General features: G+C 42.8%; 1 protein-coding gene across 1 annotated transcript; it reads right to left on the bottom strand.

Annotated features, from left to right (window-relative positions):
* Positions 1-40,880: 40,880 nt before the first annotated feature.
* On the bottom strand, positions 40,881-71,820 carry LOC106599874 (protein Wnt-9a). The gene is made up of 4 exons (XM_014191225.3): positions 71,618-71,820; positions 47,860-48,119; positions 47,293-47,555; positions 40,881-45,017 (listed from the first exon to the last, which is right to left on the bottom strand). The coding sequence occupies exons 1-4, from the start codon at positions 71,818-71,820 to the stop codon at positions 44,529-44,531; spliced, it is 1,215 nt and encodes a 404-aa protein (XP_014046700.1). The 3' UTR covers positions 40,881-44,528.
* Between the last annotated feature and the right edge of the window lie 269 nt (positions 71,821-72,089).

The following is a 72,089-nucleotide window of genomic DNA, read 5'->3' as shown; positions in this document are numbered from 1 at the left end:
GACTCTGAAAAACACCAAAAGAAAGATGCCCAGGGTCCCTGCCCATCTGCGTGAACGTGCCTTAGGCATGCTGCAAGGAGGCATGAGGACTGCAGATGTGGCCAGGGAAATACATTGCAATGTCCACACTGTGAGACGCCTAAGACAGCGCTACAGGGAGACAAGACAACAGCTGATCATCCTCGTAGTGGCAGACCACGTGTAACAACACCTTCACAGGATTGGTACATCCGAACATCACACCTGCGGGACAGGTACAGGATGGCAACAACAACTGCCCGAGTCACACCAGGAACGCACAATCCCTCCGTCAGTGCTCAGACTGTTCGCAACAGGCTGAGAGAGGCTGGATTGAGGGCTAGTAGGCTTGCTATAAGGCAGGTCCTTACCAGGCATCACCGGCAACAATGTCGCCTATGGGCACAAACCCACCGTCGCTGGACCAGACAGGACTGGCAAAAAGTGCTCTTCACTGACGAGTCGCGGTTTTGTCTCACCAGGGGTGATGGTCGGATTCGCATTTATTGTCAAAGGAATGAGCGTTACACCGAGGCCTGTACTATGGAGCGGGATCGATTTGGAGCTGGAGGGTCCGTCATGGTCTGGGGCGGTGTGTCACAGCATTATCGGACTGAGCTTGTTGTCATTGCAGGCAATCTCAACACTGTGCATTACAGGGAAGACATCCTCCTCCCTCATGTGGTACCCTTCCTGCAGGCTCATCCTGACATGCCCCTCAAGATTGACAATGCCACCAGCCATACTGCTCATTCTGTGCATGATTTCCTGCAAGACAGGAATGTCAGTGTTCTGCCATGGTCAGCGAAAAATCCGGATCTCAATCCCATTGAGCACGTCTGGGACCTGTTGGATCAGAGGGTGAGGGCTAGGGCCATTCCCCCCAGAAATGTACGGAAACTTGCAGGTGCCTTGGTGGAAGAGTGGGGTAACATCTCACAGCAAGAACTGGCAAATCTGGTGCCATCCATGAGGAGGAGATGCACTGCAGTACTTAATGCAGCTGGTGGTCACACCAGATACTGACTGTTACTTTTGATTTTGACCCCCAACCCCCCCTTTTTTCAGGGACACATTATTCCATTTCTGTTAGTCACATGTCTGTGGAACTTGTTTAGTTTATGTCCCAGTTGTTGAATCTTGTTATGTTCATACAAATATTTACACATGTTAAGTTTGCTGAAAAGAAACGCAGTTGACAGTGAGAGGACTTTTTTTTGCTGAGTTTATATGTTATTTCATAGTTTTGGTGTCTTCACTATTATTCTACAATGTAGAGAATAGTCAAAATAAAGAAAATCCCTTAAATAAGTAGGTGTTTCCAAACTTTTGACTTGTACTCTATATATATATATATATATAATATTATTATTATATTTTACTTTAGTTTATTTAGTAAATATTTTCTTAACTCTATATTTTTAAAACTGCATTGTTGGTTAAGGGCTTGTAAGTAAGCATTTCACAGTAAGGTCTACACCTGTTGTATTCAGCCATGTGACAAATACAATTTTATTTTTTTCTCGATCATGACAGACTTTATTTGTCAAAATGACATTTGTTGAATAGAAGGGAAAGTTTTGCTTCTTCCTGGGTCCGAGGGTAGTTTTGGCCTGCCAGACTTGGAATTGTGTCAGCTCGCCACCCAAGTCTTTTACTTGCAACTTAGGAAAAACAATGGGTACATATTGATGATGTCGATACTCATCCCCAGTAACTTTTTGCGTGTCTATTTTCATAGGATAGAGCTGGGAACATTAACAGCTTCATGGTTGGGAACACTGTGGCAATATGGAAGAAAATGAAGCATATTCTACAAGAACCAATATCACTACCTAAAAACACAGCCCTATGGAGCAGTCCATTGATAGCTTTTCAGAGTTCACTGATTAATTGGTCTACATGGAAACCTAGGGGCATGGAAGCCATGAATGACTTGGTAACATACATTTGTTTCCATGACAGAATTAAGAAGCAATTTTGGACTGACCAATATAAATATACTGCTCAAAAAAATAAAGGGAACACTTAAACAACACATCCTAGATCTGAATGAAAGAAATAATCTTATTAAATACTTTTTTCTTTACATAGTTGAATGTGCTGACAACAAAATCACACAAAAATAATCAATGGAAATCCAATTTATCTACCCATGGAGGTCTGGATTTGGAGTCACACTCAAAATTAAAGTGGAAAACCACACTACAGGCTGATCCAACTTTGATGTAATGTCCTTAAAACAAGTCAAAATGAGGCTCAGTAGTGTGTGTGGCCTCCACGTGCCGGTATGACCTCCCTACAATGCCGGGCATGCTCCTGATGAGGTGGCGGATGGTTTCCTGAGGGATCTCCTCCCAGACCTGGACTAAAGCATCCGCCAACTCCTGGACAGTCTGTGGTGCAATGTGGCATTGGTGGATGGAGTGAGACATGATGTCCCAGATGTGCTCAATTGGATTCAGGTCTGGGGAACGGGCGGGCCAGTCCATAGCATCAATGCCTTCCTCTTGCAGGAACTGCTGACACACTCCAGCCACATGAGGTCTAGCATTGTCTTGCATTAGGAGGAACCCAAGGCCAACCGCACCAGCATATGGTCTCACAAGGGGTCTGAGGATCTCATCTCGGTACCCAATGGCAGTCAGGCTACCTCTGGCGAGCACATGGAGGGCTGTGCGGCCCCCCAAAGAAATGCCACCCCACACCATGACTGACCCACCGCCAAACCGGTCATGCTGGAGGATGTTGCAGGCAGAAGAACGTTCTCCACGGCGTCTCCAGACTCTGTCACGTCTGTCACGTGCTAAGTGTGAACCTACTTTCATCTGTGAAGAGCACAGGGCGCCAGTGGCGAATTTGCCAATCTTGGTGTTCTCTGGCAAATGCCAAATGTCCTGCACAGTGTTGGGCTGTAAGCAAATCAATTTATAACATTTTTGACATGCGTTTTTCTGGATTTTTTTGTTGTAATTCTGTCTCTCACTGTTCAAATAAACCTACCATTAAAATTATAGACAGATAATTTCTTTGTCAGTGGGCAAATGTACAAAATCAGCAGGGGATCAAATACTTTTTTCCCTCACTGTAATTCCTCTTCATGTACAGTGGTTCCTCAATTAAAAGTTTTGAGATTATGCAGCAGGACTTAGAGGTAATTTGTGGTTTAGTACGGTACCCTGCGTCACTGCTTCATTGCTCCAGACCACAGGGAGGGGGTGTTAGAGCACTGATTATGCTTTTGGGTCCCAAGGCCTAATGTGTCTCTACCTGACAATAAATGAGCGATATAAACCAAATCGAAACTGATAATTGTGCACAACTTCAAAATTGAATTTCAATGAACTGAATGATGAGGATGAAGAAGGTAATTGAATTTAGAACAATAGTGTAAGAATTGCTATTCCTCTGTCCTGCACACACACCTGAAAAAATACACTTATTTATTTGTTTCTACTTGGTCAGAAGAAGCTGTAACTGGACTGTAGCATATTACTAACTAAAACTGTTGTTAAGCTAAGGTTTTTATTCTAAGATAAACGGAAATGTTCAATTATATTCCATGATATTCTTAAAATATATGTGTGGACTGAATTTAAGCAAGTGATGTCTGCTAAATAATCAAGTTGATGGCGTGGTCATATAGCCTTGGCACCTACATAAAGCTGAGTGACTCACTCATTCATGGCTTTGGATAAAAATAATTAACCTTTCAGCGCAAGGTCTAGTTTCTGACATGCACAAAGTAAACTGCCTGTTACTCAGGCCCAGAAGCTAGGATATGCATACAATTGGTTTAGTTGGATATAAAACACTCTGAAGTTTCTAAAACTGTTAAAATAATGTCTGTGAGTATAACAGAACTGATATGTCAGGCGAAAAGCAGAGGAAAATCCATCCCCAATTCTTTTTTTGTTGTTGCTCCCAGCCACTTCAAATGTGAGGCTATTGAAAACTATGACTTCCGCATCCCAGATTGCAGTGCCTATGGCTTCCACTAGATGTCAACAGTCTTTATACATGGTTTCAGGCTTGTTTTTTGAAAAACCAACGTGGAATAGTAATTTATCCAAGGGGAGGACTAAGGCAAATGTAGTCTCTTTGCGTGCATAAACGAGGGCGTGCTCTTCATTATTTTCCTTTCCTATTGAACATACTAGTCTCCGTATGAAATATTATCATTTATTTAGATGTTAGACTACCTGAGGATTAATTAGAAACATTGTTTGACTTGTTTGGACGAACTTTACCAGTAACTTTTGGGACTTCTTTGTCTGCATGTTGAACGGGTGGATTACTGAACTCAATGACGCCTACTAAGCGGACTGTTTGGGATATAAAGAAAGACTTTATCAAACAAAACGACCTTTCATTGTGTAGCTGGGACCCTTGGGATTGCAAACAGAGGAAGATCCTCAAAGGTAAGTGATTTATTTTATCACTATTTATCATTTTGTGACACCTGTGCTGGTTTGAAAACATATGTTGTTGTGGGGCGCTGTTCTCAGATAATCGAATGCCCTGCTTTCGCCGTAAAGCCTATTGTAAATCGGACAACGTGGTTCGATTACCAAGATTCTAAACTAAAGAATCATGTATGACACTTGTATTTTCATGAATTTTTAATATTACGATTTTGTATTTTGAATTTGGCGTGCTCCGAATTCACTGGATGTTGTCGAATTTGATCCCGCTAGCGGGATCCGTGCGCTAAGATTAAGTACCAACATTCTTTCTGATAGTATTTCATAAAGAAATGTTTTGGTTATCCTGACCTGGATGCCATGTATTATAGTCTCTAAAAGGAAAAATATTACCACTGTCTCTTGCGCATGTCATTTTCCATATTTGCCCTAACGACAAATGCCCCTTAGATGTTAATTTAGAATCCTCCAATCCTCTAAATGTAATTATTGGTGGAGAGCAATATAGATTGCAAACTAGTACAACTAATACAATTATTCAATACATTGGAATACAAAAGAAGCCATCCATCCACCCATTATGGGCTATTAGCAGGACAATAGACTCTTGCCAAGAAGGAGGGTAGGGGGATAATTGTATCGTTACGGATTCATGTTTTCAGTTGATGCCAAACAAGTTCGATCTGGTATAACATTTCTGGTGCAGGCATTCCGCTAGTGACCCACCTCGATAACATCCGGTGAAATTGCAGAGCGCCAAATTCAAAATAGAGAAATAGTCATAATAAACATTCATAAAAAATGCAAGTGTTATACATCGGCTTAAAGATTAACTTCTTGTTAATCCAGCCGCTTTGTCAGATTTCAAAAAGGCTTTACGGCGAAAGCATACCATCCGATTATCTGAGGACAGCGCTCCGCTTACAAAAGCATACAAACATTTTACAACCAAGTAAAGGAATTACAAAAGTCAGAAATAGCGATAAAATGTATCACTTACCTTTGAAGATCTTCATATGGTTGCAGTCACAAGAGTCCCAGCTACACAATAAATGTTTGTTTTGTTCGATAAAGTTCCTCTTGTATCCCAAAAACTCTATTTTGTTGGCGCATTTTGTTCAGTAATCCACTGGCTCACAGGTGGCCAAAACATGCAGACAAATACATCCTAATAGTACCAGTAAAGTTTGTCAAAACATATCAAACGATGTTTATAATTAATCCTCAGGTTGTCAATTGTCTAAATAATCGATAATATTTCAATCGGACAATAGCGTATTCAATAGAAAGGAAAAACAACGAAGGGTGCACACGGTCACGTGCGCAAACTAGCACAGCATGATTCTACAGTCCACTGACAGGAAGGTCTCATTCTTCTTCATTTTTCAGAAAACAAGCCTGAAACAATGTCTAAAGACTGTTATCTAGTGGAAGCCATAGGAACTGCAATCTGGGTCCTCACCCATTAGATACTCTATAGGCATTCAATTGAAATTACCCACATCAAAAACAATCTCACTTCCTGGATGGATTTTCCTCAGGTTTTCGCCTGCCATATCAGTTCTGTTATACTCACAGACATTATTTTAGAGTGTTTTCTATCCGAATCTACCAATTATATGCATATCCTAGCTTCTGGGCCTGAGTAACAGGCAATTTACTTTGGGCACGCTTCTCATCCAGACGTCGAAATACTGCCTCCAAGCCATAAGAAGTTAAATCCGGAGACCTACATGTAGATTTAAAAAAAATCATAAGATATACTGTAGGCCTACCATAGGTGTTGTAGGTCTTTTATTTTTATTTTTTTATTTAACCTTTTATTTTACTACATAAAGTCTACTTACTCTGCTGGCGTCTTGACCCAGTTTATGCCCTCATTTGCAATGCAACCTTGGGTGGCAGTGTGTTTTGGTCCGAGCAGACCCTTTTCCGGCTAACAGATATAGTTTTCATCAAGCCAGCTTCTTTCTATAGCTCTACCTGTTCCAGGGTTAGGACTGTAACCACCAGAGGACTTGAAAATGAGCCAGAGCTGAGAGGATCACCAAAACGTATAGGTATTTGGTTTCAGTGCATTTTCTTAAAAAAATATTATATAGCCTATCAATGTGTAGGCATACTGTGTAATAAATTCCATAATTGTGTAGTAAAAACGTGAATGTGTTTTTGCAGAGCATACAACCATGCCGACAATCATCCGTGGAGATCAGTGGACAAAGGGCTGGACAATGGGCCGCACCGAAAAAACACATGGTTCCCAAGAAAGTGGTTTGTTTCTTAAAATGTGTTTCTGTACGCAGCATTTGTGTATTTCAGTCACTTTTAATTCTTAATTACCGTTACTATCATAGGCCACTGTAATCGATGGGGGCTCAGGGCAGTACCATTCTGCTCATCTGATGAAGGTGCACATGGATAAGATTCAAACTTTGATGACCGAGATCGAGTCATTGAAGGCAGACCAGCAAAAAGAGAAACATTCTCTGAGGACAGAGATACGGGCGACAGCTGATGCATTGGTCCAGAGCCAGGCGATATTGGCGGAGAGTCACTCGTCACTGGCGGAGAGTCAGGCACACCTGTGAGCTCTGGAGAGTCAACATACATGGTCGGTTCGTCAAGTCGTCAGTTCACCCTGACATTTCCATTCCACTTCTGACAACAGAACTTGACAAACTGCTCACCAGGCACAGCAAGGGCCGTCCGGACCGTTACGCTGTTCTGCTATTCCAAGGATGTGTAACCGAAGAGAGATACCACGAGTGGACACAGAATACCAACTGGGATGGATCCCGAGGAAAATCTGTCTTACCAGTGAACCTCCGGGTGTTCATCATTAATACTGTGTCTCCGAAGTTTCTGTCCATGACTGATGCAACCCGAAAAAGCATTAAAGACAGAGTTAATGAGTACTTGAGGTCACCGAGAAAGTCTGGACATGGTCTGCTCTCCCTTATGTAAGGAATTAGGCACGTTACCATGTACTGTAGGCTATGTTTACTTGTCAGACTGCACAGTAGCCTAATAACCTCCTCTCTTCTCCAGACCATTTCCGGCGACCTTCTCCCCTACCTCACCTCGCTCATCAACGCATCCTTGACCGCTGGCTACGTCCCTTCCGTCTTCAAGAGAGCGAGAGTTGCACCCCTTCTGAAAAAACCTACACTCGATCCCTCCGATGTCAACAACTACAGACCAGTATCCCTTCTTTCCTTTCTCTCCAAAACTCTTGAACGCGCCGTCCTTGGCCAGCTCTCTTGCTATCTCTCTCAGAATGACCTTCTTGATCCTAATAAGTCAGGTTTCAAGACTGGGCATTCAACTGAGACTGCTCTTCTCTGTGTCACGGAGGCTCTCCGCACTGCTAAAGCTAACTCTCTCTCCTCTGCTCTCATCCTTCTAGACCTATCTGCTGCCTTTGATACCGTGAACCATCAGATCCTCCTCTCCACCCTCTCCGAGCTGGGCATCTCCGGCACCGCGCACGCTTGGATTGCGTCCTACCTGACAGGTCGCTCATACCAGGTGGCGTGGCGAGAATCGGTCTCCGCACCACGTGCTCTCACCACTGGTGTCCCCCAGGGCTCTGTTCTTGGCCCACTCCTATTCTCGCTATATACCAAGTCACTTGGCTCTGTCATATCCTCACATGGTCTCTCATATCATTGCTATGCAGATGACACAATTAATCTTCTCCTTTCCCCCTTCTGACAACCAGGTGGCGAATCGCATCTCTGCATGTCTGGCAGACATATCAGTGTGGATGACGGATCACCACCTCAAGCTGAACCTCGGCAAGACGGAGCTGCTCTTCCTCCCGGGGAAGGACTGCCCGTTCCATGATCTCGCCATCACGGTTGACAACTCCCTTGTGTCCTCCTCCCAGAGTGCTAAGAGTCTTGGCGTGACCCTGGACAACACCCTGTCGTTCTCCACCAACATCAAGGCGGTGACCCGATCCTGTAGGTTCATGCTCTACAACATTCGCAGAGTACGACCCTGCCTCACACAGGAAGCGGCGCAGGTCCTAATCCAGGCACTTGTCATCTCCCGTCTGGATTATTGCAACTCGCTGTTGGCTGGGCTCCCTGCCTGTGCCATTAAACCCCTACAACTCATCCAGAACGCCGCAGCCCGTCTGGTGTTCAACCTTCCCAAGTTCTCTCACGTCACCCCGCTCCTCCGCTCTCTCCACTGGCTTCCAGTCGAAGCTCGCATCCGCTACAAGACCATGGTGCTTGCCTATGGAGCTGTGAGGGGAACGGCACCTCCGTACCTTCAGGCTCTGATCAGGCCCTACACCCAAACAAGGGCACTCCGTTCATCCACCTCTGGCCTGCTCGCCTCCCTACCTCTGAGGAAGCACAGTTCCCGCTCAGCCCAGTCAAAACTGTTCACTGCTCTGGCACCCCAATGGTGGAACAAGCTCCCTCACGACGCCAGGACAGCGGAGTCAATCACCACCTTCCGGAGACACCTGAAACCCCACCTCTTCAAGGAATACCTGGGATAGGATAAAGTAATCCTTCTAACCCCCCCCTTAAAAGATTTAGATGCACTATTGTAAAGTGGTTGTTCCACTGGATATTTTAGGTGAATGCACCAATTTGTAAGTCGCTCTGGATAAGAGCGTCTGCTGAATGACTAAAATGTAATGTAAATGTATAAACATATGCATGTGGAACAGTTTAACTATTTGCTTACGGGCTCCCGAGTGGCGCAGCGGTCTAAGGCACTGCATCTCAGTGCCTGAGGTGTCACTACAGATACCCTGGTTAAGTTCCAAGCTGTATCACAAGTGGCCATGATTTGGAATCCCATAGGGCGGTGCACAATTAGCCCAGTATCGTCCGGGTTTGGCCGGTGTAGGCCGTCACTGTAAATGATCATTTGTTCTTAACTGACTTGCCTAGTTAGATAAAAGTTAAATGATGGTTTTGCCTACACCTAGCGACCTGTTTAAATTATATGAGCAAAACATTTCATTTTGTTTGGAATGGCAAGCCAGACAAAAGTATTATAGGATTATTGAATCATTAATGGCTTTGGATCAAAATAAATACTTAAATCCGAACTGGTTGGAGATAAGAGTACATGGCCATAAAGGCTAGATCATTTTTCAAGCTGTTCAAACATTCATAGATGACCAGCATGGTCAAATAATATAAAAAGGGGTTATAGAGTGCACCCGGTCAGCACCTTAGGAATAAATGCAAGTTGGCTTTTCATAGCCGAGCCTTCAGAGGTCATGACAGCAAGTGCGTGTGCGAGAAAGAGAATCAAAACACAAACAATAACGCGTGGAATACAGCAATAAGAATGACAGTTTAATATGCAGTGCGTATCACCTCCTATTACCCTTCTCAGAGTTAATAATTGTGTGTGTGTTCAATTATTTGTGAAATTGTGGCATTTAAAGCATATTGAAGATATAAGCAATAGGATTTGAAGTAATAGCCTACCCTTTAATGAATACTCAGGGAGAAAAAGGGTGTAGATTCACACGCAGTGCAGGGAAGATGTTAATTAATCCTTCGCAGAAAGCAGGAATTGTGGTCGCAGGCAATGGTCAAACACAGGTAGGTAGTCAAAAACAGACAATACCTCACAACTATACAAACAGAAAGAACTGAACTAAATAGGGAGCTGATGGGACCAGGTGAAAAACGAACACAGGTGAAATCAATGAACAAAAATGAAAGACAGGTCTACGTTCCAGAACACAAAGAAACAGGGCAATGTTCAAGAACACAAAGAAAAAGAACACAAGGCTGACTAAGAAAAGAAAAGCAGAACCTTACATATCTGCATGTGGTCAACTATTTCAGCACTGTTTTGCCCTGCTCTGAGACAAGCATAGGGACTGGTCTTGATAAATCAATGAGATTTGTATTTCACTGATTCTCCGTTTGGTTATTGGTTAGCCTACAATTTGGGTGTGGAAATGTTAGGATTGTTTTGCTCTTAGTAGCCTACTCCCGACATTGTACAGCGCCATATTTTCCCAACAGAAACCCAGAAGGTTTCGTTTTTCATTTTTATTGCAAAAGAAACACCATAATATGAATCAAATTAATTAAGCTACATTTCTTCAAATCAATCCCAAATACTATGTTCTTACAAAAAAAAGGTTTTAAATTCTCTAGTACAGCCAATATAAAAAAAGGAAAGATGCCCTGTGGTGGTCAAACTAGCACTAACTAGCATTATTGGCAACAATGGCTGACACTTAAATAACGTGCCATAGAATTCTGCGCCAGCTCGCAAGGTGTGCTGCAGTGTGACTCAACTTTTACAGGAAGAACCAATGTACATCCTTAGCACAAATGGCAGGTGGTTGGCAAAAAATTGTGGATGACAGGAAGTTAGTGGTTGTAGCATTGTTAGACTTTAGTGCTGCTTTTGATGTACAGTAATTGATCATGAACTACATTGATTGAACTGTATTGATAGGTAAACTCAAGTGTTATGGATTCACATCCACAGCTCTATTCTGAATGGAAAGCTATCTATCCAGGAAAAGACAAAGAGTTTGCTTTAATGGAAGTTTCTCAGACAGTATGTCTAAGCTGTGGTATTCCACAAGGCAGCTCCCTAGGCCCACTCCTCTACAACATTTTTACTGGTGATTTACCATCTCTAATTGAAAAAGCACCCGTGGTTATGTATGCTGACTACTCTACAATATATAGCACATAATGAGTTAACTGTTGTACTGAGCAATGACTTAAGAACTGTATCTGAGTGGATTGCTGAGAACAAATTGGTGTTAAACATTTCCAAGGCCAAATATAATGTGTTCAGCCATAGAAATATGCTTGCTGGTGACCCGCAATTAAACATGTCAATGAATGGGTGGCTGTAAATCAAGTGAAAAAGACTAAACTACTTGGCTTTATGTTGGACGCATTGCTCTGCTGGTCTGACCATATAACATTGTTAATAACATTGTTATTAAAATGGGGAAAAGTATAGCTCTGACAATAAAATGCTCAGAGTATTTAACATTCTCTGCTCTTTGTTAGGTGATTCAATCTTTGGTCCTCTCACACCTAGAGTAGTATCCAGTCATACAGTATGGTTCAAAAACTTCAAAACAGATCTGCCAGACTAGCTCTTCACTGCGCTGCAGATATCAACCGAATACACCATAACCTCTCATGGCCATCTGTTGAAAGTAAATTACTATCCAGTCTTTAGATTTTTCTTTGAAATGCAATCCTATTAAAAAAATATATATATTTCTCAAGCCAATTGGTGTATGCCGGCAAGAGACATAATCACCAAACAGGCAAGACAGGTGAATTTGGGGCCTCAGATATCCCCAGACCTAGAAGAAAACTTCTCAAATCAACAGTTATATACAGTACATCGCCATCGCTGAATGGAACTTCTTACCAACTCATATTTCCCAAGCGAAAAGTGAATTCATATTCAATAAAACATTAAAAGTACATCTAATAAGATTAACCATATGACTGGACAGATACTGATCCCTGAATATGTTTTTTGAATGTTAAATGTTACCTTTCAGGTATTTTAAATGTATGTACTTCTTAATGTTTTTTAAATGTATGGTTTAAAAAAAAAATATTTAAGTATTTTTGTCTGACCCCAGGAAGATTAGCTGTCATCATGGGAGAAAATGGGGATCCTAATGAAATTCAAATTAAATAAAGTACTTTCGTAGATACTTTAGTAATTGGGGTGTTTTCTTGGCTTTTTCGAACCTTAGTTATAGGAAGTATCTACAAGGCATGATATGCTGTCATAGGAAATGGTTTTGGTAGAAGGTACAAGGCGGAAGACATGTCATTTACCTTTTCAAAGACAAAGTGAGCCGTTTTCACTTTAAAACCATTTAAATTGCCTTTTGTCTGACAGTTTTCACATAATGTTAAAATCACTGTAAAGTGAATGTAAATTCCATTGGAGCCCCTCTCAGTTTTCTCCAAGCTAATCCCCATCACATAACCACCCCTGAGGTTTCCCACTGATCTAACTGTTTGTTGACCTCTGACCTCTCCTGGTTCCCACCAATGCTCTGGGGATTATATAACTTGTCACAACCCTGGGCTATACACAGAGGGCGCACAAGTACTGCTTTCCTCTGCAAATGTTTTTCCCTCTGAAAACCGTTCAAATGCTTCTTTAATTTCCTTAAAATTCAATGTGATACAAATGTGTCATTAGAGAGGCCACCTTAACTCCCCCTATCATTTCCACAGTTTGACCTCTGGCTGCTTCATCTATGGGATCAATGTACTGTAGCCATCTACACCTCAGCTTTTAAATGTAATGGGAACAAGATTTTCCAAGTTACTTTATTAGGAAGGTCCTCAGTCTCTTCTCCTCTCTTTTTTCATTCTCTCGTCATCTCTTTGCATTGGACTATAGCCCAATTGTTCTCCCAATGCATCATGGGAACACATCTTTCATTATTGTCATCCTATCAGAAGTTCAGGATCTAGTATGAGTGTTGTGTGTCTGTAGGGTCATAGTGTAGGCCAAGATACAAATAGTCCACCCATGTATACTCTCTTCCCACTATTTCTCCTCTAAGACTCGTACAAAACCCCATCACCCAATAGTCTACCTCCAGCAGACCAAACCGCAAGAAAGGGAGGAGAATAAACAGTAAAACAAAGTAGAGGATCAGCAGTGGGATCAGTGGTCTAGTGTCAGGAGGACTGACTGGCATTCTAGTTTCCCAGGCAGCCTCCAGCCTGGCCCGGCTCTGCTGGGCTCCGTGCTCAGAGGGGGCAGCTCCAACCAACTCCTGCTGGCTTCTTATGGGCTTAGGCCACTGGACTGGTGGCACCTGTCTCCTCTTCAACGCCAGCCAGGCCGGGGAGACTGCCCCGCTAGCCCTGATCCCCGCACTAATTACGCTCAAAGCAGTCCGGATTTATTGCGCTCTTCTACAGGCGCCAATGGAGCCGCAGCGCAGCAGCTCACAGCTCCCCCAGGCAGCAGATTTAATTTGCCTCTCTATTTGGCCCGGAGGTGGGCAGATGGATGTGTCGGACATGTGGAGGACACCAGAGAAACGCCTTTGTGCTGTTCATCTTCGATCGTTACTAGGATTTGGATGGTCTGTCATGTCTAGAATGTGTCAATGTTATTCTAATGACAGGACAGAATGATACCCTGGTTCATCACATATTTTGAGAAGCCCTACACCTCCATGTCATATTCTGATGATACTGGGGGGATTCAACAAGATACAAATGTATAACATGAAATAAATTAACTTATCTGAATTCATTGTGAGACAGAAAATTGCACAGATCTTTCAGTAGCGACATACACATACTTTACCTTTGGAATAAGAATAGCCTGAACGTTAATAACCAATTACACCAATAATAACTGAACAAAGCATCAGCTAATACACTATCTTAGTCACGTCACATTTCTTTTTACTTCCTTTCCCTGGAAAGAATTACCACAAAGACAATTGCTATAATACAGCAGCTAGTAATTGCTACTCATGCATCAATCTCAAGACTAGAAACAGGGGCTGGCTAATCAGGCCTTTGAAGGTATTCCAGTACCCTAATGGGACGGGGGAAATCACAAGCTGCTGCGACAGCTTGTGACTTTTGTCGATTGACATATAAAGATTAGCAGACACCCAGACATGCAATATTCATACTTATTTCTACACTTCCTTGTCGTACCATTATTACCATTATTACCATACAGTATTAGGGCCAAGTCAATGACAGTTGACGTCTAATCTCTGTGTGTAGAAATGAATTACTGACATGCCACGGACCATACGTTTAGGTGTAATCCATCCCACTGTAATATTATGATACATCACTGACAGCACATAATGAGCCACACATTTTTTTCAGATTGTAAATAGGATATGCAAGCAACATCAGATTACATCTCCAGAGGCAAGTAGTGCATTTGATGGATTAATCACAGCCAGGGCTTTGAAAAGTAAAACATAATGTTACTACGCTGGAGGACAAGTGGAGGAAAGGCTCCCTGTTCTTCAGAGACTCTATTACATCATAACTGGCAAACAGTGCGGCTGATACATTTTTGTGGATTGTTATAAAAATAAAAAAACATGGAATCATCGCTTGACTTACTGAGAAAACCTAGTTGGAATAGTGGAAGACGTGTTGACTAAATCAGGTCACTTTCTACTAATGTGATTATCGCTGTGAACCCTAATACAGCAACCACCTGTGGACTGAGACCAATTCTACACAGCAAGTAGATGCTGTCTACAAAAAAAAAATATGGACAATTTACTGCACTATAGAGGCATTTTCTCTTTGTGGATGCTTCATGGTTTATTGTATTTTTTATTGATATCAATGAACCACTATTTAATTTCTTTACAGCTGTGTGTATAAATAACCACACTGTTCCGGATATACTGTACATGCTCAAAGCCCTACACCACAACCCGAGCCACCTCTGGTCTCTTGGCTGTTCCACCCCTACAGGGGTTCAGTTCCCGTTCAGCCCAGTCCAAGCTCTTCTCTGGCCTGCCACCCCAATGGTAGAACCAGCTTCCCCCTGAAGCTAGGACAGCAGAGTCCCTGCCCATCTGCAAAAAAAAGACTGACCTTGCTACGACAGTGACACGTGGTTGTCTCACCCAGCTATCTTAAGATAAATGCATGTGTTGTATGTCACTTTTGATAAGAGCGTCCACTAAATGACTAAAATGTAAAATGTACAGTATTTGCCTGATTATAACCAGGTGAAGTATTTGTTCCACTTCCTTGGCAGCTGACCATAAAACATACAGACCGTGTGCAGTGACCCTTTCATACAGTAGCCTATTCTCTCCAACTCTTTGTTTTGCCCTGAAGTCAGACTGGGTCATTAATTTTACTAGTTCCCTATGGCTTAATACATCCTCTGATGTTTCCAACACACTGCACTTAACATTCCTGATGTACTTCTGGTCACTTGTGTGTGTTGAAGTGACAAAAAAAGAAGTTATACCCATGTAACGTGCACTTATCCAAACACCATACAGGCAAAAGTTATAAAAACAAAACTCTCCGTAACTCTTGGCCCTCTGCCATCATATACTGCTGAGATAAGGTCCTTGTTTGATGAAGTCATCGGAATGAGGCCAGCTCTGGGAGGTCAGTGTACTCTTAACCCGGCAGCACTCATGCAACCACACCTACTGAATATAATGGGCCAATTGACACAGGTTCAGGTCTGTGGAATGATAAATATTCCTTCCTTGCCTTTTCAGTGACAGCACCCGGAGTGGACCATATGCCTCAGCGGTTCCGAACCTTTTCAAATAAATAATTTAAAAAATCATATTGATAACATTGATACAGTTGAAGTCGGAAGTTTACATACACTTAGGTTGGAGTCATTAAAACTCGTTTTTCAACCACTCCACACATTTCTTGTTAACAAACTATAGTTTTGGCAAGTCGGTTAGGACATCTACTTTGTGCATGACACAAGTCATTTTACAACTATTTTTTACAGACAGATTATTTCACTTATAATTCACTGTATCACAATTCCAGTGGGTCAGAAGTTTACATACACTAAGTTGACTGTGCCTTTAAACAGCTTGGAAAATTCCAGAAAATGATGTCATGGCTTTAGAAGCTTCTGATAGGCTAATTGACATCATTTGAGTCAATTGGAGGTGTACCTGTAGATATATTTCAAGGCCTACCTTCAAACTCAGTGCCTCTTTGCTTGACATCATGGGAAAATCTAAAGAAATCAGCCAAGACCTCAGAAAATAAATGGTGGAGCAATTTCCAAACACTTGAAGGTACCATGTTCATCTGTACAAACAATAGTACGCATGTATAAACACCATGGGATCACGCAGCCGTCATACTGCTCAGGAAGGAGACACGTTCTGTCTCCTAGAGATGAACGTACTTTGGTGCGAAAAGTGCAAATCAACCTTGTGAAGATGCTGGAGGAAACAGGTACAAAAGTATCTATATCCACAGTAAAACAAGTCCTTTATCGACATAACCTGAAAGACCGCTCAGCAAGGAAGAAACCATTGTTCCAAAACCGCCATAAAAAGCCAGACTACGGTTTGCAACTGCACATGGGGACAAAGATCGTACTTTTTGGAGATGTGTCCTCTGGTCTGATGAAACAAAAATAGAACTGTTTGGCCATAATGACCATAATTATGTTTGGAGGAAAAAAGGAGAAGCTTGCAAGCCTAAGAACACCATCCCAACCATGAAGCACGGGGGTGGCAGCATCATGTTGTGGGGTGCTTTGCTGCAGATGGGACTGGTGCATTAAAATAGATGGCATCAAGAGAGAGGAAAATTATGTGGATATATTGAATCAACATCTCAAGACGTCAGTCAGGAAGTTAAAGCTTGGTCGCAAATGGGTCTTCCAAATGGACAATGACCCCAAGCATACTTCCAAAGTTGTGGCAAAATGGCTTAAGGACAACAAAATCAAGGTATTGGAGTGGCCATCACAAAGTCCTGACCTCAATCCTGTAGAAAATCTGTTGGCAGATTGGCAGAACTGAAAAGGCGTGTGGGAACAAGGAGGCCTACAAACCTGACTCAGTTACACCAGCTCTGCCAGGAGGAAGGGCCAAAATTCACCCAACTTATTGTGGGAAGCTTATAGAAGGCTACCCAAAACGTTTGACCCAAGATTAAACAATTTAAAGGCAATGCTACCAAATACTAATTGAGTGTATGTAAACTTCTGACCCACTGGGAATGTGATGAAAGAAATAAAAGCTGAAATAAATCATTCTCTCTACTATTATTCTGACATTTCACATTCTTAAAATAAAGTGGTGCTCCTAACTGACCTAAGACAGGGAATTTTTACTAGGATTAAATGTCAGGAATTGTGAAAACTGAGTTTAAATGTATTTGGCTAAGGTGTATGTAAACTTCCGACTTCAATTGTAAAACTGAATAATATCATGTCATGATTCAAGGGGAAACTCCTTCCTTGATGCATGCATACAATACATTTCTGTTGCAGCAAGACTCAGCTAATGCCAATTCTTATATATTATCAAGACCTGATTTTTTTTATCTACATAATGACATATGTGATTTTCTTCTGTACAGTAAAATGAAAAAAATCATGTTTCCTATAAAGGTATGCTATCTTTTAAATCAGGTATGGGCCTTGTCACCTCCAGATTTTCATTTCAACATGATATGAGTTGTTTACACTCTACAGATTGGCAGGCTGATAAAGACCAGCTTGTTTCTAATTGACCAACTGGCAGAGGTGATATAGCTCCTTATTGCTCACAGGTAACAGGCCTTCAAGACATTAACCCAGCATCCCAAAGGGATCCTAGAAAAACAAACCACAGTGTTTGACCTTTTCAAGAGACTCTTGTACCATCAGGCTCCCCTTACAACTCATATCAGCTTCCATTGAAGTCCAAACAAAGGCTCAGTAATAGTAACCAAATAAGAGACATGCTCTGAGCAAGAGCCCTGCCACTAGAGCCAAGACACCGAGACATTGTGGGACGTGTGAATGTTGCAATGATGCAGAACCAGCCACCCAGAGCGAACATTTTGCAGTCAGACACAGTCTATACAGTAGAATACACTATGTCAATTCAATTGGGGTTCTCATTCTTCATCCTCACACAGTATTCATACACAGATACCGCAGTACACTATAGGAGAGAGAGAGAGAGAGGGAGAGAGAGAGAGAGAGAGAGAGAGAGAGAGAGAGAGAGAGAGAGAGAGCAAGAGCTGTCCTATTTGGATATTATAATTGATTGCTTCTCAGATATACTCAGTTCTGTACTATAAGATTTGCTGGACAGAAATGTGTGACAGCCTTAAGAACCTACTTTAACACTGTACAGTATCAGTGGTCTTTGTGATATTAAAAGTCTGTTGGATCCTCTCTATTCTTATACATGATATATTGCATTGACACCGAAGGATGGTACTGCCAGGGGAGTAGCCCATTATGACTGATTTTGTAAATATTTAGGCTTATCCACATTAAGCTGATTTGGGTACTTTACTCTGCTGGTCTGCCATGAACACTTAAGGCTAAATCTCCTTAAATTTGTACTGTGCCACTCTGCGCGAGCTTCACATCCTCCCTGGGACAATATAAATGCCTGATTTGGCAAGTTACATCATCAGGATTTTTAAATATTTAATAGGGGATTTATGGACGGTTTATGATTTTATGTGGCTTTTTAAACTCTCTGCCTTGGCGACAGTGTCAGGGGTATGGCGATTTCCTTTGGAATTGGGTCTGGTGTTTTTGGAGATCATCAGAGGAACGCTTTCTTTCTTCCTTAGAAAGTTGGGAAAGTCTGGGCAGACCTGTAATAATTGATTTGAGGAGCCAAGGAGCCGAGGGTTTCTGTCTGAGCGTCAATCTACTGGTCTATTTGGTAAATGAGAGATCCAGTACCAGGTTCTGGTGGCGAGACAGCGGAGATGTTGTGGTGAAGGGCTAGGCTAAGCTCTTTGGGTGAAGTGCAGCTATCCCTGTGGTTAGGCCCTGAAGGAACAATTACTGGAAGCCATAAAAAGGGTTTCGAGAAAACACAATGAGCATTAGGCTAGAAGTTGAAACAGAGATGTTTGTTTTTCCAAAACACCGTAGTCTGTTTTAAATGTCGAGACATTTTTGTGGATCTCAATCAAAAAGCGGAATGCAGAAAGAGAAAGAATGCCTGTGGTTGAATCTTTGATCCCTTCTTTCAAGGTGCTGCCGCAGACCACAACGTCCAAAATAAGGGAAATAGAATTAAATGATGAAATTATCCTAAAGGGTTTTGTTTCCTACAAAACATGAAACAAAACTGACGTTTTGGGGAATACAAGATAAAAGGGTTGTCAAAACGTAAACCTGGGAGGGTTTCACCATCCGTGATTTTATTTGCAAAGAACTTGAAATATGCAGTAAATGAATGGGTGACCTCAGTGTTAATTTCGATTGTGGTGTCACCTATCAAAAGCTCTGTCCCCTTCCCATCAACCCCATGTCCAAACATCACGTGTGTAGTGCAACACAAATTAATTGGTTTCTGTGATTCCATCTCCAACGTTAGGAGGGCTGTGTTACCCCGATAATCCCTGCACTGAATCTTCTATCTCGGGCAAAATTCTTAGCACAAGCCAGCCTGAAGAGCCAATGACAAGCTGGTCACACAAGTATTATGTTTTATGTTTCCCCATTACTGTCTACTGTTTCACATCGAGGTTAGGACCATCAAGCAAACTGCAGCTTACAAAAGAATGGGCCCATTGATTCCCCAAGGAATAATTTTAGTGGAGGGAGAATTTAGCACAGGCCAGCTAAGAGAGGGCTATTAGCTTCTTCTACAGCTCTGTGATCCATGACTGGGGAGCCTCAGTCTCAGTCAGAAGGGAGAAAGGGGACCCCAGCCTGGCACCGATTCATTCCCGTCAGCTCACTCTCCAAGCCAACAGTCAGTGTGTGGGAGTGGTGGTGAAGTCACGTTTAGTGCGGTGTTTGTTTGTTTCATTATCGAGCATACAATGGATATATGGGCTGCCTCCTACCTGGAATTCGATACAAGATCATTAATCAGGGTCTGTTTTCCGATATGGCAAAGATAAGCAATACCTGTGAGATAAATAGATATTAAACAGTTAATTTCAAAAAGCTATGTATTCACATGCTATAACACTTCCCAGCTGTCCACTTAACAGCTTTATTACACATACAATATACACATACACTACAATCACAATGTGTCCCCTTAACTCTCTCAGTTTGGTCCTGCTGTGTGTCCTAGGTCCAATGGAGAGCCCCATCTGTCAGGGTGGGGCTGTTGAATTCCTCTTTCTCAGGAGAAATCAAAGTGGTCCATCATTACCTCTCCAGACTCCCCTTTTCCCATTTCAGCACCACACTGAACTGAGATATCAGCTAACACATTATCCTCTTAGCCCCTGAGACTGATAGCCAGCAAGGGCCTAGAGCCAAGAGCGGCCATAGATGCCGGTGAATAGAGCAGGCGTCACAATCACAGAGACTGTCAATTGGTCACAAATAAGGTTTTCCATTCACACTTACTGGCCAATTGTAATCAATGCATGTTCATATATGTCACGACCTGGCCAGTATAAGGGTTAATTGGTATTGTAGTTTGTTCAGGACGTGGCAGAGGGTATTTGTTTTATGTGGTTCAGGGTGGTGTGTTAGTTAGGAGGGCGTTTGATTTATTATTTCCGGGTTTTGAGTTATGGTCTATGTTGATGTATTTCTATGTGTAGTCTGGTTGATCTGTTTCTATGTTGAGTTAATTGGGGTGGACTTCCAATTGAAGGCAGCTGTGTGGTGTTGCCTTTGATTGGAAGTCCTATATTAGTTGGGTGTGTTTGTCTGTGTAGTTGTGGGAGATTGTTCCGTGTTTAGTGTGTGTAAACCTAACAGGACTGTCAGTGTATCGTGCGTTCGTTTTTTGTTATTTTTGTATGTTCGTTTTGGAATTTATTAAAAGTTCAAAATGAACCATCTCAACTCTGCTGCATATTGGTCCTCATTTTCCGATGATGGTTTCGCTATATCGTCCTCCGACGAAGAAATCCCTGACAATATACTGTAGCCCAATAAATCTTACCCATAATGGTGGATAGGCTTTAAACCAATGCTATGTCAATTTCATATTTTTGTGCATTATTTAATAGAGTATTTAGTGTACTACTGTGATCCTCACTGTAATTATCATCCAATGGTCAAACAATTTTATGTGACTATGGCTGCGTTTACACAGGCAGCCCAGTTTTGATCTTTAGCCAGATTATTCATCTTTTGAACAATCAGATCAGCTTTTTTGCCAATTATTGGACAAAAGATCAGAATTGGGCTGCCTGTGTAAATGCAGACTTTGAAGGATTATACAATTATTGTGCCATATTAATTATCCCAAAAATGGGTAATCTATGTATTCATGATGTCACTGAAAAAAGAAACAGACAGGTTGAATGGATTTCCCATATTAATATGAAATGGGGGAGTTTTGCACACATCGGTTAGGTTGTCACTTAGTGTGAATTCATAAATAACTTCTCTGTTCACCTGTGGTGGTCACCTGTGGTGGTCACCCATACATTGCAACACAACACTAACAATGAATAACAAAAACACCATTAGTATCGTATTGTTACTACAAACCATTACCCCATGGCAATAAATATTGGGTGGCATTGTCCCATTAGTTTTGTCTGCCTGGACTACTTTTTCAGGAACATTTGATTGAATACCTTGGCTCACTTCCCCCATGTCAATACAGGAAGCCAAACCCACCAGGTTTTTATGATTAAATGGAGAAATTTGGTGAGGGTCCTATTCCAGACACCTTGCCAAGTCATTTTATATCACTCAAAAGGAGCCAAAAAAGACGAAAAAAAACTGTTTACATGTAAAGGACTAACATTAATAGCTTTCAATGTAAAGTCTTCTAATAGCTGTGAGATGTTTTTACAAGTAAATCTGGCATTTCTCATGGTGCGTTGTCATTCAAACAGGGTTAGCCTAGTGGTGTGAGGTACTTACTTTATGTAATAACTTATCTGAAGCCTGAAAAGTGAGATGTCAAGAAGCAAAAAAACATTACAGCAGCCCCAAGTGCTGGCAACTACCCAAGATGCACCTGCACATTCAATTATTCAGAGGGCAAAAGGAGGAGGGAGCGTTACTCTGTTACTCCTCTCTCTTTCTCTCTCTAATAGTCTAGACACCCAGCACCTGCTACACATTAATTTCTAATAGCCCCTAGCTGCTGGATACAGCTGGATAACATGACAACACGGACACGGACATGACAACACGGCCACCGGCCCCTGCAGGGCCGGTGGCATACTCCTACACTTTCTCTGTAAAGGGTTAGCATGCAGCACCAGCCAGCAGCGTGGGTTTAGCCTCCACATCAACTAGGCCGGTCAGGAGGAGGGGTGTTTGGGGCTTCTTGGGGCTGCTTGGAGGTGTACTCATGGGGAAATCTAAAAAGGTGCCAGTTCTGCTTCACACGTTCCTGTTCCTGTCATTTAAGTCATTTAGCAGACGCTCTTATCCAGAGCGACTTACAAATTGGTGCATTCACCTTATAATATCCAGTGGAACAACCACTTTACAATAGTGCATCTAAATCTTTTAAGGGGGGGGTTAGAAGGATTACTTTATCCTATCCCAGGTATTCCTTGAAGAGGTGGGGTTTCAGGTGTCTCCGGAAGGTGGTGATTGACTCCGCTGTCCTGGCGTCGTGAGGGAGCTTGTTCCACCATTGGGGTGCCAGAGCAGCGAACAGTTTTGACTGGGCTGAGCGGGAACTGTGCTTCCTCAGAGGTAGGGAGGCGAGCAGGCCAGAGGTGGATGAACGGAGTGCCCTTGTTTGGGTGTAGGGCCTGATCAGAGCCTGAAGGTACGGAGGTGCCGTTCCCCTCACAGCTCCGTAGGCAAGCACCATGGTCTTGTAGCGGATGCGAGCTTCGACTGGAAGCCAGTGGAGAGAGCGGAGGAGCGGGGTGACGTGAGAGAACTTGGGAAGGTTGAACACCAGACGGGCTGCGGCGTTCTGGATGAGTTGTAGGGGTTTAATGGCACAGGCAGGGAGCCCAGCCAACAGCGAGTTGCAATAATCCAGACGGGAGATGACAAGTGCCTGGATTAGGACCTGCGCCGCTTCCTGTGTGAGGCAGGGTCGTACTCTGCGAATGTTGTAGAGCATGAACCTACAGGATCGGGTCACCGCCTTGATGTTGGTGGAGAACGACAGGGTGTTGTCCAGGGTCACACCAAGGCTCTTAGCACTGGGAGGAGGACAAAAGGGAGTTGTCAACCGTGATGGCGAGATCATGGAACGGGCAGTCCTTCCCCGGGAGGAAGAGCAGCTCCGTCTTGCCGAGGTTCAGCTTGAGGTGGTGATCCGTCATCCACACTGATATGTCTGCCAGACATGCAGAGATGCGATTCGCCACCTGGTTGTCAGAAGGGGGAAAGGAGAAGATTAATTGTGTGTCATCTGCATAGCAATGATATGAGAGACCATGTGAGGATATGACAGAGCCAAGTGACTTGGTGTATAGCGAGAATAGGAGTGGGCCAAGAACAGAGCCCTGGGGGACACCAGTGGTGAGAGCACGTGGTGCGGAGACAGATTCTCGCCACGCCACCTGGTAGGAGCGACCTGTCAGGTAGGACGCAATCCAAGCGTGGGCGGCGCCGGAGATGCCCAACTCGGAGAGGTTGGAGAGGAGGATCTGATGGTTCACGGTATCAAAGGCAGCAGATAGGTCTAGAAGGATGAGAGCAGAGGAGAGAGAGTTAGCTTTAGCAGTGCGGAGAGCCTCCGTGACACAGAGAAGAGCAGTCTCAGTTGAATGCCCAGTCTTGAAACCTGACTGATTAGGATCAAGAAGGTCATTCTGAGAGAGATAGCAAGAGAGCTGGCCAAGGACGGCACGTCCAACAAGTCGGCAGGTGCATTGCCGACTTGTTGGCAGATGTCAAACACTGACATATTCTTTACACAAGAAAGGAGTGTGGTTCTGGAAGTTGTCCACCCACTGCAGGGTTGGGGTTGGTTCTCACCAGCCACCTCTTCACCAGCCTGCAGTACCAACATCATTGTTTCCTACAGCCAGAGCAGACCCAGGCACTACCCCACCCCATTGGAAGTAGTCATTCTCATCCGACCTACTCCCAGTTTATGGGACACTGCACTTTTATTTTGAAAGATCTAGTCATGGCTCACACTTGGTCTAGGTGCTCCTTTTTTCTTTGTATATGCACAACATGAAAATGGTAAGTGCACTTATAAATTAATCCAAGGCATGCTCTATAATTTACAATTCACATACTTTAATTAACAGTGACACATCGTATGTGTCTAACCCTATAACCCTCCTGCTGTGTTCCGGTTGAATTGGACCGATTTACATGTTTTCTCTCTGAAAAATGTAGTTCCTATAATCTGATTGTGATAAGTTTCCATGACTTTGTCCAAACAGGGCATCTGAACACACAAAACACATTTTGATGATTTTCATTACATTTTGGGTGTTTTATTCAACTTTTGTACACCTGTTGTGTTCCCTGTTGTGTTCAAAAATGACCGGTGACTAGAGATTAATGTGTGAGACTACAATTAGTGTTTAAAATTGAGTTCAGGCACATGCCCATTCATCAGATGGACAGACTTCCTCTCCTAGACCCCCACATGCATGTGTGTTTGAGCACACACACACACCTCACTCCCCTTCATGGCTTCCATGGCAACCCCCATGGGAACCTTTCCCCAATATAATCTTTCCCCCACGGGAACCACACCTGTTGGCATTCTCACAAACAATCGCAACATTGTTTCAATAATATATAGAACTATTCCCGCAGCTCTGGTATATCAGGCTTTTTTGAGGCCTTGCTCACAATTCATTCTGTGGCAGCACAATGACCAAAATATATACTGTATGTGAGGCTCTTGATCATATCTTTGATCATGACACTGGTGAGGAGAGAGGCCAGGAAACTGACAGTTAAGATGAGGAAGTGTCAGGAGTTGAAGACAACACAGAATATGATCCAGACCAAGAGAGAACCAATGTGGAACAATCCAGTGATGAGGAAGAGGGCCCCGCTGAGGTTGTTGTTACATTCCGGTCAAAGAATAGGAATTTGTCCTGGTCTTCATCCCTACCTTAGAGGAGAGGTCAGCTGTCGGCTGAAAATGTTATCAGGATTACCCCAGGGCCAACGAGATATGTCATATCCTGGATTGATGACATAAAATCCTGCCACTATTTAAATATTTGAAATGGTTTCAAAAGTAGTCTGTGATAAAAGTAGTCTGTGATAAATAGCTCAATATGTTTTATCTTGTCACGACTTCCACCGAAGTCGGTTCCTCTCCTTGTTCGGGTGGCGGTCGGCGTCGCCGGTCTTCTAGCCATCGTCGATCCACTTTTTATTTTCCATTTGTTTTGTCTTGTTTTCCTACACACCTGGTTTTCATTTCTCTCATTAAGTGTTGTGTATTTAACCCTCTGTTCCCCCCACGTCTTTGTGTGGAATTGTTTGTTGTAAGTGCACATGTTTACTGGTGCGCGACGGGTTTTGTACCCATGTTTGGTATTCTTTATGCCGTTGGTTTTGCAATTAAACTGCAATTAAATTACCTACTTCTGCTCTACTGCGTCTGACTTCCCTGCCACCAGTTACGCACCCCTCACACATCTGAGTATTTGTTATAGTCAAAATAATCCATACATTATGCTTTTTTTTACTCAAAAACGAGTTGTATGAGCTCAGGTCAATGAGGCAAATAGAAGTTCAAAACGTGTAATGTTCACAAGAACTTAAGTTGATAAGAAGATCTAACACAACATTAGGTGATAATATATGTATTATTATGGATTTATAATCAGCTATAATGGGGCGGTCATTTTGGACCGGGAACACAGAATTAATTAACAGGAATTGAACACAACAGGAGGGTTAAAATCTACACGATTTAAACAGCTGCAGATTAGGAGAGCCCCTTGTAGTGGCTGTAGCAGTATAACGTTGTTAGCAGTCAGATTTGTCATGATCGTTGGAGTACGCAGCACTCCAAAACAACTCTGTGACACTCCTGTGCAGCAGGTTGTACTCTAGTGAACTGTCGACACCTGACTAGAGGAAATATGTGCTCTCTGTGTGCTTAGTGTCTTAGTCAGCCAGTGGAAATGTCATACAACCTTTTTGAAATCCCCCCTCCAAAATACATCACACTTGAAACATCTTGGATTTCAGAGATGGAATTTTTCAACTAACACCAATTTAACCTGTTAACAGGTAAATAATGAAACCGTATTTTGAATATCTATAGTAGATATTCAGAAGTTTCACGCCTGCAAGGCTAACCCTTCATTACGCACACCTGTCACCATCATTACGCGCATATGCGCTCATTGGACTCACCTGGACGTCTTCATGTCGTTGATTGCCCCCTCTATATCTGTTTGTTCCTCAGTTGTGTTCCCCATGTCAGCATTATTGTTGTTTTGTTTTCGCCTGTCTAGACGCTGTCCGTGTTCTGTTCCTGTCCGTGTTTCATGAAATGTTCACTCCCTGTACTTACTTCTCATCTCCAGCGTCTGTCCTCACACAAAAGTATAGGCCTATTGTATTCAGGGTTGATAGAGTGCATAGATCCATAATTAATTATGTAGTCCTAGATGCCTTTTAACCTCTATGGGCTAGGTGGGACGCTAGCGTGCCACCCGTGGTGCACTCCATCAACAGCAGGTGCATTTCAAGAGCGGCAAATTTGAATCCAAATAAATGTCAAAATTCAAATTTTTCAAACATACAACTATTTTACACCCTTTGAAAGATAAACATCTCCTTAATCTAACCACGTTTTACGATTTCAAAAAGGTTTTACGGCGAAAGCATAAATTTAGAGTATGTTAGGACAGTACATTTACAAGAGTTGTGTGTAATGTTTTGTCAATTCAAAGACAGGGTCACCAAAACCATAAAACCAGCTAAAATGATGCACTAACCTTTTACAATCTCCATCAGATGACACTCCTAGGACATTATGTTAGACAATGCATGCATTTTTAGTTCTATCAAGTTCATATTTATATCCAAAAACAGCGTTTTACTATGGCATTGATGTTGAGGAAATCGTTTCCCTCCAATAACCGGCAGTCAAGTCAGCGTCACAAATTAAATAATTAAAATTAGAAAACATTGGTAAAATATTATATTGTCAGTTAAAGAATTATAGATTTACATCTCTTGAACGCAATCAACTTGCCAGATTTAAAAATAACCTTACTGGGAAATCACACTTTGCAATAATCTGAGCACTGCGCCCAGAAAAATACGCGTTGCGATACAGACTAGACGTCATGTTGGGGAGATCTAAAATCGAAAATACTATGTAAATAATCCATTACCTTTGATTCTCTTCATCAGATGTCACTTCCAGGTATCACAGGTCCATAACGAATGTAGTTTTGTTCAAAAAAGCTCATCATTTATGTCCAAAAATCTCCGTCTTGTTAGCACATGATCTAAGCCAGCCGGACTTCTCGTCATGAACGAGGGGAAAAAATATATTTACGTTCGTTCAAACATGTCAAACGTTGTATAGCATAAATCATTAGGGCCTTTTTTAACCAGAACATGAATAATATTCAAGGTGGACGAATGCATACTCTTTTATAACGTATTGGAACGAGGGTACCCAACATGAACTCGCGCGCCAGGTGTCTAATGGGACATCATCGTTCCATGGCTCTTGTTCGGTCAGATCTCCCTCCAGAAGACTCAAAACACTTTGTAAAGGCTGGTGACATCTAGTGGAAGCAATAGGAAGTGCCAAAATATTCCTCAGCCCCTGTGTTTTTCAATGGGATAGGTTTAAAGTCAATACAACACATCAGGTATCCACTTCCTGTCAGAAAATATCTCAGGGTTTTGCCTGCCAAATGAGTTCTGTTATACTCACAGACACCATTCAAACAGTTTTAGAAAATTTTGGGTGTTTTCTATCCATATGTAATAAGTATATGCATATTCTAGTTACTGGGTAGGAGTGGTAACCAGATTAAATCGGGTATGTTTTTTTATCCAGCCGTGTCAATACTGCCCCCTAGCCCTAACAGGATAAAAACCAGTCCTCCAACAGTGTTTGTTACATTGAGGCATCATCAGAACTGTAACATCTTATGCTTTATGGAGTCGTGGCTGAACGACGACAATATCAATTTACAGCTGGCTGGTTATACGATGTACCGGTAGGATAGAACAGTGGCGTCTGTTAAGACAAGGGGCGGGGGTCTATGTACTTTTGTAAACAACAGCTTGTGCACAATATCTAAGGAAGTCTCAAGCTATTTCTCACCTGAGGTAGAGTTTCTCATGATAAGCTGCAGACCACACTACCTACCTAGAGAGTTTTCATCCATATACTTTGTAGCTGTTTACATACCACCACAGTCAGAGGCTGGCACTAAGATAGCATTGAATTCCGCCATAAGCAAACAAGAAAACGCTCACCCAGAGGTGGCGCTCCTAGTAGCCGGGGACTTCAATGCAGGGAAACTTAAATCCGTTTGACCAAATTTCTATCAGCATGATAAATGTGCAACCAGAGGGAAAAGAACTCTGGACCACCTATACTCCACGCATAGAGATGCATACAAAGCTCTCCCTTGCCCTCTATTTGGAAAATCTGACCATAATTCCATCCTCCTGATTCCTGCTTACAATCAAAAATTGAAAAATTTAAGCAGGAAGCAGTAGTGACTAGATCAGTGAAAAAGTGGTCGGATGAAGCAGATGCTAAGCTACAGGACTGCTTTGCTAGCACAGACTGGAATATGTTCCTAGATTCCTCCAATGGCATTGAGGAGTACACCACATCTGTCATTGGCTTCATCAATAAGTGCATCGATGACATCGTCCTCACAGTGACTGTACGTCATACCCCAACCAGAAGCCATGGATTATAGGCAGCATCCGCACTGAGCTAAAGGCCAGAGCTGCCACTTTCAAGGAGCAGGACTCTAACCTGGAAGCTTATAAGAAATCCCGCTATGCCCTCCGATGAACCATCAAACAGGCAAAGCGTCAATACAGGACTAAGATCGAGTCGTACTACACTGGCTCTGACGCCCGTCGGATGTGGCAGAGCCTGCAAACCATTAAAGACTACAAAGGGAAGCACAACCGAGAGCTGCCCAGTGACACAAGCCTACCGGACGAGCTAAACTACATCTATGCTCACTTCGAGGCAAATAACACTGAAACATGCATGAGAGCACCAGCTGTACCGGAAGACTGTGTGATCACGCTCTCTGCAGCCGATGTGAGTAAGACCTTTAGACGGGTCAACATTCACAAGGCCGCAGGGCCAGACAGATTACCAGGACCTGTACTGCGAGCGTGTCTTCACTGACATTTTCAACCTCTTCCTGTCCGAGTCTGTAATACCAACATGTTTTAAGCAGACCACCATAGTGCCTGTGCCCAAGAACACTAAGGTAACCTGCCTAAATGACTACCGACCTGTGGCACTGACATCTGTAGCCATGAAGTGCTTTGAAAGGCTGGTCATGGCTCACATCAACACCATCATCCCAGAACCCTAGACCCACTCCAATTTGCATACCGCCCCAACAAATCCACAGATGATGCAGTCTCTATTGCACTCCACACTGGCCTTTCCCACCTGGACAAAAGGAACACCTATGTGAGAATGTTATTCATTGACAACAACTCAGCGTTCAACACCATAGTGCCCACAAAGCTCATCAATAAGCTAAGGACCCTGGGACTAAACACCTCCCTCTGCAACTGGATCCTAGACATCTAATGGGCCGCCCCCAGGTGGTAAGGGTAGGTAACAACACATCCGACACGCTGATCCTCAACACAGGGGGCCCTCAGGGGTGCGTGCTCAGCCACCTCCTTAAGTCCCTGTTCACTCATGATTGCACGGCCAGGAACGACTCCAACACCATCATTACATTTGCCGATGACACAACAGTGGTAGGCCTGATCACCGACAACAACGAGACAGACTATAGGGAGGAGGTCAGAGACCTGGCCATGTGGTGCCAGGACATCAATCTTTCCCTCAACGTGATCAAGACAAAGGAGATGATTGTGGACTACAGGAAAAAGAGGACCGAGCACGCCCCCCATTCTCATCGACGTGACTGTAGTGGAGCAGGTTGAGAGCTTTAAGTTCCTTGGTGTCCACATCACCAACAAACTAACATGGTCCAAGCACACCATGACAGTTGTGAAGAGGGCACGACAAAACCTCACCGGGGCCAAGGTTTCTGCCATCCATGACCTCTATACCAGGCGGTGTCAGAGGAAGGCCCTCAAAATTGTCAACGACTCCAGGCACCCTAGTCATAGACTGTTCTCTGTGCTACCACATGGCAAGCAGGTCCAAGAGGCTTCTAAACAGCTTCTACCCCCAAGCTTCTACCCCCAAGACTCCTGAACATCTAGTCAAATGGCTACCCAGACTATTCGCATTGCGCCCCCCCCCACCCCCCACCTCCCCACCACTGCCACTCTCTGTTGTCATCTATGCATAGTCACTATAATTAACTCTACCTACATGTACATACTACCTCAACTAACCAGTGCCCCCACACATTGACTCTGTACCGACACCCCCCTGTATATATTGTTCTTTTATATTTTACTGCTGCTCTTTAATTACTTGTTACTTTTATCTCTTATTCTTATCCATATTTTTTGAAACTGCACTGTTGGTTAGGGGCTCGTAAGTAAGCCTTTCACTGTGAGGTTGTATTCGGCGCATGTGACTAATACAATTTGATTTGATTTGAATACTTCATTCCAAACCAAAAAAATTTACAAAACGGCTCCACAAGAGCTCATTCGTCAGCCAGATAATTTGACTAGTGTTGTGTGGAGCTTACCCAAATCATGACCCGCTGTCATTGTGATCAGAGAATGCAAGGTGCACCCAGCTAACTCCCCCGGTCCCAGTCCCAAATAGTTACAGCCAGAGGAATGGAGAGCACAGAGAGAGAAGGCACAGCTGTCAAGCTGTGGAATAGTGATGAGTAAAGTGAATACATAGGAACACACAGCGAGGCAGACAGTTGCTCAACCTGTCAACAGAGTCTCCATAATTCCGTAAGTCAAGGTGGAGGACCATTCCTGTGTGACTGCAGCAAAACCATAAATAGCTGTCAGGCTTGTGAGTTTTTTTAATGGTAATCTCACCTGTCTCTCTCAACAGGTCTGCTAACGTAATTGAAAACATTGTGAAGGAAAACAAGAACCACTGACACAAGGAATGTATCTTTGTCCTCGTCTGCTATGTATGTGTTTGCTCTCCTGTTTTAACACGTTGCAAGAATCTCCCAATCCGTCTACGGGTCAGTGTGTTTGACAATGCATCCCTTGTTCCTAACATTCTCTCCAAATGAAATGATCTGTCATTATGTTTGTGTTTGATACAAATTATGACAATGTTTGAATGTTTAGCATCGCTATGGAAAATATTTTTGGGTGGTATGTTTTGACAATAAATATTTGTACGAGATGGCAATGTTTCATAGCTTGATTTTTTTCCTCAGTCAATTTGTCTTTTTGACAATTCGTATAGTCCAGTGGTTGCCGAACTTTTTATAGTCCCGTACCCCTTCAAACATTCAACCTCCAGCTGCGTACACCCTCTAGCACCAGGGTCAGCGCACTCTCAAATGTTGTTTTTTGCCATCATTGTAAGCCTGCCATATGCACACTATAAGATACATTTATTAAATATAAGAAATTAAGAATGAGTGTGAGTTTTTGTCACAACCCTGCTTGTGGGAAATGACAAAGAACTCTTATAGGACCAGGGCACAAATAATAATATAATAATAATAATAAATCATTTTGCTCTTTATTTAGCTATCTTACATATAAAACCTTATTTGTTCATCGAAAATTGTGAATAACTCACCACAGGTTAATGAGAAGGGTGGGCTTGAAAGGATGCACATAACTTGCAAAGGACGTCAGTGTCTTAACAGCGTGATTTGCCAAGGCAGGATACTCTGAGCACAGCCCAATCCAGAAATCTGGCAGTGGCTTCTGATAAAATTTTCACAGAACCGCTTGTTGCAATTTCGATGAGGCTCTCTTGTTCAGATAAGTGGACTGGAGGAAGGGCATGAAAGGGATAACGAATTCAGTTATTGGTTTCATCCATTTCTGGAAAGTAATTGTGCACCCAACACACTCAGGTGCTTCACTATATCACATTTGACATTTGCACACAAAAATCATACAATGATGGAAAGACCTGTGTGTTGTCCTTGTTAATGCAGACAGAGAAGAGCTCCAACTTCTTAATCATAGCCTCAGTTTTGTCCCACACATTGAATATAGTTATGGAGAATCCCTGTAATCCTTGATTCAGATCCTTCAGGTGAGAAAAAACATCACCCAGATAGGCCAGTCGTGTGCAAAACTCGTCATCATGCAAGCGGTCAGACAAGTGAAAATGATGGGCAGTAAAGAAAACTTTAAGCTCGTCTCTCAATAAAAAACTGTTTTTCAATACTTTGCCCCTTGATAACCAGCGCACTTATGTTGTAAAAGCGTTACATGGTCGCTGCCCATATCATTGCATAGTGCAGAAAATACACGAGAGTTCAGGGGCCTTGCTTAACAAAGTTACCCATTTTCACTGTAGAGTCCAAAACGTCTTTCACACTGTCAGGCATTCCCTTGGCATCAAAAGCCTCTCGTGGATGCTGCAGTGTACCCAAGTGGCATCGGGAGCAACTGCTTGCATGCGCGTTACCACTTCACTATGTCTCCCTGTCATGGCTTTTGCGCCATCAGTTCAGATACCAACATGAGCAGCAGCTACGTTTAGCTACAACGGTTAATGTGATTGGATGTTAATTATTTTACTAGGTTACCTGTATTTGACATTGTGTTGTTATTTCGCCGAACATTAGATGGTTTAATTTTATTTCTGGCAGTGAAACGAGGATACTCAGGCGAGAAAAAAACCTCACACAAATGTATAGCCCCGTTGGAAAATATAAATGGACTGTTTGAAAATGTGAAGAAAAAAAAGATGTCACGTCCTGACCAGTAAAAGAGGTTGTTTGTTATTGTAGTTTGGTCAGGGCGTGGCAGGGGGTGTTTGTTTAGAGTGTTTCAGGGTTTGTTGGGCTATGTTCTTGTTAGTCTATTTCTATGTTAGTTCTAGTATGTCTATTTCTATGTGGTGTTTATTGGGTTGACCTTCAATTGGAAGCAGCTGCTCCTCGTTGCTTCTAATTGAAGGTCCTATTTAAGAGGGGTGTTTTTTTCTATGGGATTTGTGGGTAGTTTATTTCCTGTTTTGTGTTCGTGCACCTGATGGGACTGTTTAGTGTCGTTTGTTGTTTTGTATACGTGTTTCTTTTGTTTTCCTTCTTTAATAAAATAAGAAGATGAGTTTACTCGTAACCGCTGCGTTTTGGTCCAATCTCTACGACACCCGTGACAAAAGAATATATACACTACTGTTCAAAAGTTTTAATGGACGACAAATTAGATTTTCTTTCAAAAACAAGGACATTTCTAAGTGACCCAAAACTTTTGAACGGTGGTGTATATATATATTTTTTTTAAATGTGAATAACATTTTTATTTGGCATACCCCTGTTTGGGAATACCTGGTCTAGTTCAACATAGTTTGGATAACCTTGATTACAGACATCTGACAGCCTTGTCTGATACCTTACCCTTCATATATTATATATACACTTCTTATCCACGTAAACGTGTAACAATAAAGATGTACGTTAACTAAATCGGTAACAATGATTTTCAACTCAATTGCATTGATCAGGTGGAGGAGATGAGGAAGAGTATCCATGGAGTTGGTTTTAGAGTGAAACAAACCTACCGCAGGCCATCGTTCTAATTTCCTCTTCAGATTGATCTTCAAATTCCCTCTTTTTCTCAAAGAAAAGCAGCATTTCAACTTTCCCACCATCTCCTCTCAATATCTGTCCTCCACTCTTCATTGTGACTTAAGTCTCACTTGGACCCGGGCCAGTGTGTTAACTCCTGCAAAATCAATGGATTAACACATTTCATCCCCCTAATCTTAAAGGGCCGACCTCAGTCAACAAATGACCAAATTCACACAAAATGGAGCTCCGCCTCCCTCTCCATGTTTTTTCTTCTTCTAGAATAGTTCCCCCTTCTTTATGAGAGGCTCCCATTGAAATCCAGCAAGCCACTCTTGTTGAGCTCTTTGTGACAGATCTTTAAGTGCCTCTCGGTTAAACAAGACCCCCCTATCCACTGGGATTCAATTTGGTTGGCAAACACGGGCCTGACTGAAAAAAACAGCCAGGGTGGGAATTCACACTAAGGCAAGCTATCTAGCATTTGTGGTTGGGATTACAACAGTAGCTAGGGCTGGAGGGCTGTAGGGCTCAGTGCATTCCTCAAACTCAATCACACATCTACCACGTTTCATTATGCCATTCACTATTGGCATGTCTTAAGGTGTTAAAATACTCGGAAAAGAAAAATAAACTCACGGGGACGGACCCTTATTTGCACAACAACATAATTAACTATAACACTGTTGGTTGAAGATGAATAGACACCGTTTTATTCAGTAAATTGAAAGTGCTTGAATTGGCATCATGGACTTTGACGTTGACTCGAATGAGTACAAATGTGACAGTGCTCCATGAGACACTCTATAAATGTAGGTAGCTAAATAGACTGTTTGAATTGCACAGCTGGTGAGACAGAGGGTGTCTGCCCACAGCCTCTCACCCCCAACAGTAAATGTCTGTTCTGCTGCAGCTCTACAATGGTTTTCCTTATACAGTAAAACTGTTTAATAATACCGTTTAATACTGTTGATAGACCACCAGAAATATTTTGTCATCAAGAGAGTGAGAGAGATAGCGAGAGTGAGAGAAAGAGAGGGAGGAAGAGAGAAAGGGAAAAAGAGAGAGAGGACGAGAGAGTCAGAGGGAGAGAGAGAGCAAGTAAAAGTTAGCGGCACTGCACATTCACAGGTTGAGCAGAGAATATTTGTGTTAGAATATCTGATTTTACGGGCTACTCAAATGCTTTCACTACCTTACTTTAGCTAACGCTGGTTATGACCCATGAGGTCAGCGTTTCTGTTGACTCTGTGCCATAGTGTCTGGTAGTGTGTGTGTGGACTTCCTCCACCGTGTGCAGCTGTGCAGGGCTCTGAGCTGGAGGGATGCGGCGCTCACAGCACGCACCATGCTGTCACACTGTTTGTCATTCCACATGTCAATCAAAATTGAGCTCTCAGCCAACATTAACACATTTCGGTAAGAGGATACAGGGGAAAGCTAGAGTTCTTCCCGTTAACATCAATGTTTCCCATGTTTTAAAACTTTCCCATGCTTCCCATTAGGACCTTTGTCAGTTGTTATTTTTGTAGAAATCAATAACTTCACAAGGCTTACTCTTCAGTGAGAACATGTATTAGATGTTTAATTGTATGCAAAGGGGACTTCTCATTTATGGTCGTTTGGACTATATTAGAATCAACACATTCATCTGGGTGATTGAATTACGGTCACATTTGATTTTGAAAAAAATGTACCTCATTTTTCAAGATGTATTTTATTTAAATGTATTTAGGTACATCTTCCCATTCTAAATAAAGTAATATGGTAGCTTAATGACTTTAAATCATTTTTACCATTATGATGACATTGTGCCATCATTGTGCCATATGGTAACATTAATGACAGTAACACCAATGACACATTTTTAGTAAATAAGGATTTTCTGAAATGGAAGCCACAAATGCTTAAATCTAAGGTCATAAATCCTTTATAAATAATTTGCCAAAGTGATATGATTAATAAATTGCTCACAATTGTTATTTCCCTTCATTTAAATTGACTAACACCAAGTGACACTTTGGATTTAGACAAACCAAATTATGAATGGAATCCTCAAATTGATGACATACTTAAAGGGTGTGATTAGCTAATAGACCCCTCCCCCCGTAACAGAGAACGCTGAAGGTCCTTGTGTATCTTTGCAATGAGTGACTTGCAACTCAATATTAGGAAGGTCATTTTTTACTTATCTTTTTTTTTTACACAACACTTATTTTTCTTAAAACTGCATTGTTGGTTAAAAGGGGTGGTGAGTAAGCATTTCACTGTAAGGTTGTATTCGGCGCATGTGACAAATACTATTTTATTTTATTTTATTTGAGGTGTTCTTAATGTTTTGTACTCAGTGTATTAAATACTTCTGTTAAATTTCTGGCATTCAAAATAATAGACAGATATCTCTAAATCCCCAAAACATGTCACTACAACTCTAAACATCACTACTGGTACAAGCCATCACCCATCCCATGTCCCATCACACATTCCCCGGGTGGGCCAGAGGCGCCTGGTCTAGCCACAGTGCCATGTGGCCTAATCACATAAGCACACAGCCTAATCCTTGGGACAGCTGGGGAATCTTTACTGGACAAACGTTAGCAGGATCTCACCATCCCCATCCCCATCCCACAAGAACCCCCTGTTTCATCAGGCTGTACAACAGGCTGCAGGCAGACACCCCCATATAGACACAACCTGATATCCCATAGTCAATGATCATGTACGTAGAGAGCAGAGCCACGATTCTATGTTCACTAATTGGCTACATGCTAAAGTGGGTATAGAAGTTGACCAATGTTTTTGTATTTTATTTTGACTAGATGTTTGCAGTAAATTGTGTTATACAGTATTAATGTTTACCATGTTGAATCTTACCACACCCTTATGTAACTAATTCATCCAGGCCTGTCATGTAATTGAATTTTTTTATTTTATTTTTTATTTCAGCTTTATTTAACCAGGTAGGCTCGTTGAGAACAAGTTCTCATTTACAACTGCGACCTGGCCAAGATAAAGCAAAGCAGTTGACACATACAACAACATGGAGTTACACATGGAATAAACAAACATACAGTCAATAATACAGTAGAAAAAAAGAAGTGTATATATACAGTGTGTAGAAATGAGGTAAGATAAGAGAGGGAAGGCAATAAAATAGGCCATAGGTAATTACAATATAGCAATTAAACACTGGAGAGATAGATGTGCAGAAGATGAATGTTCAAGTAGAGACACTGGGGTGCAAAGGAGCAAAATAAATAAATAAATAAATACAGTATGGGGATGAGGTAGTTGGATGGGCTATTTACAGATGGGCTATGTACAGGTGCAATGATCTGTGAGCTGCTCAGTACATTCAGTACTGTACAGCTGAATGTACTGTACAGTACCTGGGAATTTTGTGAGAAAGCACAGCCTCTCCAACTAGTCAATATTTCATGTTTCCCTGATGCAAACAACATATGTTAGGTCCGGTGAAGGGAGTTTTCCCTTTTGTGATAGCAAACATTTGTTATAGTCAATACTTATCCCAGATACCTCTATGCTGTTGGTACATTCACATCCTCCGAAGAAGGCACTGTACAACTCTTGAATGATAAACTCAATAGGAAGTGTGTATCCCACATATCCTTCAGCTCTGACAAATCATATGCACTACTTTCCTGGTTGGATATCCATGGGGATGAAACATTTTTATTCGGACTCGTCTCTGCTACAGCATTTAGGGCATCCAACCCCTCAGAGAATGGGATGAATAACGGAGTAATAGAAGGAATTTCCTCTCAGAATAAAATGCTGCTAACCCTGCACCTCTCCTGGCAAGTGCACCAATTCCCCCTGTGCAATCGCGAGCACATCAGCCCTGCCAAACGCACAGGCTTCTACACAGCTCTATGTTTATCCCATCCCCCTAGAAACCCAGCTATGGGATCTCCAGGGCTTTCCTCACTCCCCAAGTATGTATGCCAATGAAAGAAACACATGCTCCACTATTATTTATAGATTTATTTGTTTATTTATTATGATTATAGTTTTCCTGAAGGAAAATGTTGACATAGGCCCATCTGAATATTATAGAATTTATGTTCTATATTGAATTATTCTCCTGGATTTGGGTGGGGATTTTGAGCAATTGGCTTTGTCATGTGAAGTTGACATTTTTATGATTGTGAACAACGGTTGAAAACCTCCTGAGCCAGTTATGATCATTATCCATCTCGTCTTGCCTCAGACAACGTCTGCTAGGGTTCTCCTCGCGGTGGGAAGGAAAGTGCTAGCAGACCTCCTGACTAGTGGCAGAGCAGTTACAAGTGGAAACGCTTAAGGCTGTATTCAATCTGTGAAGCTGAAGTGTTACAGATTCCGCGCTAGAAATGTGAAGGCAATTTCCGATTGAGCCGACGTAGGCAGCGTTTGCCATGAATGCAGCCTCAGCTACGTCGGGAACATTGCCTTTCGATTTCAATCATGATGTAAAGCTGAACATCCGTGATGCGGATTTATTAGAGCTCTTACCATCTAGACTAACTGTGTTGAACACAGCTAAAAGAACATTGCTGAACATCTTTAAAGTAAATTGTCTGTTGACTTGCCTCGGACCTTTGTCTCTCAACATACGACAAGTAAAGGCAAAAACAAACACCCATCATTAGTCATACATGTTTACTAACTATTGATCCTCATTACCATGGTGTCAGGTGCCATGAGTGATATAGGTTGCTAGTGGCTTCAAATTGCGGAGTATTTACCAGTTTGCTCAGACAGCTAACTGACAGAAAGATTCCAATTCTATCACATAACACGCCAGCATTTGAGCTTAAACAAAGGAATCCTTGTCTTCACAGCAGATACCTTAGCACGAGTCACAGCCAGATGCGCAAGTATTTTCCCTCCACCTGGTGCATTTTATTTTGCGCCTGTTTTGAGAGATGCTGAGCTCACATGTTTTTCCAGGCATGAGGGACAAGTGGGAACCTTGACAGATACTTAACAACAATCAAAAACAGTTGTAAACAGGGGACGTTATTGGGCAGGGTGCAGGAAGTGAGCGAGCTAAGGCAGTACTGCCTAGCATAGACCCCTCCTATCACACTTTCCAGACAGGAACTAACTTTTTCCCAAAGAGCTAAAAAAGACGAAGAAAAAAAATCTCAATTCACAGACCTGTATGAGCTAAGGTGTTTTTACAGGGCAGGGAACTCACTCCCTGTTTCATCCTGAGATCGTCCTTGGGTTGAATCATTCTGATGAACGGTCTGAAGTCAAATGTACTGCTGTGTACTACTGGTAAAACTCTGCCTCTCTCAGGTAATTGTTAAATGTCTGTTACTGGCCAGTCTTGACAGTCACTTTTAGGTTGCATTCTAGTTCACCAAGCAGCAGTAGCACACTTAGTAGCAGCTAAGTGGTAGCTATGGCCATGCACCTCCTAGGCCTCAACACTGCATTTAATTACAGAGGAATCAACTAAACCACAATCAACAGTCCTCAGTAAAACATCTACAAACTATAAGAAGTACACTATCCTCTTGTAGGGTGGAGGTGGGCATGATGGGATGTAAGCGTTTAACAATTTTATGCCGTTTTCAGCAGTTCAAGGGTTTTCAGTTAGCATCATCTCATAGCCTTCTTCACTAAGCTTTGACCATCTTGGTCCTATCCGCCTATCCTATTGTGTGCCTCAGCAGACCAGAAGGATGAGAACGAGAGAGAGAAAGAAGGGGGGGTGTATTTGAGGGGTGTATTCAAGTTTTGCTCTTTTTTTGTTAGTCTGTGCTCTAGTGGCACCAACTTCCTATATGGTAACAGCTGTCAAAACGTTGCTGGATTACAGCACACCGCAGAGCTACGGCTCGTATTAGAGCCTGGTATTGGGCAGGAAGTATTGAGGGGTGGGGCCGAGTGGGGAATATTCAGGCCACACTGTTCCTCAGGGCAAGGTGAGTAGGACCCTGGGGAGGCATATCTAACACCAGGGCCCTCCTGCTTGTAACTTTAGTGGCTGGGTAATACAACTACACATGTTGAGGATATCTCTGGGCTTTTCCAGTGATGTTTTAGGTATTAGAACAGATACACTCCCTGTAATTGAGTTTTGTTTTCGCAATCTGATGTGAGATTTTTTTTCACTGATGCAGATTCAGGGACTCAAGGTCTCTTTCTTTTGGATTAAGTCAGGGCTTCCAGGCATGTGCGCATTGAGCCATGAGAAGCTTCGTCCACGTAGCTTGTTGAGAAAGAAAACTCCCTTAATTCTTTACACATCTGGTAGGGGAATTGAGTTTGTTTAAATTATATTAGTTCAACAGGGAGATTGTATCAGTTTTGGCAAGTATGTCCCGTACTGTCTAATCCAAAATAGAGTGAAATGTTTATATTGATATCCTATAGTAATGAGCTACAAAATAAATGTGTTTGACTTTCTGGTAAGCAGATGCCGTGACAGATTGAAATGTGTACTGTACGATGAAAGACTATGGTTGTAGGGCTTGATAATCTAACGCTACCCTTGGGCGTCGAAGGAAGACATTTGAAATGTCATAGCAAATAGAGAGTGCGTCTCCATGATGTATATGGTAATCCAACAGGAGTCGGTATCAGATTCTAATAAACACTTATCTCAACATGACATAACACGTCGCAGACGTGGCCTTCCTTGTCTGTGACATCGCTCCACAACAGGGGATGTACAGCATTTTCCAACGGAGAGTGTCTCTAATAGCCGGACGTACTTGTCTTTAATTTGATGACGGCGGTGTGTACCTCTCCCTCTATTTAGCTCCACTACTCTCAACCCCTTAAGTCTCCAGAACTCTGAACAGCTTGGAAATGCTATCGCATAGCATATTGGAACCAATATCAACAAGTCGCTTTGAGTTATGTGTAGAAGGAAAGGTGGATTATTAGTGGTGTAGAACTTTTACTGTTTGCTTGCTTAGACTTGAACCAAACTCCTCTTAGCAATGGCTGTATAACCACTGGGTATGAATGAGACCAAACATTCAAATAATTTAAAAATTCATTTATTATTTCAGGTTTTCTTGCCTTTGTTATACAAAGATGTTAAATAACTTAAATACATTCTTACCAGTCATTCGTGATCTGTTTATACCTACAAGCTATACACATGAGGTAGAGGACAATAATTTAGGTTCCCATAAGACATGAATAAGTGAACATGGACAAAGCTTTGCTGGTATAGTATTATCACAAAGAGGAATATATGTTTGTTTTGTTTATTGGCAAGCACAGCACAAATCCTAATACAAAATGTACACAGTGAATGTGACCCTCTCATCAGAGTATACCAAAAGTTGAATGAGTTCACACCAATACCACTCTATGTTTGGTCAGTATGTTTATCAGCACAGAAGGTTATGTTACGGGGTACAGACAGAACCCATACACCTCTCGCCAACCCCTCAAACAAACTGATCACGCTACAAATCGGAATGCTAGAAAAATACTTGCGCAGTACTGTGCGATGTCAATTACATAAAAGAACCCAGCTGATTATGATCTATTTAATTGCCTTCAGATGTGTTGTATTATGTGTTGTATGTAACAGTTGAAAAAGGGAAGAGAAGTGTTTAGTTACTCAATTTGTAAGGATTTGTTTTGTGCTTAGGAACTGCAAATGTTAGAGTTATCTATAGAAACGGACTTTATAGAATACACTGCCTCTTGAAGCCTCCACCCCAAAGAAGCAAAACACCCATACAAGCCTAAAGGGAAAAAAACAGAGTAAAAAATACAGGTATATAAAATCAGTTTTGACTTTATGTTATTTACATTAAACACATGCTCATAAAATATCTCAAAATAATTTATCTTTCTTTTATTTTCATTTTTTCTACAAAATAGATTTTTATACATCATCCACTGACAACTACACAGTGCCGAGCTATGAGTTCAAAAATAGAATATGAAGGACTAAGACAATGATATTGAAAACAACCGTTGTATCATGCCGTCCTTTGTCTTGAAGAAGAAAAAAAACGTGTGTATATGTACAGTATAAAACATACAAAATACATGCAATGTGCATACTGTATTCCTCTCGTCATGACTCTGTTGACCTTTTGTATAACGTTCAATAAATTACCACTGTAGAGAACCAGTCTTGTGCAGAGGAGCGTGTGTAGAATACACTCACCAGAAGCTGTGGGAAGCAGGCATTTATGCTCAGGCTCTTAGCATAGCCATTATGCATTCCATGTAACGTGCAAAGTTCTATATAGGTTTTGACCATTCTTTATTTGGCATGTTTGGAATTCAGCTCTAGAGGATGAACCAACCAACCTTCGCTAGGCTAGACTCCCTTCTCAAAGCATGCTGCTTTTCCTTGATCAGTCACGGTGGGTTGAATCATATATCAATCCTGTGAGTGTCACCGTTTCTAACATAGCATGCCAATGCCCTCGAAAATAGCTTGGACCACAGCTATCTAACTAATGTTTTTCACTTACTGATGATCACGTACAATCAAAAGTTTTCAGCAGCAATGTACTCCATATTCATGATTTAGCCATAGCCTTATGCATCAACTTAAATTTGACCACTCGCCTTTCCAGCATCAAACGTCTTGGTCCTAACCTCCTTATTGCTACCAACTTCCTCTTTACTTGCCTGTGAGATTTTACCATGTGCCTCACTCTTGTCTCTATACCACAGGAGAATAAACCATTGTTATTTACAACAAGCAAAAGGAAAATAAAAACATATGCACTGTTTATATTCATAAATACAGGATCTTTAAATACTTTAAAGGGGAAATGATAAAGGACTTCTGGGGCTTCAGTGCGTGAATGGGGCTATCTTACAATGTTGGGTTCCTCACTCAGTAGTTCATTCTCACCCACCTAAAACAGGCAAAGGTTGTATATCTAAAGGGAATCTATAGATGACTTTGCATCTCATGAGTTATTGTAGGTGTTTTACAGGGTTGGCTCTGCCTTTTCCACCAGTCATTTGAAGCATCAAGCATCCAATATTACATTTTAGACATGTACAACATAACAGTAACCTGCCTGAGAGAGAATTACTGTCAAAACAACACAAAAAGGAGATTGTACCTTTGCAGTCGTGGAGTTGTGGTAGCCATGCCCAAAACAATGGATAGACAATGCATAGGCATACAGCTAGAGCATACATTTGCTTTGTCGTCGCAAACACATTTTGTCACCTTATTATTGTGAGCTTCAGCAGGACTATATCTAAAATACCAAATTTGCTTGAGCGTGTAAATGTTTAAGCCATTTTTTCCATTGGACCATACTGTTCATTTTCAATCTCAACCATTAATACTTTTCAATGAAATGGGGGGTGTAGAGAGAGGAAGGAAGGATATGAGAGACTAGGTATAGGGGTTACATCTCTTCTGTTCCCCACACTTTGCTGTTTTCTTTACAACTTTATAGTATTATTACTAGCAAGATTTGCTTTTCTTTTTTAAATAGAGGGCTAACTAAGTACCAAGAAGCTGTTATAGTTAGAGCACTATTCATCTGATTGGAAGATGCATTCTCCACTGGTCAGGTGGTCTCCTGTTGTCACGGTGACAGTAGTAGACACTAAACTCAGAAAAGCAAGTCCATTCTCTCATTGAAATTTCATTACATACAGTTTTTCTTCTTTTTTCTCTTTTTTTTTACCATCAGTCCAAATAAGATATAGTGGTTTCAGTTATTCCCTGAACATTAGTTGAGTTCGCTCAAGGCCAAGAGTAGCCTAAAATGACTGGCAAAATGTATTCACCAACAATTTCACTCTAGTGTAAAAGAATCAAAGACAAATGAGCGTGTTTTCTCTCCTCGTGAAGGAGTATTCCCAAAGGGTCCATAAATGATCCACAGAGTGAGACAAAGGACACACATGTGCTGCTTTCCAAAGGGCCTTGTCAAAACAAAATAAAAAGCAGAAGAGAGCGAGAACACACAAACAACAAAACATTTGTGTGGTTAGTGGTTTGTTGAAACATATTCAGATAAGTAGCAAGTGTATATAACATCATTATAATACAATTTAATTTATTTACATACATATGCATACACACAGTGGTGTATGCGTGTAAATATGTGTGTGTAGAATACATCTTACACCCTGTCTTCTTAACAGTTTCTGAATATGGTTACCATGATTGCCATATGAGTTGTAATTTGACCCCCCTCTGCACCCTCACTCGCTAACACACACACACATTTCTACATTGGGCAAGGCCCAAAAGCCAGTCTTTTATTAACAGCATGCTAGCCGGAGACAGCGGCCAAGTGCTGCTTTTTCTCACTGACACATCTGACTGCATGTTGAATAGGTGAGGTAGCCTTTCTCCAAAGCTCCAACTCTGCAACAAGAAAACATGAGACCCATGTTGACCCTGTTGTCAGACAAGGCCAATCTCCTCCTGCAACCCCAACCACCATTGGCTGGGTCCACAGGGTATTAAAACCAAACCCATAGAACAGAAAATCCCTCAAAGTGCTTATAAAGGTCCTCCATCTCCATCGTCTTGCTCTCTCCTCTGCCGCAGAAGTCTCTCTCTCTCTCTTTCTGACAGCCACAAGGGGGGTGGGTGAGAGTCAAACCTCTGTCCTAGAACACCTCCACTTGCTAAGTCCGGTCAGAGGCAAGGGGCGAGCAGGAAGCTAAGACTGGGCTAACCTTTACAGGTGTAGACCTCTTCTCTCTGTGTACACTGCTTGCATTCGACGTAGCAGCACCAGCGCACCTGACACTGGCATGGCCGGGTCACCACGCGGCTCTGGGTGTTGTGGCCCCTGCCGCAGCAAATGGCGTCGCAGTTCTTGTCCTTGTAGCATTTCCTGGCCGAGGTGCCCGGCGAGTACTTGCTGGGCCGGCAGAAGCTGGGTGAGTCCTCAATGTGGAGCAGGTCCATGGTGCGTGGGATCGGATCATTGCTGGGGCCCGTTGGGGGCTGCTGCTGCTGGGGCCGGGCCTGGGAGATTTCCCCCTCCCCCGTGGCCTCGTTGGTGGAGCTGCCCACCTTCAGTGAGGTCTCGTAGCGCTGTTTCAGCTGCTTGCCGATCTCGTGGAAGGGCGAGAGCTGCCTCCAGCACGTCTGGACGGTGCAGGAGCCCGAGACGCCATGGCATTTGCAGGTGGTCTCCACCCCGGCTTTGATCACCTGGTTGTGGGAGAGGAGAGGAACATACAGTCAACCGTCACAGGGCATCAAAGGGACTGCATGAAACTACATAATAATAACTTTGACCCATTTTGTACTTTGTATGGACAGCAAGATTTCAAAGAAGAAGAAAATGACCTAGACTCCCCTGTCATTTCTGCAGCACAATGGGCCTATGTAATAAGTCCTAATTTCATAAGAAATGGATCCAATATGAAGCCTTTACACACACAGGACATCAATGTATTAAAATGTGATGAGAACAGAGGCTATAATTATCTTTTCTGTTTATACTCATACATACCACAGAGTTAGACGATCTAGAGCCTCTAATTATTGCTGATAAACTGTCATTAACATAATACAACATTTACATTACTCCCCAACCAAAGACTCTTAATACAAAATGTGCTACACTATAAGCAATAGTTTGAAAGATAATGTTTGTGGGTGGAAGGTGTCCATACGGACTGTTACGATAACATTCGGTAATCGACTTTGATTAAAGTCATCATGGTTATTACTAATAGTAAGTGGAGGACACGCTGAGAGGCACATTTTCTGAAGAAAAGATCCATTGAGTTCCTCGGCCATGGGAAAGAAGGAGACAGAATTCAGACCCTGGCCCCTGTTCTTGGTTTGTTTTAAGGTATGTGGGAGTCAAGAACCCCCGAGGTCCATCTCGTTCACCAGGCCAACTTCATAACTCTACTGTTTCGATTCAGTAAGGGGGAAACTTTAGGCTAGCAAGTGTAAAGCTAAACAAATCCATTTTACGTCAAATATGTTGAGGCCTGAAGATTTCTCATAACACATATAATGGGATCTACCTAACAGATGACATGGAATGTGGACTCAGTTGAACTTGAGAGAACACCTCTGACCATTAATGCTCGACAAACTTTAACTATTGGGGGGTGAATGGGTGTGTTTAAGGCTGCTTGTTTGGTCAGATACAGCACAGCAGTGAATAGTACACGCTGCAACATTGCTTGAAATCTCTGTGGCTGGGAATGATTAATTTGTGTACAGCTCAGTCAGCATCAGCCGACCACAACGTTAAAAAGTTATGTGTTAAAATCCATAACGTATATTCTCCAGAGGAGGCCTGGAGTGGACAGACAGTCTCTCTCCGGTTCTGTTCTCACACACTGGGAAACAGATCGGGGAATAAGAAAGAAGTGCTGCATTATTCGCCACAGTTGCAGTTTAGTTCAGGAAAATGTGAAATGTCAGCTTTAAATGTTCTAGGGATGCAGAGGCTGGCACATTCCAAGATTTGTGCTCCATATGGGACGTGGTACACCTCACTAAATCTGAAAATAAGAAAAAAAACTGGACGAAAACAGTGTTGTAAATCTTTTATCACAAATAAAAGAACCTGAGAATGGATTTGGAGAGCCAAGCTGAAAAGGAAGAGCACACCACAGGTCTTCGGGGAGAGGTTTGTGTCTGCTAACATTTGGGGAAGTGTGCTTCTGCTATAATTTATATTCATACTAAAATTAAAATGGCTACAATAGGAGAAAATCTGAGTAAAGGTAGCGGCTGCCAGGACCTTGAGTTTGCTTTGGCATGACATTTTAACACCATTCTCTCTTCTTTTCGATTTTACTATTAAAATCACATCCAGGCCGGGAAAAAAAACTCACTCCCTCACCTCAAACAATTGTCGAATCTCGCTAAGGCACAAACAAAGGCAATTAACGTGTGGCCTCTGACTTTAAGCAGTCAATTTAAGTGATTTAGGCTGGCCTTTTATCTCACCATTAAGTGGGATGCTTGAGGATCTATAGTATTTGTTTAATAACCGCAGCATGTGGGTAAACGATTCTCTGTCGACCATGGGAATATAGCTGTAAAAACTCTGTCATTGTTATTCCTCTCGTGGTCACATTAAATTCCTCTCTGGTCATTTTCACTGGTTCTGGTCATTTGGAGAACAATAATTTACCAACCCTACAGTATATAGTTGTCTGTAGGAGATTCACAAAATATTCACCCTAGAATACAGCCACGGATCTTAACCATCTCAAGAGAGGACAACATAGGCCTATGTACTTAAAATAGCTGTACAGGGCCCAGGTATAGCAAACTACACTGTCAGTCAATCAATCAATCAACCAGCCAACCCAAAAATATTCATCGTTTTTTTTTACAGGACAAGTTGTGACAAAAGGACTATTAGCGGGATACACTAATTACTGTATCCCATAATTCAACAAGATGAAATGTACCGCTTCATCCAACAAGGCTCCCCTCCATCCACACTCACCTTCATGCCCACGTTAGTGTTGTGCATGTCCACGCGGGCACGCAGGTCCTTATTGGAGCGTTTGCCCAGGAAGTCCTTGACAAACTTGTTGCTGTACTTGAGGTTGTCGCCACAGCCGCCCCACTGCCAGGCCTTTCGGTTCTCCAGGTCTGGGGCTTCATCGCAGGTGCAACGCTCCATCCTCCCAGCGCTGCACGCCTTGGCCATGGCGTGAGTCAGGCCTGCTGAGGAGACGGCGTACAGGAAGGCCGTCTCCTTAAAACCTAGAGTGAGGTGTGGAGCAAGAGGAAGGATATCAGCTACCAGCTTCCTAATGGACACTCAAAATGAGCAATTGAAAGTTGCCATTATTGGGCAAATACACCTCAGCTTTCTACTGTACTATCTACTATGGCCTCTCTCTACTGTACTATCTACTATGGCCTTTCTCTACTGTACTATCTACTATGGAATTACAAAGATCTATCTCCACCTCCACCCATGAACGTCAGAAACCAGTTATCTGTAAGTTGAAAACATATTACATTTATACTTCTGTATGAAGTTGGAATGCCTTTCTTTCCCTACCTCTCTTCAAAAGGTTGGCTCTGTAGCGCCCCTCTAAGGTGCAGTTCCACCTCTCGAAGCGGAACTGGTACTGACACTCCAGGGCGCTCATGCTGATGGCCTCCATGAGGGTCTCGGCCACGCCCGGGTCTCGTCGACACATCCGCCGCTGCTTCTTCTCCAGTTTGAGCCGGTCGCACAGCTTGTAGTGGGCCCTTCCCACGTTCTCCTCGGGTTGAGAGCTCAGCGGTAGAATGGACAGGGGTTCATTACCTGTCAATCTGGGGAGAGAAATAGACACCCCTTAGATACTGTCAGATGCTTCTGCTGTACCCAAAGGTCTGCCTAAGGCTTATTACAGGCATTACCTGTCAATCTGGGGTTGAGAGAGAGAGATGTTGTACTGTAACACACTGTTTGGAGGGTTCGGAGAATGAAAAATGATTTATGGGAACACTCAGTCAGTACAGTGGACTGAGAATATGAGGAAATGGTATGCTAAGTCCCAAACATAGAACGCTGACCTTTATGGTCTAAGTCAGAGCTGGTTAATGTTCGAGGGAATTTGGCTGCAATTGTTGGAAGGTTGTAATCGACTTAATGGTTAATGTGCAGGGGAATGCAACACTTTCTAGAGATTGAGATCAACATTCACCATATGATAGGTGAGTCTGGGCCTCCTGAGTGGCGCAACGGTCTAAGGCACTGCATTGCAGTGTTTGAGGCATCACTACAGACCTGGGTTCGGTCCCAGGCTGTGTCACAGCAGGCCGTGGCCTGGAGACCCATGAGGCGGCGCACAATTGGCCCAGCGTCTTTCGTGATAGGGGAGGGTTTGGCCGGACGGGACTTTCCTCCTATCGTGCTCTAGCGACTCATTGTGGTGGGGTGAGTGCCTGCAAGCTGACCTCAGTCACCAGCTGGATGGTGTTTCCTCCGACCCATTGGTGTGGCTGGCATCTGGGTTAAGCGAGCAGTGCGGCTTGGCAGAGTTGCGTTTTGGAGGACGTGTGGCTCTCGACCTTTGCCTCTCCCGAGTCCGTAGGGGAGTTGCAGCGATGGGACAAGACTAACTACCAATTAGGGGTAAAAGTTCAAAAATATATTAAAAAAAATAATAGTATAGGCGTGGCTGTGTATATAGCACATTCTCAGCAGGTGAAGAGCGTTCTGTGCTGATTTGTCTCTTTTAGGGTAGCTACCAATAAGGTTGCTCATCATAGCATCGTTGGCTAGCCAGCTAGCTAAGTTGACACAGGTTGGTTAAAGGACATTAAGGGTGCGCTTGTAAATTCACTCAAGGGTGTCAGAGTGAGCTCAGAGTGCGCTCTGGGCGTTGGTAAATTCAGAGTGTTGTCAGATTGTCCGTTAGTAAATTCAGCGCGTTTCGCACACTGGACGCTCTGGCGGAGTAGGGTTGATTCGAACATTCTGACCTCACAACGGAAGTCAAGCACCCAAGCTAACTAGCTAAAGTTGGCTAGCTTCCTAGCTAATTCCAGACACAAATGAGAACACCTCACTCTGAACATTTTACTTGCCATACAGAGCTGGTTAGAGTGTTACTGACTGTAACTGTGTATTTTAATTACGTTTTTTTGGGGGGCCAGTATAGAGAGTTCAGATGATATGACAGATTTAAAACAATGGTCCCACACATTCAATTTGTCCGTCACATCACAGGCATCACAGGCATGCTAAACAGTAGCCAAACCAACAGAAACGTTGCTTAATATTTATATCATATCCCGGGGACTACTGACCGTCACTCACGGAGACCAGCGGTGTATAGATGTAAACACGATCACATAGCAGGCTCTCATACACTCATTATAGAATCCCCATACAAACATCCAGTATTCAGGACCCTAAAGCTGCAATTCATTTGGGATATAATGAGTATAAGCTTAGTTTCTAAACACGGTATAGGAGGAGAACATGTGGCAGAGTTGCACTCCTTTCGTCAGTTTATTTAAAGGAAGTGTATATAAAACACACAACCTAGCACCGGGTCTGCCACATAGCTGGCAAAACCCTCCCTGACCAACTAGTGTTCTGAGGTTGCGATGGATGGGGAAAAGCAGAAGCATTACTTTCACAAAAACACGCAGGGGACATGACTGTCAGCCTGTGACCATTTTGGTCACACCATCTGACAGGATTGGCAGGGTAGTTGCTCATTATGTGCAATTTCGGGGCCTCTTTTACACCGTTAAAGTAAAAGAAGAATAAATGGATTTACAGAAGAACTCACAAACACATTCCTGCAACGGGCCCTGGCACATAATGCCATTACTGAAAGAGTTTGATGCCTTTTAAGTGTCAACATTTCCCTGCTAATATTGACACCTGCTAACAATCTGAGGTTGTCCTGACAACAACTGTAAACAAGGGATAAACATATTAGATGTACTCTGGAGGTGACAATGTGAGGTTGTTTCTTCTTCTCTCCTCTATATAACTGAACTGCTCTGCTCAGTGCCACACGGTGACCTGTCTCTGGCCTCTGCCATCAAAATGTTGACATTTATGTTGTTGAGCTTAAGTGAACATCCCTTCTATCAGTCTTGATAAAACAGCAGAGGTTTACTTTATCTAGCTGCTTTAGCATGTTATCAGGAGAGCTGAGGAGGAGAGGATCCTATTTTAGTTTAATTGTCATGTCCAAGTGAATCCTGCTGCGTCTCATTCACAAAACAATGCTCTGATTATGCCATGTTCAATGAGAGGCCCATGCAGACGTCACCAGTCACATGGCCAGAACAGGAAGTGATTGCTAGTCTAATAAGTAACTATGAACCGAACAGTAACTTTTCAGTGAGGAAGGATTCAGGCCTGGTAGGACACAAGGTAATGAGAGAGAGAGAGTGAACAAGACACAGCCAGCCAGTCAGACACTATTAGCATTTAGCTAGCGTGTTACTGCTGCCAATGAATTAGAAACCTATTCAATTCCATTTCCAGCCCATGAGTCATTTGGGTACAACTATTAACCAAATCACAGCCATAGAGGCTTCCTTCCAGATGTCCCAGGCATAGACCGTGTTGCAGTGAATGTGAACGCTGACTGATTCACTGTCTGTACCTCAAGAGAGTTACTGTGTATTTCTCCCGTCTGTGTACTTCTCTAGTCAATGGTGCTACACGTTCACTTATGACCTAATTTGTCTTCTGTCACCATTCAGAGCCAAACGGCCTCACTGAAGAGGTCACAGAGGTCATGTTACAGAGAGAGAGAGAAATCTTTCAGAACTGATAATAACTGATTGTAACGTGTTTCCCCTAATCCCAGATGGCAGCGTACCTTTAAGGAGATATTGTGTTGGATATAAAGTTGGAGATAAACAGTTCTTTTCACACATTGTATAGCCTGAAATGACTGGTAAGGCATTGCAGATTATAAATTTGTCTTCGGTTGATTTGTCTTTTAAGTTTCTGGGAAATATGTAATCCAGAGGGATGGTAAATCTGTTTTTGGGTACGGGATTGTCGTCTTCAGCGAGGGAAGATCCATGTGTAACATTACAGTTCTCCCGGAGTGAAGAGGCTAGTCAAATGGCTTGTCTCTCTTTTTTGCCTTTCCTAACTTGTCTGATCACTATAGATTTTTTAAATGGAAACCTGGCAAGCTGTGACTTGACAAAAATGGTTCTCCTGGCTGGCTTTAGGGTGGAAAAGAGCTAAAATACTTAGTACGGTACTCTGGTCTGACTGTGCCACATTCTGCACTGTATGTATAGGGACATACATACAAATGCTGTATTTATCCAATCTTAATTGTTATCCCTTTTGATACTATGTGTATCCACTGTGTATACAACACCGTGAGGAGAAAAAGAAGGAACTCAAGAGCAAATTGTACCAGTTGACGAACTGTTGTAATCGTGATTGACGAACTGTTGTAATCGTGATTGACAACATTTCCACAACATTTCTGCTGTGGGCTGAGGCTCAATATTTGATTGATTGCAACACCATTTAGAGTACCTGGCAAATTAATTTCGACATGTCATCAGGAGAGCCAAGATAATATAAACTCCAGCCGTGATAAACTCAAGTCCTATGATTGATGCCTAATATGCAACAATAAACAAACTTAACTGAATGTAGATATCACTAGAGAAATGAAAACAACGACGTTACCCAGGAGATGCAAAGTGGAACAGATTACTTGTGAAGCTTGGCAGCCACAGTAAATTAAGCATCATTTTTTTTGTATGATTTCAAATTCCTAGAGATTTTACAGTTGTATGCATCATGCTTCTGAAGAATGTAAGAGCAATAGAAACAGCAACCGGATGCTGATATATAGTCTATGCGTTGTATAGTACGCAACAATTCAATTATGTTTGGTACAATTGTTGCTAATGGCATAACTCTAGAATGTTAACTACCTGTTGCACTAAATATACATAGGTGTGCCATTATTATTAATAACAACAGTGGTGAAACTCCACGGATAAAAAGGTTGTCTTAATTTTCCGAATCCTATCACCATGACGTGTTACATTCCTCAACCACTACTGCCACTATCACTATCACAGTCTCCTTAGTGTTACCTCTCCATAGATCACAGATGGCTGCCTGCCTGGCCCTCCAAAACAAGAGTCAAATCAAATGCAATTTCTCAAAAGTGTCTTTGTGCTGTGACGTCTGTCTGAGACAAAAAGATACTCTGAAGCTGGAGGGAGGCCAGAGACAATATGAATGCTTTGGACTACTGCTCTGCCTGTCTAGCTGTTACTGACTTCCACACAAAGGCATATTTTTTTGCCAGTTACCAAGAAGGCTGGGGGGGGCAAAGTGTGGATAGGAGGAGAAGTTTCAGAGAATGGAGAAACACTTCTTCAGGTCTCGGGAGAAGAAGCTACTGTGGCTCCATTCTTGTGCATGTTTCCGCTCTGTGGCAGACCAGTGTATAGTCAAATGATATCCCAGATGTGCTTTAATTTCAGTTTCCCCGCCTTCTAAAGGATTTCTTATATCTAGCTGAGGGGAGGCTGTGTTTGAAAGGTTTTACTTTTTTGGGCTTTTAAAAACACTGATGGAAATGATTATTTTACTTCTTAAAGCTATCCTAAATATGCACAATGGTAGTTACAGTGCTTTGATTAATTGTGCTACTGCATATTTCCTAACAAGCACATTTGACGAAGTGTAAGACGAAGAACGAGAACACAAAACCATACAGGTAAACTAGCTAGCTGGTACTGGATCCCTAAAGATCACTTTATCTCCATAACGTGACCCAAAAGAAACCCAACGTCACACATACTCGGACAATGCTGAGCAGAACCCAGTGTCACACACTCAATAGGAGCACTGCTGGCTTCAGCAGAGCGAACTAAACTAATTAAACTGACTTAGAGCAAAGGATGGAATCAAAAGGAGAGTACGGTGCACATCTTTGGTCAAAAAGTATTTATTCTAAATCCATTTTGGACACAGGACCACATAGCTTCTGATTAGGAATAATGGAAAGCCTAACCACAATGCCTTAATCTCTATGGTCCTGAAACATGTGCAAACTACAGTGTGTACAGTACATGTTGACAATGTAAGGCATATGAACTAAAGGGAGTACAGGTTGCAGTGTACGGAGCTACTGCCAGGTCTAGGAGCTACTGCTAGGTCTAGGAGCTACTGCTAGGTCTAGGAGCTACTGCTAGGTCTAGGACTGCTAGGTCTAGGAGCTACTGCTAGGTCTAGGAACTACTGCTAGGTCTAGGAGCTACTGCTAGGTCTAGGAGCTACTGCTAGGTCTAGGTGCTACTGCTAGGTGTAGGAGCTACTGCTAGGCCTAGGAGCTACTGCTAGGTCTAAGAGCTACTGCTAGGTCTAGAAGCTACTGCTAGGTCTAGGAGCTACTGCTGGGTCTAGGTCTTACACATTCGAATGTAAGAGCATGTAGACCTGTGTTTTTCTATCATGAAGCATTTTAGGAGGCTGTTTTTGTTTGAGGAGTTGGCACAGCAACACACATGGAACATAACACCAACAGAGACATAATAAAGTTCACTATTATCATACGTGAGGTAGGATTCTTACTGCTGTTTGCTCAGCTTTGCTTTTTAAACTCCCTCACACACTCACACATAGACATCATCAACCGAGACTTCAAACGGGAATAATCTCACTCACTGCCTTGCCTTTTCCCTCCCTGAATGCACCTCTCACTGGGTAAACGAACGGTGGAGTTTGCTTAGGCATTTCTCTCCACCTGTCAACGCTTCCCATTGCCCGGGACATTTACTTTATATAAATGTTTCAATGCACAGAATGGCTGAGTGAAAACGACTCAAATCATCAAATCAAATAAACGTTTATTAGTCGCATACACAGATTTGCAGACGTTATCGCAGGTGCAACGGAACGCTCCAACAGTTTAGTAATAATATCTAGCAATACAAAACAATACGTACATAATCATGAAATTAAGAAATATCAGAACGAGCAATGTCTGAGTCAGGAATATAAATATACATACACTATATATACAAAAGTATGTGGACACTCCTTCAAATTTGAGGATTTGGCTATTTCAGCCACACCTGTTGCTGACAGATGTATAAATCAAGCACACAGCCATGCAATCTCCATAGAACATTGGCATGTAGAATAGCCTTACTGAAGAGCTCAGTGACTTTCAATGTGGCACTGTCATTAGAATGCCACCTTTTCAATTTCTGCCCTGCTAGAGCTGCCCTGGTCAGCTGTAAGTGCTGTAATTGTGAAGTGGAAACTTCTAGGAGCAACAACGGCTCAGGCGCAAAGTGGTAGACCACACAAGCTCACATAACAGGACCACTGAGTGCTGAAGCGCGTAGCGTGTAAAATCATCTGTCCTTGGTTGCAACACTTACTCCCAAGTTCCAAACTGCCTCTGGAAGCAACATCAGCATAAGAACTGTTCTTCGGGGCCAAGAAACACGAGCAATGAACATTAGACAGATGGAAATTTGTCCATTGGTCTGATGAGTCCAAATTTGAGATTTTTGGTTCCAACTGCCGTGTTTTTGTGAAACGCGGAGTAGGTGAACAGATGATCTCTGTATGTGTAGGGGGGTGCTTCGCTGGTGACACTGTCAGTGATTTATATTGAATTCAAGGCACACTTAAACAGCATGGCTACCACAGCACTCTGCAGTGATACGCCATCCCATCTGGTTTGCGCTTAGTTGGACTATCATTTGTTTTTCAACAGGATAATGACCCAATACACCTCCAGGTTGTGTAAGGGCTATTTGACCAAGAAGGAGAGTGATGGAGTGCTGCATCAGATGACATGGTCTCCACAATCACCCAACCTCAACCCAATTGAGATGGTTTGCGATGAGTTGGACCGCAGAGTGAAGGAAAAGCAGCCAACAAGTGTTCAGCATATGTGGGAACTCCTTCAAGACTGTTGGAAAAGCATTCCAGGTGAAGCCGGCTGAGAGAATGCCAAGAGTGTGCAAAGCATTTTGTTGACGTTGAGGGTGAGGTTATTTTCCTGGCACCACTCAGCTAGGGCTCTCACCTCCTCCCTGTAGGCTGTCTCATCATTGTTGGTAATCAGTTCTACCACTGTTGTGTCGCTTAGGGATGAGCTTGGGAGGCAGGCACTATGGTGTTGAAGGCTGAGCTGTAGGCGATTAATCACATTCTTACATAGGTATTTCTCTTCTCCAGGTGGGATAGGGCAGTGTTCAGTGCAATGGTGATTGTGCTGTCCGTGGTTCTGTTGGGGCGGTATGCAAATTGTAGTGGAAGTTATATGTTCTTTAACTAGCTTCTCAAAGCACTTCATGATGACAGACGTGAGAACTACGGGGTGATAGTAATTTAGTTCAGTGACCGTCGCTATATTGGGGTACAAGAACAATGGTGGGCATCTTGAAGCAAGTGGTGACAACAGACTGGGATATGGAGAGATGTATTATGTCCGTAAACACTCCAGCCATCTGGTCTGCACATGCTCTGAAGACGCGCCTTGGGATGTCGTCTGTGCCGGCAGCCTTGCGAGGGTTATCATGCTTATATGACTCACGTCGGTCACAGAGATATAGCGCACACAGTTCTCGTGAGTGTAGGGGGCCCACGTCAGAGGCTTGATGTAGTTTTCCTTGAAGGTGTTTAGTTTATCCGGGAGCGAGGCGTCGGCGACGTGGCTGGCTTTCCCTTTATAATCCGTGATTGTCTGGAGTCACTGTCACATTCTGTACGTCTTGTGTTTGAGCCTTTGTTATTGCAACTTCACTTTGACCCTGTACTGTTGTTTTGCCTCTTTGATTGGCGTATGGAGGTCATAGCTGGTCTGTTAGTACTCGTCCATGTTCCCAGTCACCTTGCCATGGTTAACGCCAGGGTTGTGGGTTCGATTCCCACGGGTGGCCAGCACAGGAAAAAAAATGTATGAAATGTATGCATTCACTACTGTAAGTCGCTCTGGATAAAAGCATCTGCTAAATGACTAAAATGTAAAAAAGAAAAAGGAAAATGTTAAATGCGGTGGCTGGCGCTTTCAGTTTGGCGCGAATGATGCCGTCTATCCACGGTTTTTGGTTTGGATAAGTTCTAATCATCACCATGGGAACAACATCTTCTATGCTCTTCCTGAAGAAACCAGTCACCAAGTCAGTGTATACGCTGATACTATTCTCAGAGGCGACCTGGAACATTTCCCAGTCCACGTGATAAAAACAATCTTGAGGCATAGATTACAATTGGTCAGACCAACGTTGAACAGTCCTTACCACAGGTGCTTACTGTTTAAGTTTCTGCCTATAGGTGGGGAGGAGCCGAATGGAGTCGTGATCTGATTTGCTAAAGGGAGGGCAGGGGAGGGCCTTGTACCTGACCCAGAAGGGTGAGTAGCAATGATCAAGAGTTTGTTATGTCCGTGTAACACAGGAGATTATATTAGTAACGTTTCCTCTTATTTCCTTTATTAAAGTCCCCAGCTACAATAAATGCGGCCTCGGGATATGCCGTTTTCATTTTGCACATAGTCCATTGTAGTTCCTTGAGATACATCACAGTGTCGGCTGTGGGAAAAGTATCTCGGGAGGTAATGCGTTCAGCATTTGATGGTGAGGTATTCAAGATCGGAAGAACAAAAGGACTTGAGTTCCTGTATGTTACCACAATCACACCATGAGTTGTTAATCATGAACAAAAGTGGAGAGTTCTTTCTTTTGCGCAATGGACGGAGAACCCCACAGCTAAGTGGATGGGGACAATATATCCGGAGAGAGACATTATTACGTAAAACACAGTATGTTACAGTCCCTGATGTCTCTCTGGAAGGAGATCCTCACCCTGAGCTCGCATACTTTATTGTCCAGGGACTGAACGCTAGCGACTAATACACTCAGAAGCGCTATTCTCTCCGGCATCTGCGTTTTTGTGCAGCCCCCAGGATGAATAGAGCTGCCTCAAGTAAAAAAAAATGGTCCAAGTCAGGGAAGTCGAATTTCTGAGTGACCGCCAATCTAATGTCAAAAAGTTATTTTTGGCTGTAAGTAATAATACAAAAAATTATGTAAGAAATAACACACCAAAATAAAATACTGGGAGCTAGAAACAGGGTGAACGTGTCTGTCGGTGACATCTTATTGACTCATTACGCAGGGTGTGTGTGTGTGTGTGTATTTGTGTGTGTGTAGCCACACAGCCCTGGGACCCTGGTGGAAATAATGTATTGAAACTAAACGTTGCCGTCATCACCCTTCTGTGTTCGTGTCAGAGCCCCTACCATGACCCTGGCCTGCACTGCTGCTGCACTGGTTTATATTATGGCTGTTAATGTCGCTCTTCATCTGGGGTTTATAAAGGGTTTTTGAAAGTTTATTAAGGGTTACATGTGAAGGGGTAGTATAAGAACATTCAATCACATATTAGCAGCTTGATAATCCTTGATATCACATAATCTTTGGCCTAATATAATTGTTAATCTTAATGTGTATGTAATCACTAGGGATGTCAACGTTTATTGCCGTTTATTTTGTTGACGCCATTAATCGCGTCACCATTTCTTCACTGCATGGAAACTTTTAAGCACAGAACACAACACGGAACACAGCTACAATCAAGGCCAGTCCCTTTTCCATCGCTGAAGACCGTGTGCCTCTAGCTAAAATCAGTTTTGTCCAATATTACCGGAGCTATTGTCTTATTTTCACACGCAGATTCTTGCATATGTTCCTAGCTACTTTAAATTACTTGTGGTATGCTATTCTTTGGTTTGATAACAAACAACATTGTTTAGCTAGTCATGTTACCTACTTAGCCAGCTAGCTAGCAACCTGATAACTTGACCACTAACTAGGGCTAGGCTATGCACACATTTGGATGGCACAAGAAGAATTCAAAAGGAATAGGCTACTCAAAGAGATGCTTCTTAGAGTGGAGTGTGTATGGAGTAAGTGAGAGAGAGAGAGAGAGAGAGAGAGAGAGAGAGAGAGAGAGGGTGTAGGAGGGATGTAGGGTGTTGTAGGCATATGTGTGTAAAGTTATCTGAACAGTAAAGATGGTTACAGTGTTTTCATAACATTGTTGGATTTAAATGCTCTTTGTATCCATAGAGCCAGTTCTTTCTTCCTATTGTCACACTCATTTAGAATGCCTGAAGCTTTAACAGTACTTAAAACAGAGAGAGAGAAAGAGAGAGAGAGAGAGAGAGAGAAGGCCTACTTAAACATTGGGAGCATTAATAGCTGTATGTTACAGTGACTTTTGTGTCGTTTATGGTGAAAACGCTATTAAAACCTTCTAACATAGATCATTTTGTGTTTCCGTCCCTTACAATGAAAGTATGCCTGTAACTCAGTGCACTGCTTTTTAAATGGAAAAATCTTTCTTTAGTGCCCAATTTCTGCAAATTCTAAAATTGCGATTAGCTACAGAAAAGCATGCGATTAATCGGAAATATGCAAACACGTGCAGAGATTTTGGCTCGTCAGTCACACTTCACAACAGCTGTATGTAAAAAGGGTCGCTCAGTGCAAATTCTGCAGAGTCACATAAAAAAACACATGCTGTGACAGGGAGAGCTGCAGTGCAACACACTGTTCGCTCTGTAACAAACATGCTCTTTCTGTTGTGAACTACATGATGAATGTAAGAAGACAATGACTATTGCTATTTAGATCTCCACAGATTGTTCAGTAACAGTGTCAGGCTGTGTTGGATTTGATTGGCATACAATGATGCTGAGAGACCCCCCCCCCCCCCCCCCTACTCCAATCAGATCAGTGCTTTTTTTAGACTGTACACCATTGGTTGTTTTGAGAGTTCCAATAGAGATTCGGGACAAGGCATTGCATACTACACTTGAGTATCATTATGTCCATTGCCCATGCATGGTTATTCTGGTTGCACTGGTTGGTCAGCAACATTGGTTGAAGGTTTTGTAACAAAGCTGACATGTCAGACAATACAATAAACACATTCCTACATGTACGTGTGTGGGAGTTTGTTTTGTGAGGAGCACAATAGCACAACTGAACTGGGGCATATACGTTAAAGGTTAAAAGTCTTAACTACTTCAATTCTCCACTGCTTTTCATAGTTGAGGTCAGGTTCACTACAGCTTCTATATATCAAACATAGGCTACTGAAGGTTTGACAAATGTGCAGCTAGTGTGTACCCGTTCACCATCTCCACCCCACTTGACCAACAGGTTCTGTGTACGTACATGTGACTGCGTGTCTGCGTTTGTGTGCGCATGTGTGCAGCATTTGTACGTTTGCCTGCTTTTTGTGTGTCTGTGTGGGTGTGGGTGCATGTGCTGCTACTTAAAGTCAAGAATAATAGTGAAGACATCAAAACTATGAAATAACACATATTGAATCATGTAGTAACCAAAAAAAGTGTTCAACAAATCAAAATATATTTTACATTCTTCAAAGTAGACACCATTTGCCTTAATGACAGCTTGGAACAATTTTTTTTACCTTTATTTAACTAGGCAAGTCAGTTAAGAACAAATTCTTATTTTCAACAACGGCCTGTTGTTCTGCCTTATTCAGGGGCAGAACGACAGATTATCAACTTGTCAGCTCAGGGATTTGATCTTGCAACCTTTCGGTTACTAGTCCAACACTCTAACCACTAGCCTACCTGCCACCCCAACCTCTCAACAACAAGAGCATTTTGGGGGGGAACAATCATTTAGGCAACAGGGATCTCGATCCAGGAGGGAATGAAATATTTATGTTGTAACCAAGAAGGTGGATCTTGACATCTAGCCACTTAGTTAGCAAGTTAGCAAACCAAATGCAGAGACAGAGCCCTGAGCTCGATTTAATTTATCTGACATATCTTAGATTTCTTATAGTTATACGTAACTTAAGCAGTGGCGTAGCACGCACTCCCGTCGGTATTTTAAAATACCCCGGTACATGGTATAAACGGTATACCGTACAAGCCTAGTCTCAACTTGCTGGTGTCTTTAAGGTCAACTCCCTCCTCTCTCCCTCCCTGTCTCCCTTTCCTTCCCTACCCCCCTAGCTCCCCCTCTCCCCCTTTCTCTCTTTCCCTCTGCCTCCCCCTCCCATCTCCATCCCCTATCCCTCCCTCCCTCTCCCCTCACAAGGCTGCCTCCCCCCTCCTCTCCCCTTCCTCCTCCCTACCTACCCCCACAGGCCAATTTACTCTAAACAAATGCCAATCATTCCCTCCAGCTGTTGGCTCAAAACAAAGCCTGCTCCCAGACAAAGCGAACCACCCAGCTGTCTTACTAAAGGTAACCCAAAACAATGGCAGCCAGCCAGACAGACGTGTGAAAAGTGTGTAAGGCTAGCAGACACAACCATTGCCCGTATTTAAGCACTCCCCTGTCCATATAATCTTATTCAATATGATCAAAAAGGCCAAACTGATCCTATATCAGCACTCCTGTAAGACTGTTTGTAAATACAAACCCTTGGTTAGTATACCTTTCTCCCCTGACTGTTAGGGACAAACCCCCATGCTCACCTCAGAAAGGTGTAAATATTGTCAAACCCTATGGTGGTAGCCAGGCTATTGTAAAGATGTAAGGGGGAGTTTTGAAAATAAAATCTGGGCTGGTGTGACCTTGCCCTGATCCATGTGTGTGCCTGTTTTTTCCTTCCCTTCCTCCCTCCTTCCCTCCTACCATTCCCCTGCTTGGTTTCCCCTTCCCTCCTCCATTGTATGCTCCAGCTAAATGCTCCCTGCAGGAAAAGAAGTGTCCTCCTCTCCTCAGAAATAAGGTTTTGGATTCACTTCAGACCACCCTGCCCAAAGCCCTCGTCCCATCTGGTGTCTCACAGGCCCTGCCAGAGGTAGTAGGAATGTCAGTGTGGTGTACTCCCTCTGGCCCAGCCTGAAACCAAGGCTGCTGCCGAGGCTATGTACTACCACTGACTGAACTGAAGCTCGAGTAATCGGGAAAAAAAACTACGTTTTGACTGTGGCATCCAGGTCATTGAATGTTGAATGTTGAATGTTTAGGTCCACATTTGATCTGTACTAGTGGAGATTAAACAACACGTGGTCCATTACAACTTGACGAACTCTACCAATGAACATCGCTTTGCAATTGTTGTCATCATACTTTGCATCATTATGTCCAAGTTGAGTCACAGTTCTGACATGTCCCATATAGGAAAGTGACTAGAGGGTCAGAGATGACATCGTGCTTGGTCACTTCCTTTGTGGGTCAGCTGTTGAAGATTCCGTCCTCACCCCCTCTACGACTTAGTGAACAAGATTGTGTAGTGTTAACAGACTATGCATCATATCTTCCTCATTCGGGGAGGTGCATTACTCAAACGATAATGCCTTACTGAAATGTGAAGTGATATTGGTCTGTTTTGGCACAGAGAGGATCTGTCATGTGTCCTGCGAGTGTACAGTATCAATCTCAGGCTATAACCGTATCACTCAATCCTCTCTCAACCAATGGCTAATCTTAGCTTTACCTTCTCAATAACCATTTACTCTTTCCCCCATATCTGGCTGAAATTACATGTGAAATGGAAACCTTTATTTAACCAGGTAGGCCAGTTGAGAACAAGTTCTCATTTACAACTGTGACCTGGACAAGATAAAGCAAAGCAGTGCGACAAAAACAACAACACAGAGTTACACATAAACAAACGTACAGTCAATAACACAATAGAAAAGAAAAATAGAAAAATCTATTACAATTTAGCATTAATACTGGAGTGATAGATGTGCAGATGATGATGTGCAAGTAGAGATACTGGGGTGCAAAAGAGCAAGAGGGTAAGTAATGATATGGGGATGAAGTAGTTGGGTGTGCTATTTACAGATTGGCTGTGTACAGGTACAGTGATCGGTAAACTGCTCTAACAGCTGATGATTAGTTAGAGAGGGAGATATAAGACTTCAGCTTCAGAGATTTTTGCAATTTGTTCCAGTCATTGGCAGCAGAGAACTGGAAGGAAAGGCGGCCAAAGGAAGTGTTGGCTTTGGAGATGACCAGTGCAATATACCTGCTGGAGCGCGTGCTACGGGTGGGTGTTGCAATGGTGACCAGTGAGCTGAGATAAGGCGGGGCTTTACCTAGCAAAGACTTATAGATGACCTGGAGCCAGTGGGTTTGGCAACGGATATGTAGTGAGGGCCAGCCAACGAGGGCAGTGGTGGGTGGTATATGGGGCTTTGGTGACAAAACGGATGGCACTGTGATAGACTACATCCAGTTTGCTGAGTAGAGTGTTGGGGGCTATCGCCGAAGTCAAGGATCGGTAGGACAGTCAGTTTTACGAGGGTATGATTGGCAGCATGAGTGAAGGAGGCTTTGTTGTGAAATAGGAAGCCGATTCTAGATTTAATTTTGGATTGGAGATGCTTAATGTGAGTCTGGAAGGAGAGTTTACAGTCTAACCAGACACCTAGGTATTTGTAGTTGTCCACATATTCTAGGTCAGAACCGTCCCGAGTAGTGATGCTAGTCGGGCAAACTTAGTTTTACTAGCATTTAAAAGCAGTTGGAGGCCACGGAAGGAGTGTTGCATGGCGTTGAAGCTCGTTTGGAGGTTTGTTAGCACAGTGTCCAAAGAAGGGGCAGATGTATACAGAATGGTGTCGTCTGCGTAGAGGTGGATCAGAGAATCACCATCAGCAAGCGCGACATCATTGATATATACAGAGAAAAGAGTCGGCCTGAGAATTGAACCCTGTGGCACCACCATAGAGACTGCCAGAGGTCCAGACAACAGGCCCTCCGATTTGACACACTGAACTCTATCTGAGAAGTGGTTGGTGAACCAGGCGAGACAGTCATTTAAGAAGCCAAGGTTATTGATCACTATTTTGTTGCTGAGAATTATTCTGCACAGCAGCAAATGCAAACTTGTAGTGTATTCAAGTTTTAAAAAGGCTTCTAAAGTTTGTAATTTCCACTTTAAAATGTCCAACTTTATTTGCCCTAACGGAAAATGTATCAACGCCTACAAAAAAATGCCCATTAATTATAATCCCCATAATATTTCCTGTTGCTGCAGGATTCTTTTCCTTCTGTAGCAAACTGGCTCAAATTAAGATCCTACATATGTAGGATGTACTGTACAGCAGTCAGGACCACTCCCCCCTACCAGAGAGTCATTATGAACCTGACCTACTGTATACTTTTTAATCCAGCAAATTAAATACATCACCTTTTGCTAGACATCAGCAGAGTATTCTTTCCCAACCTTTTTTTCAAAATTCTACCCTGATCTGAACTGTTGGCTCTGTTCAACGTGCAATGCTGGGTGCTGACTGCACTGTAGACCCTAGCCATTGAGCGGTCGGTAATGTATTCATAAAGGGTTGGTTGGGGAATGGGAGCATGGAGCTTGGTAAGAGGTTTAACTACAATGTGAGAACTCAAGTCTCCTAGGGTCAGCGGCTCAATTGTAGTCACTGTGTGACTGGCACAGATTGGGCGCAACGCAACAGTGTCCGCATGACTCCCCTGTTCTAGCCTATGCCATGGTACAGAGCAGCGCAGGGCACCCCTGTACCAGCACACCAACTGACCGACGCACCAAACACGCTCAGTCACGGCACACATTCATACACACCCACCCCATTCAGATACACACACCCCAGTCACACAAACGCACGCACGCGCACACACACACACACGAGCTACGAGAATCAGATAGAAAGGGAACCAGTGTATTTCAAAAGTGTACTTTTAAATAAGACTCTGTACATACTCTGTACAGCAAGTAATTGGTTATGTAGGTTATAGATTTGTAACGCACACATTTATTAATTTACTCTTACTGTAGAGTGAGCACTTCCCAGGGGTAATCCAAGCATGTAATGTCAAACCACTATCAAAAAAACAGTAGCTGTGGGCCTCCAGAGTGGCACAGGGGTCTAAGGCACTGCATCACAGTGCTAGAGGCGTCACTACAGACCTGGGATCGATCCCCGGCTGTATCACAACCAGCCATGATCGGCAGTCCTATAGGGCGGCGCAGAATTGGCCCATTTACTTGGCTCATCGCACTCTAGTGACTCCTTGTGGCGGGCCGGGTGCCTGCAGGCTGACCACGGTTTAAGCTGGCGGGTGTTAAGGAGCACAGTTTGTCGGGTCATGTTTCGGAGGACACATGACTCGACCTTCGCCTCCCGAGCCCGCTGGGGAGTTGCAGCGATGAGACGATTGAAATTTGGGAGAAAAAGGGGGTAAAAAAATAAATGAACAGTAGCTGGTTTCAACCATGCATTAGTAACTGCAAGTGGCTAAGTTTAGTCATATTATTAACGGTTATTTACAGTTGCTAATGAAAGATGACAAGGTTTCCTTTCTTCTCTCTCTCTCTGGGAATTCAAATTAGAATGGCTGAAAAGCCAGCAGAAGGGAAATTCAATACTCAAGCTGTAACGCCACCAAGGGTGGTAGTGGTACAGTATATTTACATTTTAGTCATTTAGCAGACACTCTTATCCAGAGCGACTTACAGTGGTGAATGCATACATTTCATTTCATGCATTTTTTTTACATTTTTTTTGTACTGGCCCCCTGTGGGAATCGAACCCACAACCCTGGAATTGCAAACACCATGCTCTACCAACTGAGCCACTGCACTGCAGTCTTAGTAGAAACATGAATTAATTCATTCATTCATTCATTCATTCATGTGATCAACTACCATCCTGTAGCTACACACTGGTTATAACATCAAGGTACTAACCATTGGTTACAACTGGAAGAGATGTCATTTTGTCTCACCTTACATACATCCGCCTGCATTCAATCTAGTCATAATGAGATTCTTATGGTGTTCCATATGGGCAAGAATCATCACACACTGAGACTTTATCACCCAATTATATATACATTTCCTCTGTGCTGACTGCCTGCATGGCAAGACTGCATGTATCACACACACACACACACACACACACACACACACACACACACACACACACACACACACACACACACCAGCATGCTCCCACAGACTAGGGTAAAGGAGGAAATTGGCCTGTGGTTAAGGACGGACAACATATGACATGGCAAACCCGCTAATTAACGTCAGATCATCAATCTCAGACCAATAAAAGTATTATGATTCTATATTGGCTTTCCTGTTTTGCAAATTATCCTTGTCGAGGCTATGTCCCAAGTCCCATCTGTAAAGAACATCATGTGTCTAACTCTGTATACCTTCTCTTACCAATGAGAATATGTTTCCATTCCATATCTGTGGACTACCCAGCCATGAAGTACACAGCTGACTGGTAAGGGCTGGATAGGAGCAGCAGCCGCTCCCTCCTTTTAAAAGCCAATATTTCTTAACTGTGGTCGGTCTCGGCATGCTGACGATACCAGAACCTTAAGCCCTTCGGATGTGAGTGGGCCAACACACATTTTAAAGACCTTCCCAAATGCAATAACAATGTAATCTTCAACACATACAGTAGAACCATGTCATTATACTGCACAGTGTGTATCCAGACTATCCACTGCCCAAGCCACTGCAGACACCATCCATTAAAACCTTCACAACAAAGGTATGTGAGTATATAAACCTCCAAATAATTCATTTCTAAAAAATATAATTACAATCTCACTCCAACAGGCAACATTTGGTAGAGGAACCATTTCCATGGCAGACTGCCTTAACCTGCTTATTCAAGGAGCAATCGTGGAGTGAAATGAATTATTCCTTTTACAGCACAATACAGCAAGGCCCTGCTATGAGTGAGTTAAGTTGAAAGACATTGGGCATCCAAGTGGATCAAATAATGCATTTTGACCACAACTAAGCATACATGAAACCATTTTATCCTGAATTTGAATTTACACAGTGTCCGGTGCCTTTAGATTTGGCTGTTTTCACATCTCATTTCCCACTCTCCTAAGGTTACACAAAGCGGTTATAAAGTGCTGATTGAGACCCATCCTGGGCTCCACAAAGAGGCTGCTCCCCCTTGTGGTGGCCAGCACTCCCTTCACCAGGTTGACTGAGCGGACATAGACCAAACACTACACAGTGAAAACTCTAACTCATAAGACAAGCTGGAAACAATACTGTGCCAAATATATTAGGTCAGACAGAAATACAAAGATAACAAAGCTCTCTCTCTCTGTATTCACAAAGGGCATAACACAAAGGGTTTAAGCTAAGACTCCAGCAGGTTTGCGCGGTGTGATCTCACCACCAGCCAGACTCCATGTGATCACAGTTAACCCCAGGCAGCCAGCGGTGAGAGAGAATCCTATCTTCTTGGCTCACGGTAAAGTGATACCCTTTGAGGTGTGGCTGCAGCCACAGGATATCCTCTGATGTTGGGAAATCCCTCTATCCCAGGCAGGGAGCCGCTCCCCACCCTGCCTGTGCCCTGCCTGTGCCCTGCCTGTGAGCTACTCTAGCATCAGGGCTAATCAGTGCTTAAGGCATCTGTAATGAGAAGCCCGCCACCACTGTCTGCCAGCCTAGCCCCACGCCGACGTCAGCCCTGAGCCCACACTCACTCTTGATGACTGGTAATCACCCGGCATCTCTCCACAAACCACTGGGATACTAACAGCAGCACTCCCATTAACCAGTAGACTGGGGTGGGAGCAGGAGGGAAGTGTTTAAATGGAGACTGACTGTTGAGTAGACTATAACCTCTTGTTTCATCTCCATGCAACACTGAAAACCAACCAACTAGTGTTCGAACGCGGGTCTTCCGCCCACCACAACTGTTTTAGCGAGCTGAGCTAAAGCCTAGGCATTAACACTGGAGAATGTAGAGAAGCAGCACAGTGAATCTATTGCAGGCTATGAATGAATCTGCTTTATGGCATTGTATTAGGTAAATTACCACTCTCTTAATAACGAGGCTGAAAACTATAGGTGGACATGACCTTTGGTAGCTTGAACTGAGGGCAGGGTACATGAAGCTGTCGCAGAAATAGTGATTGGTGATTCACCATAGCTGTGGGTAGGATTCCTGTATATGCCGCAGCATGTGAACTAAATAAAAACAAAGTCGGTTTTAGTCAGTTTAAGACTTGCATTGAACGCAGTTAACAAAACCACAAATTGCCTTTATATGGGCCAAAAGTAGCGTATAAATGAACGGAGTTCGCTTGTTTAACAGCATCTTGCTGAAACTCCTTAACAGGAACCCTTCAGTCGGGGTTAACTAAGTGAACAATCTCACTCTTTCCCTTCCTTCTTGAAAATACCACCCAACAAAGAATATTCCCTCAAGGTACAATTTGGTCAAAGCCAAAGAATGAAACTGCAGCAAACTTCCCCAATAGTAAGCCTAATGATACTGGGATGTGAGTGAGAGGCAGCACCTGCCACAACAGGCTGAACAGGGGAAAGTAAATGAGTGCTCACATTCTTGTGGCAAAGGATGACAATTTGAGCGGGTGCTTGACTACGCTAGGAATCCTGCCCCGCCCTCTGCCGCTGCAGACTGCGGGCAACAGAGACGGTGTTTATGTTACACTTACACTCCACCGCACTCTGGAAATTGGGTATGCAACATCGACCATCTATATTGAGTAAATCAGTACCCAGGAAGAGGGCCGGAGGATGTGCTGTCCTCGTGCTCATGGCAGATATTTATTTGAACAAGAGTGTGTTAGTATGTATACTTCACTCAATGTCAGCCATCCCAGGGCTGCGTGTGTGTGTGTGTGTGTGTGTGTGTGTGTGTGTGTGTGTGTGTGTGTGTGTGTGTGTGTGTGTGTGTGTGTGTGTGGTGTGTGTGTGTGTGTGTGTGTGTGTGTGTGTGTTGCACAGTGTCAATGGTGTCTGGTTTCTAGCTTAGCTTTGGGGAAGTAGCAGTAAGATGTTGCGTGTATCTATGTCACCTGGGCCGGGTCTCTCTGTTTGTCTCATGATCTCTGGCTTAAAGTGTTCAATCATCCACTGACAATCATCTCCATCATCCTCAGGACATAAGTCTGGACTTGTATCCTCATACCAGATGACCCTTTGCACTTCCAAGGCCACAGATCAGATTGATTAGAAGGAATTGGAAAGCTCTACCTGAATAAGTAGACAGCTTTAAACGGAGTGACAGTTTTGCGCTTCTTAATTGTATGCAACTGGCTAGTTACTGAGGGCCATTGGTAGTGTTGCTGGATGGTTATGATCTACCACTATCACTAAGTCTCTATGCCTCTAAAAGTGAGAGAGAGTGAGAGAGTGAGAGTGTGAGAGAGAGTGAGAGAGAGTGAGAGAGAGAGAGAGAGAGAGAGAGAGAGAGAGAGGAGAGAGAGAGAGAGAGAGAGAGAGAGAGAGAGAGAGAGAGAATTTTCACGCCTCAAGACAGCATAGCAGTCCAAGTCCTTCAGTCAAAACTAGAATAGGTCTGAACACCACAGTAAAAAAGTAAAAACACTAAGTAATGACAGTTACCCTAAAATGAAGAGGTGACATATGTTTATTATCTGCAATAACATGTCTGATTTACGGTGATAATAACTTCCTCTAGTACCTGTCAGGGGACTTAACCTTTTGAGAAGTGACACATTAGGACTAAATGAACACCCCTATTATTTCAAACAACTTCTGGCAACTCAAACCACGAACGTTATCCAAAAAGTCATTATTTCCAAACAGAACTATTCCTTCCACCCTAGTCCACTTTGTCCAGTCCTCCCTAATTGATTGGTTTCCTTACATGAGATCTGAAAGATCCAATTCAGCTGCCCCGGAGGCCTAACAAACCAGTTTACAACTTCATAATGTCCACAACAGGTCCTGGGGGGCCCGTCCCCGTGTTCCCCCACTGGTTCACAGCTAAATGATGTCCTTATCACCTAATACCCCTGGAACTACTGCTGGTGTCATCACTCACTCTCATCACTCTACAGTTAAAACAGCCACAATATTTCGGTGCTGCCAGTCGTTCCAATGTGTTTGGGTGCATGACTCACCTCAACTTCATAACAAGTATTGTTTGCAACACAAGGGGGTATCGATTACTGCCGTCGTCAACATTGTCTGCCTACCGCAGACAGAATGTGAGAACGATATATCTGTGTTCGTTGGTAGAATAAAGGATCCATTAAAAAAGAATATCAAGATTCGGACTGAACTCTCTCGTAGTTGCTGTGAGATTGCAGGTGCCCACTGAAAACAGAACACAACCTGGGAAGGAGCCTTCTGTTATAGCATAGTTACACAAGAGCTTTGAAGGTCCTGTTGATATTGCATTCATTTGAGCTATCCTTAGGGTTCATTGACAGGTTAATAGTCTTCAGAAGAAGTCTGAAGGATAATGAATGAAATTCGTCAGAATGGACAAAGGCTGCTAGCAACCTCGGTATATTGAGGTGCAGGCTACACCTTTAAAAAAAACAAGGCGTTGCGTGGGAATAACGTTTTTAAGTGCTCATTAAATTTTAAAAAATACTGTCCTTGACATGAGATTATCTCATAAGATTTGGAAATGAACTATACATTCAGGACACATTATTTATTGTGTTTTAAACTGTTTTTAAACTTAGTGGGTGTGTGAACCCAACACCAGAATTCTCTCTATCCCGATGTTTATGCTGGATGGGGAATTTTCTCTGCAAGCTGAAGAGACGTTTCATCCACCGGTTGAGCTGCATTTCTTTATTGTTACCAGCTGTTGCGACTGAAGCCTACACTCACCTTTCGCTCCATGTCTGTTTTCAGAGCCGACTTACAATAGTATTACAAGTGTTTCAACAAAATATTCACACAGATTTCTGCTACCAGTCATTTAAATATGCCTGGTATTAATGTCTGAGTAATGAGCATACCTGTATCTCTAGCTTTCGGGATCACCTTTCTGTTAAACAACACTTAGGGCCTGAATGGGTTGTCAAAACTAGTCTCGAGGAACCCCTCTGAAAAGGGTCTTCGAGGAACCCCAGTGTGAAGGTTCAAATTGGAACCTTTTTGTGATGGGTGAGATTCAATTTGGAACTTTTTTAATAATATATTGTAGATGTGGCAGCCTAACAGAAGATTTACATGTTTTCTCTCTGAAAAATGTAGTTCATATAATCTGATTGTGATAAGTTTCCATGACTTTGTCCACACAGGGCATCTGAACACACAAAACACATTTTCATGATTTTCATTATATTTTGGGTGTTTTATTTCACTTTTGTACACCTGTTGTGTTCCCTGTTGTGTTAAAAAATGACCGATCATTAGAAATTCTCTCTCTTTTTGTGATGGGTGAGATTCAATTTGGAACTTTTTTAATAATATATTGTAGATGTGGCAGCCTATCAGAAGATTGGAGCCATGGCTTATTTGAGGCGTGGCTTTTCAGACAGTTATTTTTGGCCACCCGTTAGAGTGAATGTCATTCCTGTTCACTATGTTAAGTTTGTGCACTGCAAATTTAAATGTTCCTTGAATATTAACGCATATGACATATTCTAATATAATATTAACAATGTTGATTACATGTAGTAATAAAGCATTAACCATTCCAACTGGGGGATTTGCATAGGAACTCATACACCTCTGTAAGCAGCAAGTTGAAGCTACAAAAGTGTCAGTGTTCATCATTAACATGTAATGACAATACAACAGAACAGGAATGACATTTACTCTAATAGGTGGCCAAAATAGATCTATCTAAAAGCCACACCGCTACTAAGGCAAACCTCCAGTCCAGGGTTCCTCCAGGAACACCCTTTGACACATTGAAACATTGAAGGTTCCTCCAAGAACCCCTCAACTAATGGAAGATGCAAATATGAACCACTGACCACATGTTGTTCCTAACGGAACTCCAGGTGTTCCTTGAGGATCTCCAGGGTTCCTCCAGCCACCACTAATTCTAAGTGTGTTTGAGAACCCCCAACCCCTCCCTATCCCTTTAAAAATCTGCTTCGGCATACACTTTCGGTAGCCTGAGCTATTACACTGGTCAGTTAAATCAACCATTTCAACGCGACGGAATCATCTCACGTCAACCTGCTCTCACCGCCGGTTGTGACAGCCTACTGCGCTACACAGGTGCTGTTGAACTGACAGTTCTATGCAACAACGTTGGAGATACTTGAAACAAATCACAATGTAGCTACAAGGACACCAGTATCTGATTAATTTGCAACGCATTTGATTTTAGAGGAAACATCAACAGTGATGAATGTAAGAAGTTTCATTGGATACTTATTATTTTCTGCCATATTTAGGACTGCGCGATACGAAAGTAGAAACATTTCAATGAACGGTAGGCTAATATGAGTAACGTAATTTATCCGGTCTATCAAAGTTGATCTAAGAGCGCATGACATATCTCGGAACAAACTCAAATCAATGACAGTGTCATGAACATGTGGATGGATCCAGTGCCTACCCGAAATACGCTGTGGTCGGTCCGGGCAAGTTGAAAAGGTACACTATAACTGTGAACGATAACCATCCCAGGAGTAGGTGTCCATCCAGCATTTTGCTGCGGCTCCAAGGCAGATCATTTCGTTTCTCCTGAGTAGCTGTGTAAAATCCCTTGTTGTACGTTCGGCACTTCTTATACAGAGAGGAATTTTGCGCTCCTCCCATTAGCAGAGAGCAAGTCTGAGTGAGGGAGAGAGAGAGAAGGAGTGGGTAACAGAGAGAAACAGAGAAAGAGAGAGAGAGAGAGCACTTGCTTTGTGGAGCTGATTGTTAGAGATTATAATTATACATTATGTTCAATATTCAATATTTTACATTATGAAATCAATGATATTGTGAAATGTTTCCAAATGTGCGCAGGCACGAGCATGCACACACAACCACAGCCTTACTTTACAGACTGACAATAGACCTTTTAATTTAAAAGTATTTGT

This window comes from Salmo salar, chromosome 03, assembly GCF_965601325.2.
Source record: "Salmo salar chromosome 03, fSalSal1, whole genome shotgun sequence".
Classification (NCBI taxonomy): Eukaryota; Metazoa; Chordata; class Actinopteri; order Salmoniformes; family Salmonidae; genus Salmo; species Salmo salar.
Note: the sequence above shows the minus strand (reverse complement) of the source record. Positions and strands in the feature narration are given on the sequence as shown.

Excerpts from the sequence above, each read along its gene's own strand:
- LOC106599874 (XM_014191225.3), bottom strand. The coding sequence starts at position 71,820 with ATGGGAGGAGCGCAAAATTCCTCTCTGTATAAGAAGTGCCGAACGTAC. Across the intron at positions 48,120-71,617 it reads CCGACCACAGCGTATTTCGG|ATTGACAGGTAATGAACCCC; the intron begins GTAGGCACTGGA and ends TTCTCTCCCCAG. Across the intron at positions 47,556-47,859 it reads AGCCAACCTTTTGAAGAGAG|GTTTTAAGGAGACGGCCTTC; the intron begins GTAGGGAAAGAA and ends ACCTCACTCTAG.